This window comes from Microtus oregoni, unplaced genomic scaffold, assembly GCF_018167655.1.
Source record: "Microtus oregoni isolate MIOR12 unplaced genomic scaffold, Mior012 000000F_ref0000247, whole genome shotgun sequence".
NCBI classification, from domain to species: domain Eukaryota; kingdom Metazoa; phylum Chordata; class Mammalia; order Rodentia; family Cricetidae; genus Microtus; species Microtus oregoni.
The window spans coordinates 85,681,938-85,746,966 of NW_024543059.1; the positions used below are offsets into that span (position 1 = coordinate 85,681,938).

Genomic DNA, 65,029 nt, shown 5'->3' on the forward strand with positions numbered 1-65,029 from the left:
TATCGTTTATTACAGACACAAGAAGAAAAATTGAGGGGCAAGAAGCAGCATTTGTAGTTTGTGGAGACAGAGCACAGGGAGCCAAAGAGTTGGAATGTGTCCCTAAGGGAAACAACAGGCATGCTGGGATTAAGTGGCACAGATGTCTACAGAGGAACAGATCTCCTTTGCACAAGAAGAAGGAGCAGGGTACAAACAGTGTCTTCAGGAGTTGGCAGCACCAATCCGCTCGTGAACTCACGTTTGTCTGCACAGCACCCATACAAGATCAAGCCAATAGCACAAGTGGGAAGAGGTCCACATGCCCCATCCCTGAGGACCAATGGTGGAAGGGAGCCAGTTTCTTTAAGGGTGTGGCTTATGATAAACCTTGTTCCCCAGTGGGTGGCCTCAGATCCAGGAGTAATATAGACAGCACAATTAGAGTCGAATTATAATATATATATATATATATATATATATATATACATACATACACACACACACACACAGTCTGGAGGTAGGAAAATAGTGGTAGATCTGGAAGGAGTAAGGTGAATATGATCCAAACACATTATGCAAAAATTTTTTTTTTTTTTTGGTTTTTCGAGACAGGGTTTCTCTGTGGTTTTGGAGCCTGTCCTGGAACTAGCTCTTGTAGACCAGGCTGGTCTCGAACTCACAGAGATCCGCCTGCCTCTGCCTCCCGAGTGCTGGGATTAAAGGCGTGCGCCACCACCGCCCGGCTATGCAAAATTTTTAAAGAATGAATTAATAAAAATATTTCTTTTAAGAGGCTATATTACATTGGCCTCAGCACTTGAAATGCAAAAGCTCACCTATCTGAAAAAATAACCTAAGCAAATTTCACCTATCCCAAGAAGAATTTTTCTTGTCAGATATTGAATATAACGTATTAAGAGAGCTGTTTTGGCCTTCAGCAGCTTATAATGGAAAACGGGAAGAAAATGTCTTCATACAGATTTAAATTGTTACTCAGAATGTCTGCTCCTCCGGTGCTAGGATGGACCCAGGACTCATACACACTGCTCAAGCATCGCACAACTGAACTACCTCTCCAGCCCTTTTTCTCTTGAAATAAAAAAAACATTCTCAGGAGATAGTGTAGACTGTAGCACAGAACTCACTGAACATGAACACAGAAAATTCTGGCCTGAACCCTAAGCTATTTTTTAACTAAGATCTATGTAAAAGAAAAATGAAAAGAAAAAATTCACTTTATTTGTTAGAAATAAAAAATATGATGCTGAGGTCATTCATTACTCAGAGATAAAAATAGCGTTCTGGGGCCAAGCAGAAATTTTATAATAATCAGAAAGAATGTCCAAAGAAATAAAATATACCTTCCCAATTATTTTATTTTTTTAAGTGTCCAATTTTGCTTGTTTCCCTTGCCCAAGGAAATTATCTTCATTTGCTACAGGGTTGGAGGAATATGAAAGAAAATATCAGCCACTAAAAATAATTTAAAAAATTAAGTCAGAATGTAATAGCACCAGTCACTAATTTAAGTTTCTCGCACCTATTTCCCCAACCCAAAAAGAAAAGAAAAAAAAGTTAAGAGCCGTAGCGTGTAAGAAAATAGCCCCATATTAAAAAAAAAAAAAAAAAAAAAGGAAAAAAAAACAAAGTGATTAAAGTGGTCTGAAAAAATGAGTCCTCCAGTATCACAGCGCCACCCACTGGCTATAAGGCCTCATAGCAAACACTGAGAGAAATGAGAAAGGAAAACAGCTCTGCCAGTGCTGAATTCCTAGAGCACCAGGGAGGTTCGGAAGAACCCATCCTTATTATTTCATCTTCACCAGAGACGAGAACACCTGCCGGACACGCTCACAAGGCTGAGTTTTCGCAAATGTGAAATCCATGACTTTGATCTCTCTCTCCCAGAAAGACTAATCTTAGAGCTGAAACCAAACAAAATGCCGTTTCAGCTCCACGGATGAAAAAAGAAATGGTATATCTCTAAGCAGAAGATGCCTACCTGTATCTCACTGCTAACAAAGAAAATTTCATATTCATAATATAATGAAAAGCTAGTGAAATGTACGCCGAGAAATAAACCAACCACACCTCCGCCTTTAACCAGGAGGGATGGAACACACACAGCAAAGAAAACGTCCCCGACCTTGGACTGGAAACGTGTTTTGTTCTTGTAGGTTTACTTTGTTTGGTGTGTGTATGTGCTCATAAAAACAACAAAGCGTAGCAACAAATTTTAAAAATCTAAGATCTCTGAACAAACTAGTCAACACAATGCTTTCTTTTCAGTACCCACAGTAGCGCTGCCATGAAAGTTACAGTCCCCTTAAGACCAGATATAGTGGCACACGCCTATAATCCCACACCCGGAAGCCGAGGCAGGAAGATAGGTTCAGGGTTACCCTTGGTTACACAGCCAATTGGAAGCCAGCCTGGGCTACACAAAACCTGTCTCATTCCCAAAGACACAATCCCCATTGATCCTTTGCCTGAGATAATTATCTTCATTTGCTAATCATTCTAGTTTACTGTTTCAAATCTGGTGTGTGACGCTGACAGTCATGTCACCTTGAGTACAGTGTTCCTTTTGAGGTGCAGAAGAACACACAAAAAGACTTGACTGACATCAATGCACAGGCTGCATGGCCTAGCTGGATAGAATCTGCATAGACCAGACTTCAGAAATCTTCTCTCGCGGTGCCCATGGGTCTTCCAAATTAAAACATATTCCAGGTAGTCAACGTGAGCCCGGATCTCCTTGTTTTGATAATTATGACCCAGGCCCATCAAAAAAACAAACAAACAAACAAGAAAAAAACAGTCTTCACTTGCTCATACTTGGTTGATTGCAGATAAGAACACCATGAGGAAAGCCACATTCCCACATATGTAAATCGCCAACACCGCCTTCTTAAAAACATGACCCTGAAATGAAAACTGAGATTTAGCGGAAAGCACCGTCATTAAGGTTTGTGTCGATCAACAAGAGAGGAGAAGCTCACCTCTGCTTCCGCGACAGTTAGTGACTGGAGGATCTGAATTCTATCATCGTCCAGTATTTCCACTGTCAAGAACAAGGGTGATACGCAAGTCAACTGGTTGTCAAAAGAATAAGATAAAACCTGAATCCTAAAACACCCCAATTTTCTGCATTTCAAGCTACTAAATGTTGCAAACTTTCTGTACCTGGGTGGGGTGGGATGGGCGTGCACATATGTGTATGTGCATGCATGTGTTTACACACGTGCCATGGGCAAGCACACATGGAGACTCTCTGCCTTATTTCCTTCAGTCAACATCCCTCCCTGAACTTGGAGTGAGGCTGGCAGCCAGCAAATCCCAGCCATCCTCCTGTCTCCATTCCTGCACAGCACTAGGGTTACAGACACACATGACCATGCCCGGTTTTTCATGTGGCTGCTGGAGATTTGAACTCAGATCCTGATGCTTGCAGTGGCAAGCACGTACCCTGCACCATCCCTCCAGCCCACAGTAGAGCTTTCCAAGCAGGTTACCTTTTCGAGAGAGCCGATAAGCATGTATCTCCAGAAGCACCTCGGTCCCGATGTGCCAGACCACAAACCCCATCATGGCATAGGTCTTCTGTGGACTAGGGAGATTCAGCCCCGGTAAATCCATTCCTAGGAACATTGCTGCCACTATGTAGACAAAGAGGGGGCGGTGCTCAAATACAGTGCTCAGTGAAAAGAATAATTGATGCATTACAGATTAATTAGAATACATTAAACATTTATGAAAAGAAAAATCTTTAGGGCTGAGAGAATCTGGCCTTCCTTAGTGTAAGACGACATAAGACAAAATAGGAAATGATGATCTAACCACTGTTAAGAAAGCACCCACGAACCAGGGAGGTAGCTCAGGGGTAGAGGACTAGCCAGCAGGCATAAAGCTCTGGCTTCGATACCCAACACCAATAACAACAACAAAGGTGCCTAACATTTCCAGAAATGTAATTCTGCAATGGAGCAAAGAGGGAGAAATGAAGAAATGACTGTTGCCCTTTCCGTCCTGCACTTAATCCTACAAGCAATAGAATATATATATATATATATATAGGTGAGAGGTGGCTCCCTTGGAATCAACAGAAGATATTTGATGTGGGGGGGAGGGTTGCGGGGGGGAGGCGCTGAGGCAGGGAGGTCACAAGCTCAAGGGCTGCCTGAGCTAGAGCAAGGTCAAGATTAGACTTGACAAACTGGTAAGTCCTAGTCTCAAAAAAAAAAAAAATGATTAAAAAGGCCTGAGGACATAGCTCAGTGGTAGTGTGCTTGCCTTCCAGCGATGAGGCCCTGGGTACTGATTCCCCAGTACTGAAATGAAAGGTTTTGTCAGGTAATTCCAGCTGCCCTCTGAAGACCATCAGCCCTCCAAGTCCAGGCAGCAGAGAAATGGCCTGGAGCCGGCAGACTTGTACCAGCGTACTTCATCCTCCTCACCCCGGGACCCTCGCTTACCCTGCCTGAGTGTTTGGCCATCGTCATAGTCTCATTTGTTTGCAAAGGAAATGTGAGGAAATGGGAAAGAAAGGGCTGAGTTTTAAAGTTTTAAAGCCATTTTTTTTTAACTTTAGCTTTAAATAATGACTTAAATAGTTCCTTGTAGAAATTACTTTCTGGATTTCAATGTTTCGGGCTGATTTCTCCTCAACAACCAATTACTCCAATTACTAATGCATCTAAAATCATTTAAGCCAAATTACAACCTTCGGTGTAAACAACCGACAATTATATATGAGTAAGTGGCACCGCGCTCACTTACCTGCTATTATTCTAGCCGCCGTCCCCACACTCCAGTGAGTCCAGTTAAACACCTGCCTCCTACCAAAATAAAGAGCCAGTTGGTAGTCTTTAAAATGATGGAATAGCAATTTATCCCCAAGAGAATAAGAAGCATGCAATTTCCCTATTACCAGGGAACTAGGTATCTGAAACCCATTTTAAAGTCCTTAAATGTAAATACAGTCAATCACTGTGAGCTACAAATGCAAAGTGCTTCTACCTTGAAAAGAAAGTAGTTGCCCATCTAGTGACGCACACACGAAGGGTGTGTATATGGAAGAGCTGTCTGTACCTTGGGTCATGTAAAGGTGGTCTGAAGGTTGCTAGCAGAGGCTGAAGGACAGCCAAAGTCATCACTGTACAGCCGAGGTATGGGTGGTACCCTGCACGCTGAAAAGGGCATCGTTAATAGTCAGTCTTTCCTGTCAGTTTAAACCAAGTTTAAAAACCATATACATTGTGCATGGAATGACTGCAAGAGCCAGAGCACCAGGAAGTCTGCTGGGAGGCCGTGTGTCCTAGAAATGACACAGAAATACCCTTAGCCTGAGATTTGAACACCACCACACAATAAGCATGCTAGCACAGAAGAGGGAACTGTCACAAAGTCCCACCCCTAGATAAAGAGCCACAGGCAACTCATGACAGCTGAGAGAGGGAGAATTAGTCTCACCCAGGATTGAGGCCCCTAATTGGTAACCAATACAAAGGGTCAACCCTGAGGTCATATATACGCAGCAACAATAAATGGTCACAGCAGGTTATAGTTACACACTCATGTTTGTGGAGAGAGAGAAAGAAAAAACTGATAATCATAGAAAAAGAGGCCATCAATTCGAGGAGGGAGGGGAAAATGTGAAGAGTTGGAGGGGGGAGACATGGGAAGGGTTAAAGGAAAGAAAGAAAAGGAAGGGGGATGTAATATATTTATTATATCTTAATTAATTTTTAAAAACTTGATATATATAGCAAGACTGATCATACAGTAGAGATGCAATTCTCTGTTGACTTAATGAAAACTGTAAGAAAAAGCCACTTCGCCGGGTGGTGGAGGCGCACGCCTTTAATCCCAGCACTTGGGAGGCAGAGGCAGGCGGATCTCTGTAAGTTCGAGACCAGCCTGGTCTACAAGAGCTAGTTCCAGGACAGGCTCCAAAACCACAGAGAAACCCTGTCTCGAAAAACCAAAAGAAAAAAAAAAGAAAAAGAAAAAGCCACTTCAATTGATCCTGTTTCTTAGACATCACCCTTGGGCTGCAAAGATGGCTCAGCAGTTAGGAGTTCCCAGCACCCACATCGGGCAGCTCACAACCACTATGCTTGCCTCTGGTGCTGGAGTTACCCAGATCCTCACAAATTCACATACACATCATTAAAATAGCAAAAATAGCTCGACTGTGGTAGCTCACGCCTTTAATTCCAGCACTCAGGCGGCAGATGCAGGCAGATCTCTCAGTTCAAAGCCAACCTGGTCTACAGAGTAAGTTTCAAGACAGCCGTAGAAACCCTATCTCAAAAAGAAAGAAAGGAAGGAAGGAAGGAAAGAAGGAAGGAAGGAAAAGGGAGGGAGGGAGGGAGGAAGAAACCCTAACTCAAACATTAATGCATACATAAATAATAAATTTTAGACTTCATACTTCAATTTCTCAACATTCTAGAAGGAATACACACTCACTAAAGGAATGCATGAGATGTAATACAGCCTAAAAATACATCAGTACCAAGCGATCTATATTCACAGTCTCCCTTCTGTCCCAATCCCCAACCAGGTGAAGTCATCAGATAACTCAAAAACAGGAAAATAGGATGCACACAGAAATGTCTCATTATCCACCTCTGAGAATAAAGCAGCAATCTGCCTTGACATCAAAACAGATTTATAGGGAAACCTGCTGCTGAAGGCATCCTTACCCGACTCCAGCCTCCTCTGTACACAAAAGGCAGAACAAAAGCAACACAGGTGAGCACAGATGTGGCGAGCATGAGCATCCGGTGCACCTGCAAGGGGAGATGGCAGGGTGAGAAGATGGCTCACTTCATAAAAGACATCTGGTATCACAGCAGGGCACTCATGGGAGATTCACTGAAGCCATACATCCCGCTTACATCAAAACAATCAAAATAAAATGTCATAGGCCATTAAACTAAAGAAAACTCTGCGCTGCCATCTCCTCACTCAAAGGGGCTCACTAAAGCTTCGCCTGCTCCCTACGGCAGAAACGGATACCACACACAAAACACGCTTATTTGCCAAGGCCTTCATTTCCTTCCACAGGCATGGATGAAGCTCTGTCACCATGCAGAGTGCTATGCCATGTGCAGAAGGACAGCAAGAAAATCCAAAACACTGCATCCTGCAGGGCTTATAGTGTAATCAGAGGCAATAAACGAACATTATATGGAACGTATAATTCTTTGTGGAAAATCAAGAAAATATTAAGAATGAAAATGGGCATTGTTATGTATCGGACAGCTGGTGTAAGCCAGAATTTATTCCAGGACAAGGTTACTCTACATGATACAGAGTATGATAGATAGACCCTATAAGTTTCTGTCGATGTGTGACTGTCACTAACATATCCACATATCAACAGTGTATGTTTAGGAACAGCGGAAGGATGGACAAGTTGGCTCAGTGGGTAGAGGCACTTGGTGAACAAGCCTGATGACGTGAATTCAGTTCCTGGTAGGCTGTCCCCTCACAGCAGCCGGAATGGAGATCTCACACACAAAGCCCACTGCTTTGTAAAGAGAGAATCGATGCCACAAAACTATCCTCTGACCTCGACACAAGCTCACTAAGGTACACACACTCCCACATCACGAGTGACCACATGAATGCATACATGTCCTCCCAAACACACACATATGCATACATGCATACATACATATATTTCAAAGAATAAAGGCAATAGAGGAGTTGGACTGATAAAGAGCATGGTCTTCTAACTGGAAAATCTACAGTGCAGATTGGAGGAGAAAGAAATAGGCATGAGAGCTCACAGGCAGGGACGGACAGAATGGGCACATAGCAAAAAAAAATAGAATCAATAAGGACTGGAGAGATGGCTTAGTGGTTAAGAGCACCGGCTGCTTTTGCAGAGGACCCAGGTTCAATTCCCAGCACCCACACAGTTCCTCACAACTATCTATAACTCCAGTTTCAAGGGACCCAAACACCCTCTTCCGGCCTCTTCAGGCACCAGGCACGCATGAGATACAGACTTACATGCAAGCAAAACACCCACACACGCAAAAAGTAGTAATACAATAATTTTTAGAAAGTATTCTTAAAGAGAATAAATAAAATAGGCGACCCTGTCAACTAAGAAGAGAAACGAGGTTAAAATAAGAGGAACCTCAAGAGCTGTTTCTATGGCCAGGAGCAGTGAAGGCTGTGCTCTGATGAGGTCAGGACGCCTCCCTTTTTCTTAGACGCAGGTGTGTGCAATGTCATGCCACACACTGACTGATGGCTCAGTACATGTGCAAATACCCACAGTCTCCTGCCCATGAAGATAAGGCTGGCCAGCCTTCCTGCTTGTTGACCCTCACCGTGTTCTGTAGGACCCCAACTCCCCATCCACAGGATGGCTCAGCAAGGAAAAAAGCACTTCCTGTTTCTTATACCACACATCATCAGATGCTCTTGACTGTTAAATAGGGAGATTCCAGCTCTCAGGGGCTCACCAAGCAGAGGGCAGACATGCGGCGAGCACCAGCATTTCCTTCCTGGGCTTTCCAGACCTCCTTGACTCAAACTGACCTAGAGCAGTGAGCTAATCCCTCTCAGCTTCTCCCACTACAAACCTAAGGGTAAGGAAGGATCATTTGACCATAACATGTTCTCCAATCCAGCCCACTCATCAAGAAACCAGACTCTGTAAAGAATCTTACGTTGGTTCTGAGGTGCTTAGGAAACTGGGGGGAGGGGAATGGATCTAAGACCTGCAATAGCTGTAACTGAGAAAAGAAAAAAAAACACGTGGGCCAGCGAGATGGATCAGTAAGTAAACGGATTTGCTGTGTAACCTGACAACCTGAGTGATCCCAGCATCCATACGGTGGAAGAAAACTGACTCCCAAAAGTTGTCCTCACACACACATGCCCACACATCTATGTGTGCTTACGCACATGAGTGCGCGCGCCCACACACACACACACACACACACACACACACACACACACACACAGACTTCACGTCACAGTGTTTGAATAACATGGAAATAAATGGTTTTAAGCCTTTTCTATTACTAACCTGAAACCAAGCTGCTTCACCAAAGAAGAAGGCTTTGGACCACACAGATCTGAAGAACCGGGCAACCAGTACTCCTATGCTAACTGTGGTCATCCATGCCACAGACATTAAGGCACCTACGGGAGGGAAAGGTACAGTGACTCACATCACAGAGTAAGCTGCTGCAGAAAATATAAACGACCAGCAAACTACATTTAAGAGATAGAAAAAATAATTCCCTCCCCCACAAAAAAAAACCCACAATATATCATAGTTCTTATTATACCGCCACTGCTGATGCTAACAGTCCACAAGATCATACCCTAGCAGGTATGGGGTACACCAAGTGTTTTACACATATTAGTCAAACGGCCTTTGCCACTGTTCATGGGTATTTATACTGTCCCCAGCTGACTGATGGGGACACAAAGGCACAGAGCGCTCAAATAGTTTGACCACAGCAACTGTGTTCTTGACCTTCTTTCTGACAATCCCGCCTGCAGCTTTCTTCTCCAGTAGTCTTACTCTAAACAACAAAGGATGGACAGAAGGACACATGACTTCTGGATCTAACTCCTGCCCAACTGGAGGTGCAGCGGGAGCAGAATCCAGCTGAAGATGGGAAAGTGGCTTTCAAGGTGACAGTCGTGGAAAACCACCTCTGTGACGAGAACTCTGGAGAATGTCAAGGGACTACAGCAAGAAAACCCCGAGAGGCTAACGTGTGTGTTGTAATGCTACAGTTTGCACGGCTTCCCTGCTTTTCAATCCTCTCTTTTCATCATGAGCCGGTGCACTCGGCAAGTAGAATCAACTTTCATTGGTAGACCCAAAGCACAGGAGAGCCTTTGGTCCAAGCCACTACTCTCCCACTTATCCAAATATCTAAGCACTGCACCGCTACTTCCTGTGCTGAAATACTAACACAAGAAAGAAACTACTAAACAACCAAAACCACACACTGCTTTCTAATTAGCATTTATTTTAATTAAAAAAGACAAAAATCAAGGATTCAAAAGCATTAACTTAATTAATCCAGTAATACTCAACCTGGATGAGTTTAAAAAATTTCCACTGTTGATTTTAATGGGTCGGGGTTCAGACCACTGAATTAGATCTCCTTCTCACTTTTAATAAAAATTGACAAACATTCAGAGGGACAATCTGCCTGAAAACGTTGTTTAAAGATAAAAGAATCACCAGGCAATGGTGGCACATGCCTTTAATCCCAGCACTTGGGAGGCTGAGGCAGGTGGATCTCAGTGAGTTGGAGGCCAGCCTGGTCTACAAGAGCTAGGTCCAAGACAGGCTCTAAAACTACAGGAAAACCCTGTTTCAGAAAAACCAAAAAAAAAAAAAAAAAAAAAAAAGATAGAAGAATCATGCCAATTTGCTAAGTGACTCCTTGACTCCTGCCCCCTCCCCCTTGTTCCTGATCCAGCCAATGCCTGCTCGTTGGTTAGTGTATCCCATAAAATGTAACAACGCTGCTCTGTTCACTCACCATGTGCCTTTAAAAGGGGTGAAGAGTGGGATCCTCCTACGTTCTTTGGAGTGCCTGTCACATCGTATTTTTCGTAAGTTATCAAAGGTTGCTGAGAGTGCCTAAAAATTCGGCCTGAGAGGTGGACACAGAACAGAAAGGAAATGTTTTACAGTAATGAAAAACAATCAGATAGGAAGAGTTGACATTCACAGGTAAAAGCAACAGAATATTCATAACAACGTTTTTATGTTACTTAAAAAGAAAACGTAAACTAAACATCCATCACTAGAACAGAATAAATTACAGAATATGCAAACATATTTTTAGAAAAGTATTCAAGTACAAAAATAGTTAAGAAACTTAAAGCCGGGCGATGGTGGCGCACGCCTTTAATCCCAGCACTCGGGAGGCAGAGGCAGGCGGATCTCTGTGAGTTCGAGCCCAGCCTGGTCTACAGAGCTAGTTCCAGGACAGGCTCCAAAGCCACAGAGAAACCCTGTCTCGAAAAACCAAAAAAAAAAAAAAAAAAAGAAAGAAAGAAACTTAATGATCCATAAACTTTTATTGAAAACAAATGCTAGATATCAGGCAACAGACTAGGTCACAGACATTTCAAAAGGATGGGGCTTGTGAGCTGTTGTAGCGGGTAAAAGAACTTGGCAGTGCAAACCTGGCGCGCTGGAGGAGAAAACTGACTCAGCAAAGTTCTCCCCTGACTGCCACAAGATCACCATGGGTATACCTGCATACACACTAATAATAATAATAATAATAATAATTGAAATAACTAAATTTTTAAAAATCTGTGAAGGATATAGGTTATACTATCTGTATAACAAAATGAAAAAAACAAAAAGAGGAAAGATGATCCAGCCAGATACAGCACTATTTTTTAAATAATTTATTCTTTTTCCTATGTACATGGATGTGAGAGTGTCAGATCCCCTGGAACTGGAGTTATAGACAGCTGTGAGCTGCCATGTCGGTGCTGGGAATTGAACCCAGGTCCTCTGGAAGAGCAGGACTGCTCTCGGATACTAAGCCATCCATCTCTCCAGCACTGAAACTATTGTGTAAGCTGTTGGTTTAAACAGGAAATCAAAACTAAAACCAAAGGCCTTTTTAGAGATGCTAACACTGAAAACACTTCAAAACACTTGGATGCAATCAAAGTAAAGATCAAGTATTGAGGTGACCATTTAATTTGTGGTTTAGTTAAAACAACAAGATGTAACCTCACTGGTTAGTTTTTATCAATTTGCTACAAGCTGGAGTCACCAGGAATCTCAGCTGAGGAATTGCCACTATCTGATTGGTCTTTGGACATGTCTATGAGTCATTTTCTCGCTTGATGGTTGATGTGGCAGGGCCCAGACCACCATGAGCAGTGCCATCCCTAGGCTGGCAGTCTGGGATATATAAGAAGCTGAGCAAGGCAGAGGAAGCAGAGTTCGTCCCCAATCTTTGCCTCAGTTCCTGCCTCAAGCTCCTTTTGAAGATGGACAGTAACCTGTCAAACAGAACCTTTCGTCCCCTGTGGGTGCTTTTGGTCAGAGCAACAGAGAGCCAAACTAAATCAGTAGTCTAGAAAATCAGGAAGGAAATATCAATAGACTCAATTAAGTGTTTGGTGACTCAAACCACAGAAGTCACAAACAATGTTAGAAATAAACATGATGGCAAAGCTCCTGTTACTGAAGACACTGTTTACGAAAATGAAGATGAGGCTGTATGTGGCGGTGCATGCTTTTAATCCCAGCCCTTGACAGACAGAAATGGATGGATCTCTATGAGTTCAAGGCTAGACTGATCTCAAAACAAAACAACCAACCAAAGAAAACTAAAACTAAAGATTCAGATTCCTAAAGTACACTGGGACCACAGGGTACCCATTTTACTTCCATACAGGAAGGTGCATGACAGGAAATGACCGCAGCAGAGCAACCAGATGCAACCCCTGCTAGTCTGAATGGCTGTCTGGGCTCTTACTGGACCCCCTGGAGAAGCTCATGTCCAGGGAGACCAGATCCAGCTTAGACTGTCCCACCAGAGCTGGTATTTCTTACAACAATCCAAAAGGCACTGTTCCTAGGAAAGTGGAGCAAAGCCCAAAGACATACATCTTACAAGGCGCTTACAGTTCTGGTTCAAATCCATTGCACAAGGCAGGGGCCATTGAAATCATAAGCCATGCTGCCTTGTAACCTGACTGACATTCTCTGTATGAAACACAGCCAGACGCTTAACTTAAAATCCAAGGAGCACCCCTTCCACACCTTTAAATGGGCAACTGTAGTGGTATCTGCAAAGGAGAGGGGAAAGGAAGAGAGAAAAACAGGTGCAAAGCTAGATTTAACCCGAGTGCTTACCGTCGTGAGCGGCTCCTTCTGCTAGGAAGATGTAGTAGCTTTCGTTTAACACAAATCTGTTCTTAACCTCAGGAAGGGTGATGTTTCTTCTGAATGAACACTGTATAATGCCATCCACCAGCCTCCAGGCCATATCCTTGAGGGTCCCCTACAAACAGAAGAGCTTCTCAACACTTTCCAAAGATTTGCTAAAAGCAAGACACGCTCCAAACCCTGGCCTGTTCCATTTCCTTTCTCTGAGGTTGGAGGAGCATGTTTTATCTTCAGTGTCCTTCCTTAGTTTTCCCCATCAAAGAACACCAAGTGTTTTTTTTTTTAATTATTCCAGTTTATCTTTATGTCACTTGGCAAACGTTATTTTTCACTCTGAGCCAGATCTCCCCAGTTCCTCCACCCAGGCTAGAAAATCTAGCAGATGTGCTAACCCAGCACACCAACAGAAACACTGAAGAATGCCCTGGAAGCCAGCAGGCAGCAGGCATCCAGGCAAGAGTTCCAGGCTTCTGAGGAAGTTGACCTCACAGGAAAGCTGGGCACGGCAGCAGTGGTATCATGGAGGAAAGCCACTGCCCAGCCACACTTCATTCACTGTGACATTAAGGAAGGGCCACTGCGCCTTCATAGCACATTTGCTTGTCAACTGTCCTAGAAAACAATAATAATACTCCTGAGGGAAGCAAGGCAACCACCTGGGCACCAGGGCTTACATGGGTTCTTCCTTCCCACTAGCCATGAACCACTTCTGTAACTAACAGAAGTTTGGCTGTTTGTTTGATTGACTGTTTTTGGGAAAGGGTGTAGTCCAGGCTAGCCTTGAACTCTCTATGTAACCAATAGTGATCTTAAAACTATCCACTCCCCTTAGGACTTACTTATTTTCCTCTATGTGTATGCGTGTTTAACCTGCATATAGGTATGCGAATGCCTGGTGCCCACAGATGTCAGAAGAGGACATTGGATTCCCCGGAACTAGAGCTACAGAAAGTTGTGAACCACCACATGGGTGCTGGGAACATAACCGGGGTCCTCTGCAAGAGCAGCAAGTGCTCATAATGGCTGAGCCACCTCTCCAGGCCCTATCTTGAACCTTTTTTTTTTCCTTTTCTTTTCTTTCTTTCTTTCTTTTTTTTTTGTTTGTTTTGTTTTGTTTTGTTTTTTTTTTGGGGGGGGGGTTTCAAGACAGGGTTTCTCTGTGTAACAGCTCTGGCTATCCTGAACCTCACTCTATAGACCAGGCTGGCCGCAAACTCACAGAGATCCACCTGCCTCCCTGAGTGCTGAGATTAAAAGCGTGGATATCATGGGTTAGGGTGGTGGTGGTGGTGCTGGTGCTGATCTTGACCTTTGACCCTGGAGCTCCACCCACTGAGTGGAAAGCATCACTGGCATATGCCTCCAAGCCCAGTTTCTGCAGTTCTGGGGACTGAACCATGGGGCACCCTTCTCTCAAGCCTCATCTTATAAAACTGTCCTATAAGCTTTGGGGAAGGGGCTGATCATGTCAATAAACCATAAAATACTTTTCGACAAGATGTAATGAAAAGAATTTAAGTGACGTAAGCAATAGCTGATTGTTTCCTGACAGAGACCTTCGCCTTGTACTTTTTTAAGTATGGAATGTTTCTTGGAGATAATTCAGAGAAGAATGCCACTGCCGGGCCCTTGCCTGGGCGAGGTTAACTGAGGGGCTGGCCCCACACACACAGTCACATCGGTGGCAGCCACATAGCAGGAAGGAGGACCAACCAAGTGTGTTCCCAGCATGTTCACACTCACCCTGGATTCCATCACAGGATAACTTCGCCCTGTCAAATAGGAAGGCTGTATATACACTGTCTGATCTTCACGGATACACAAGTAAGCATCGTCGTAACCCTGAAAAACAAGGGCATTATTTTAAGGAGCCCCTAATCATTTTTTTTTCAGGGATGACCATCTGATATTAGACAAAGAATTGGTTTGCTCTACTCTGGGGAAGACTGTTTCTCTCACTATCAGAATTTCATAGTTGCCTGTAACTCCTCTTCTAGGGCTGAGGGCTACTGAGATCTCCCCGTCCATGTTAGTGTGTCTATTAGTGCTGTCCTTGTTCAGGTAATATTTAGGCAGCCACGTAGGTGAGACTTTGCGGGCAGAGCTTCTAACATTTCTAAGAGACAAAGTCTCACAACGAACTCCCCATTCCTCTGGCTCTCACAGCCTTCCCATGCCCTCTTCTACACTGATCTCTAAGTCTTAGGTGCAGAAGTTCTGTTGCAGATGTACCAGATGGAACTAGAATATATAACAAAGAAAGAGGCCATGAATTTGAAAGAGAACAGGAGATGGGAGTTACATAGGAAAGTTTGGAGGGAGGGCAGGAAAGGGGAGAATGGAAATGATGTAAGTGCACAAAAACAAAAATAAATAATTTGTTTAAAGAGACCGGCGAGAAGCAACGAAATGGCTTAGTGGGTAAACGTACCCAATGCCAAGTTTAATGACCTGAATTTGACCCCTAAAGCCAACACGGTAACAACAACAACAAAAGTACCCACATAAAAAGCCAGGCATGGCAATGTACACCTGTAATCCAGGTGCTGTGGGGGATAAGACAGGAGGAGCCCAGTCTACATGAAAACAGTGAGAACATCAGATTTAGTGAGAAACCTTATCTTAAAACATGAGGTGGAGAGCAATTGAGAACGATTTCTGTCTTCAACCTCAGACCTCCAAATGTACCTGCAAATCAGTGCACATAAAAAGATAATAACAACAACACAGTCAAAGCAGCTGACTTAGCAGCAACCTGATTAGAGGAACAGTCCTAACAATAACAGAGAGGCATCCTGACTATCAGAGAAGACAGCACAGGAGAGAATGGGAACAGGTAACTCGATCTTCACCTCCTAAATGAAGGGTAAGAGAAGATGCCACTGTTTATAAACAGCGAAGTTCCAGAAATCCATGTCTGAAGCGTGGAAGCACACAATATAGGAAATTCAGAGGGGCGATTATGGAGACAGGAAGACTAAGGAAGGGTTCAGGAGCAACACAGGAAGGCCAGGCAGAGGTACAAGTCACATCAGAGACGGGGAGGATGCCGTGAAGAGAATTAAAGCACAATGTTGGAGGCCATGGGAAGGTTGGTGAGACAGCTCAGGAGGGAAAGGCACTCACTGCCAATCCTGACGACCTAAGTGTGGTCCGCAGGACCCACATGTCAGAAGGAGGAACAAACTCACACATTTGCACCTTGCAAAGCAACACACACTCCAAGTAAGAAAGTATAAAAAAAAAAAAATGTTTGTAAAAAGTAAAAAAAAATGTTTGTAAAAAGTAAAAAAAAATGTTTGTAAAAAGTACAAGGGAGCCAGGCGGTGGTGGCGCACGCCTTTAATCCCAGCACTCGGGAGGCAGAGGCACGCGGATCTCTGTGAGTTCGAGGCCAGCCTGGTCTACAAGAGCTAGTTCCAGGACAGGAACCAAAAGCTACGGAGAAACCCTGTCTCAAAAAATCAAAAAAAAAAAAAAAGTACAAGGGAGGGCAGATGTGGGTAGCTCAGCAGTACTGAGTACTTGCCTATCCTGAATACGCCCCTCAAAATCAATCCACAGACAGATGAGCATCCGGTAACATATTAGCATTCAAATCTTAACTTCTCTGAATTATTCCTGCTCAAAAGCAACAGGCTATTTTGAGGAATGATGAAGTATGAGCGGAAAGCATCTTGTGACACCAGGGCACACTAAGACATACTAAAAATGGATTGAGAAGCCAAGAGGGGCCAGAAGGCAGCTAAAGAGACTCCATCAATAACCTGCCATGCAATGGGCCAGAAGAATCCATTAGTCTAGGAGCTGAAAGATGGCTCGGAAGGTAAAGACGCTGATAGAGCAAGCCTGGTGATCTGGGTTCAATTCCCAGAGCCCACAGAAAGGTAGAGGGAGGAAGCTGGCTCTACAAAGCTGTCCCCTGACTTCTGCATGCACGCTGCACCGTGTATACATGCACACACTTGGTTTGTCATCCCTAGAGCCAAAATCACAGCAGGAGGCTGGGCAGTCCTGGGGACTGAGTGTTCAACCTAGGGGACCTGACACTATCTCAAGGTTGAATGCCTGCTATAAAATCAACCGCTTGCTCGGTGTGTGATAAGATATCCCCACACTTCGGAGGATCACAGAAGCAGCCGTGTTATGAGTGTATAGTTCAAGAAATTGACTCTGTTTTCTACTTAAGAGGGGAAATGGGGATAGAAGCTAGTAATATGTTTGCTTATTAGACTTTATATCATAAAAAAAAATCACAGACAGAGAAGACCAAAATGTAAAAATAAGCAAGTCACTATTAGCAAAAATTTGGAAAATTATGCTTTTCAATTTTTGTGATGAAAGCAATTGCCGTCAATTTATGAGCCACTTTTTTTTAGGTAGAAATTAGGTTGCTATCCAATCAGCATTTAAAATATCCAGCATCTTCAGTATCTCAACTTATTATATAGTCAAAAATAACAGGACCCTGAATGTGGTGGCGCATGCCTTTAATCCCAGTACTCAAGAGACAGAGGCAGGCCGATCTATGGGAGTTTTAAGGCCAGTCTGGTCTACAGAGTTCCAAGCTAGCCAAGGGTACATAGTGAGACCCTGTCTCAAAAAAAAAAAAAAGTTCATAAAAATACACTAAAGTTTTGAAAATAACAACCTTAAATAGAAATAACCACTTTTAAAGTATATCCTGAAGATGATCCACTTCCGCCAATTTAGGCAACCAGGTGTATAACTGATTCTAATCATTAAGCAGGCTCTCTCTGTAAACCAACTGCACCTGCGTAATTAAGTCTTTTTATAAACACTTTGATGAGCACTATAAGAGAAATAGGTAAGATTTCTAAGGGAGATTAAAATATCTCAAATTAGAGATAAATGCTTTTGTGCCATCTTGCCTACAATTTACAAGAGCTAACAACCTACCTGTAGGACATCCGCCATCACACTCAACAATGAAATCCTCCCCTCTTTCTCATTCACTGCGGCCAATAGGAGGAAATGGTGCTATTACATTACAGCACGAATTTGAGCTCTACAGTTTCAGAAACAAGTTGTTTTTGTATTTCTCAATGACAAATAAATATGATGTAATATGTCACATCTAATCATACATAACTGACATATGTAAATGAACGCAGTGCCCCAGAGATCCACCTTAAGGAAATTATGTGTTCGGACAACTAGGTCTTTTAATCCTATCTGGGCTCCTCTTCCGCATTTGCCTCACAGTCAATTCCATCCCGTTCGCACAACACGCCTTTCCTTATTGCTTTAGAGTCACATTTGACTCTGATCTCAACCTCATTATTCACCTCAGGCACCAAATTTGATTCATTTCGCTCGTACTGAGAACCCCCAAAAGAATAAGCTGCAGGTCTGACGGTAATTACAGAGAGAAAGCAGGGGGAATATTTTGCACAATCACAGCATCAAGATGTATAAGGCTTCCCAGAAAAGTAACTCTGCAGAGAAAAGGTTGAAGCTTTCTTCCTCTTGAAAGTGCATGAGGTAAGGTGTTGCTTTGTCACTATGATGCTATGTGTTTTGAGATGGGGGCTTCACAAGCCCAGGCTGCTGGCCTCAAATCGGCCATGACCTCGAACTCCTGATCCTCTTCTGCCAATGCCAACAACTTGGGTGGCGTGCATTTCGGAATAAATCTTGGCTCGTCCTTCACAGCCATGTCAGAATTCTGCTTTGCTTGATTTTGTTTGGTTATTTTGAGCTATGGTCCCCTTAAAAAGGTGGGGGAATAGATGTCCAGTTTAAACCCTGACATGAAGAAAAGTCTCCAAAGACTTTGCCTTCCCTAACGAGGAAGTCACACAGGTGGGCATCCACTCTGCTCACTGCCAAGCCTCTACGAAGAGGACTTACGTTTGCCAAGGGTCCTCTTACTTCTCCCTGGTGGAACTGGACCCTTCTGTAGCATTCTGCTTTTCCTCAGCAGCACAAGGCTGCCACCTACACAATCCCTAAATCCCTCCCAGGAAGAGAAAGAATCAGAAAAAAGAGGTTGCCTTGCACACATCAGGCAAAGGAGCAGTCAGAACGCCTGCACATACGTGGCATGCATGGGTGGGAAACTGGCTGATGGCAGTAGGACAGGGGCACCAGCAGGAGAGGCAACAGCTTTAGTTCCAGTGCCTGTGCAAACAATAGTCTGAAAGGCATTACAAACATGGCGTTTTATGCAGACATTTCTCTTGCCTGTGGTTCCTGCTTTTGCACCAAGAGACAAGGACATAAGATGGCAAATGGTCTTCCCTGCTGACCTACTCTAAGAAATCACTGCCCACCTGTTGAAATCAGGAACCAGCCACTGAGATTCAGAGCTCTCCTTAGTGCTTTCCTTTCCCATTCTACCCTTAGAGCTGGAAGGCACAGCTAATCTTCTGTTGATGCTAACCTCCTGCTGTCATCCCACAGGCAAGCAATAGATACAAACCATCCACTGGTCATGGGACAACGCAAACGACAGGTAGCCTTCACTGGGACCACTCATTTCGACCATCACCGACTGGTCATCTCTGGTGAAGGACAAGAAGAAGCAGGCAGGCTCGGTCTCTGGGTCACAGTTCAAAGGACTCCGAACACAGAACTTCTTGCTCCCACACTCGGAAGCACTGAACTAGGAAAAATGACAAGGAGGGAAAGGTCTTAATTATGAAACAAGCCATTCACAACCAAGGACTGGACAGCCATTACCTTCAGGTATGGGCAGCAACAAGATCACCTTCCAAACAGGAAGCAGAGGACGCACGACAAATCAGAAACAACCAGAGCTTTCTCAGCTGGGGATCTTTAAATGTAGTTAGTTTTGATTACCATTTGGAAAGCTATACTAGTCAGTCTGAGGTAGTACAAGAGTGCTTCTGTTCATTTAATATAAAAAAGACTTCGCATCATCCAAGACCAGGAGGAGCAAGGTTCCCTGTAAATTTTGAGAAGTTTCCTGGGAATAACACCACACTGACAATCTTGCCTACCAGGTACCCTCTAGTTTTCCAGAGATGGGAAAAAGTAGGCAAGTCAACCATTAATGAGTCTTTATGCATAGGTCTTGGAAAGAGCTTTTAAAATTCACATTCAAAATTTGCACTTCAGTGATACAGGAGATGTCACGCTTGTAGATCTAAACCACTCTAAATAACCGTAGGAGAAACTCTATTGTGTCAGGAGGCACAGCTAATGTTCTACACTCACTGTGCCCAGAGAGTCCAGTGCGGCACCTAAGGAACCCCAACCACACCCCCACAACCACCTTAGGCTTAATAGGTACATTAAATACTCCACAGTAGGGTAAAGACAGAAGCCACCAGGACCTTGAAAACGTGACTTTGGTCTATGAGCTCCGCTCTGATCTATTCCACCTGTCCAAGATCCTGTTCTCTAAGAGTCTCTTTACTTTGGCAATCCAAAAGAGATGAAGAGGTATCTTTTAACCCTAAAAGTGCCAGGGTTCTGAATGAATCTCCCTATAATTAAAGATTATCACCTTGGCACAGAAGTATGGTAAAATTTCAAAGAATAGATCCCTTTTATTGACAGCACGAAGGGCAATATTTTCTATTCCGAAGGTGATATCCAAACCATTCACTCACTCAAAGCAGTTTTTAAGTGAGTATTAAGAGTGAAGTGGGAGCTAATATAGATAATAACCTCTTCAATATTGTACAGTCAAACCAAAGTGTGCCATGCATTAAAATGTGATCAAATACAACACCCACGGAGGTGTTTAAACCTGTGGAAGAGAAGGGTGCCGAAGAAGACAACTATTATGTAAACTAAATGGTTTATTATTTAGTCATTTCTAGTTTTATTTGTATGTATGTGTCTGTGTGAATGTATGTTCGGAGTCCAAGGAGGCCAGATGAGGGCACCAGAGCCTCTGCAGCTGGATTTTCAGGCAGCTGTGATCAGCCTGATGTGGGATTTGGAACTAAACTTGGGTCCTCTAGAAGAGCAACAAGTGCTCTTGACTGCTGAGCCACCTCTCCAGTCCCTTATTTGGTGAAAGCAGAGATATATACAGATAAAAAGAAAGGGGGGGTGACTGTTTCTCAACCTGTGGGTCACGACCCCAAAGACCACCGGAAAACACAGATATTTATGGTAGCAAAACTACAGTTATGAATTAACAACACAAACGATTTTACAGTGGGGGGGGGGGGTCACCACAACATGAGGACCTGTATTAAAGGGTCACAGCATTAGGAAGGCTGAGAAGCCCTGACCTAGAGTTTACCTCCTATCTGTGTGGCACAAGGCACAGGTCAAGGCATGTATTCGTTAGTTTGATGCCTTTTCTTGGCCATAAAGAGCAGCACATGACTCTTTCTCATCCTTAAGTGAAGCCGAAACAGGAATAATTTCCTCTGAAGACCCACTGAACGCAGCTAAGTCACCATTTAGGCACAAGCATGTGTTTTCCACTATGGCAACACCCTGACACCTTTCTATCCTACGTATGTACTTCTGCAACATGCAGTCTAATGCATCCAAATTTTCTCTGGCGCACACCTTCCTAAGGTTTCTAGTGTGCATTACCCTTTCCAAATCTCTTTATCCATCGTCGCTCTTTTGAATCAGACAGCCTAAGTGGAATTGCAGCTGACAGGATTTACAAGCGATTCTTTTTCCTGGGACTCGGCACACTGAATTTCCAGGTTCTGTTCGGGTGCAGGAGGTGGGGACAGACATAGAGAGCAGAAGCTCCTGTAGCTCAGGCTAACCTCAAACTTCCTACGCTGTTTACTTCATCCATTTGTTTGCTGAGGGGAAGGGGTTGAAATAGTCTTACTATCTGGTTCAGACGAACCTAGAATTTACCCTGTAACCCAGCCTGGTCTCAAATGTTCAGCGATCCTCCTGCTTCTGCCTCCTGACTGCTGGGATTCTGGGCAGATGCCGCCATAGCCCACTGAGTTCCCCAACACTCTAATCTGAATAGGATAAAATCTGTATTATACACCACTTCAAGGCTCCCCTCCAAATCGTGTCTACATGTAACTGAATCCCCTCTATGCTTGGTATTCGCAGAAAGGAAGACTGGAGAAAAGGAAGAGAAGAGAAGGGAAGGGAAGGGAAGGGGAGGGGAGGGGAGGGGAGGGGAGGGGAGGGAAGGGGAGGGGGCGGGAGGCTTTCTTGGCTTCATTTTCAAAAGGAACACATACTCCTCATTTGCAAAATTGCCTGGGAGTGTAGCAACTATATCTGAAAGGAGACTCTTTTATGTCCTTTACTCAAACCTATAAATCAGAATGTTGCTCTGAAGACTTCCTTCAGACTTTACAGAGTACCCCCAAAACTCCCTCCCACAGCGCAGGACAGCTAATGCCGCCCACAGGACCAGCTGCCCGGATAGCCACTCTAGACTACATTTGGTGAAGGCACGGAGAGGCTACTCACCGACTTGGTTAAGTGGGAGACAGAAGGTGACACTGTCAAAGGTTGTGCTGTCGCTGCAGGCGTTGTAAAGGGAGGAGCATTTGGTTGCGAAAGGACATGACTGGGAATCTTCACCCAGTAGATTTTATATTTCTCAACAACCGTGGCCCTGAAATAAGAGTACCAGTGGAATTAGGCAAAACCCCAGCAGTGGCCCATCAGATGCAAATCAAAACTTTAGGTGAAAAAACGTGCGAGGAGAGGGGACAACGAACACCCATGTGTGGAGCCAATCTCTTATGACTGTCCTCCATCCATTACTAGATGGGCTTTGTCACTCTCTCCCTCGCTCCCTCTTTTCCTATCCGCTGTCTGTTCTTCTATTAACAGCCGTGCATGCTGGACGGCACGACTCAACCACATAGGTTTCTGTTCCCTGCCAAGAGCACACTCGTGGTCAACCCACAGTGCACACTAGTCACGCACCTCCAAAGGGCATGTGTAAGACGTGATCTCTGACCAAAGCTCCATAGGGGTTGCCAAAACCTAAGCGCTCACTGAGGTCCACCTCAGCAGCTGACACACGGGGGCAAAGCAGTTTTCCAGTGTGCCAGGGGTCTGCGGACAAAGCTAAGCTGAAAAGAAACACGCCCAGAGGAGATTCCCTCCTGTAAGATAGGCATATGTCTGGAACACCACTCAGGAATCAAGACATGGCTCATGATATTCCATTCCGCTTTGTGCAGATGAATAGGAAAAGGATGCCATTGTAATTCTGGGTCCACCCACTTGGAGGGATTCCAAGAGGCATGCAGAGATTTACTTTCTGATAAGCTATAGTGCTGCCAAGGAAGCCGCCCTACTTTCGGGCCTGTCTTATCTAGGCTCTCATACTAAAACAGAAAGTATTACTCTGTACACACATACTCAAGTACCAATTGACGGCTCTTAGGAGTCCTAAAGCAGTGTAACACTTTGCTCGCTCGACAATGTCTAGTGATGTCTAGTAAATGCCCCTCAAGTACCAAGTCCTGCCAGGCTTGGCGGTGCATGCCTGTAAACCAAGCACGTGGGAGGATAGAGCAGGAGGAGGCTTATTAAAAAAAAAAAAAAGTACAGTGCAAAGTCCTGGGCTATGTGATACAAGTTTGCTTTGGAAGAAAGGAGGTGAAAAAAAAAAGCCAGGTCCCTCTGGGAGTCAGAAGCAGGAGCAGAAGGACTGCTACAAGTTCAAGGCCAGCCTCTTCTACACAGGGAGTTCCTAGCAGTCAATGCTGGATAGCAAGATGCTGTCTCAAGTAACAACAAAGGAAAGAAGCAAGATAACTCTTTTGTCTGTAAGCTGTGACTGCTAAAGCTCTCCTACACGAGTGAATGGTCCAGGGCAAAGCAGTACACCTCATTCATCATGGTTTCAGGCTTATCCACAGTGGTTTCAGAGACGTGCGCTCGCGTACTCACAGAAATCGTATGTGGCTTGGGGCACTGCGTGGAGCGTTCCAGTAGACTTTGATTTCTGTCTTCTTGGATGAAGACGTATGACTCACAGCTACACCCTGAAATAAAACAGGAAAGAACAACCATCCCATCACCGGACAGCTCGGCATGGTCAGGATGCACTCACTGACAAAAGAAATGATTGCTGTATGATCGGAGCATTTGAAGGAAGACTATTCTATAGAGAGCAAGACCAGGACCTCAGTAAACTCATACCCACTCATTGACAAATGTGTTATCAGTCACATTTATCAGCTGTTAGATTAGAGTCATCAGAAACTTAAATACGAAAGGAAACCATGAATATTGGGTGTGTTAATATTATTTGAAGGTTGTTCTTTATCTTATTTTACACTTTAAATTTATATTCCTTTCATTAAGAGATATGAATAAAATACAAAATATCCCCCCAAAAAATTCACACCTTCAAACACGTATCCTATTTGAGCAATTCTTACTTTTGAACAGTCCTATTTCCATTTCTTTCACCTGGCAAACGCCTATACATTCTTCAAAGTCTTAGAATTCACCTGCTCCGATTATGGCGTCCCCCTGCTACAGTTCCCACAGACTCTGTATGCACACTAACCTAAGTTTTCACTCGAACCTACGTATGAATCTGTCCTAAGTGCACGTGCCATGCCATTGTGCCAGCTATCCTGCATCCATGGGCTCTCTCCTCTCTATAAGAGTCTGAGTTTTAGCCGGGCGGTGGTGGCGCACGCCTTTAATCCCAGCACTCGGGAGGCAGAGGCAAGCGGATCTCTGTGAGTTCGAGGCCAGCCTGGTCTACAAGAGCTAGTTCCAGGACAGGCTCCAAAGCAACACAGAGAAACCCTGTCTCAAAAACAAACAACAAACAAACAAAAAAGGGCTTGAGTTTTTCGAGGAAAAGAAGCAAGTTTTGTTTGTTGCCATATCTCTGGCACTCAGGAGCGCTCCAGACATGGTGTCTATTGGATGATTGAGTGAATGAATGGATGTCAAACCGTATATCCCTACTCCATCCTAAAACTGTCTCTTCATCACTGAAATTCTTTAGAAGTCAGTAAGACAGCTCAGCAGATGAAGGTACTTGGTGTCCAATGGCAAAGTCTGACACTTGAGTTTGGTTGGCAGAGCACATGTAAAGATGGAGGAAAAAAACTGATTCCACTAAGTTCTCTTCTGACCTCCATACACATATGACAGCATGCCCCTACTGTTCCTCCTCCACACACACACACACACACTCACAAAATTGCCTTCAATTTTTTTGTTTGTTCACTTGTTTGTTTGAGACAAAGTTTCCCTGTGTAACCCTGGCTGTCTGGGAACTAGCTCTGTAGATCAGGCTGGCCTCAAACTCATAGATCCGCCTGCCCCTGTCTCCCGAGAGCTAGGGTAAAAGGCTTGTTATTGTCTTACATTTTAAGTCAGTATTTGCCATTGTAATATAAACATCATCAATTATAAACTCTTCAAGCTATGACCCTCCCATTCCCAGATACTGCCGCTAAGTAAACCAGTGGCCAGGTCTGATGCCTGTAAATCTGTTCGAATGCCTGCTACACATGGCGATGCCGCCATTGACCTAGTCACCACTCTCGGCTAAAAGCAGCCCAGAGGAACCAGTAGAAATGAACTTCAAACCCCACACAAACCTGGACATCTTCACAAGTCAGAAGCTGTGACACTTCACTGTCAATCAGTGTGAAGGAGCCAACAGGAGGGCCACTCAGATCCTCGGCATCACGAGCTTCCAAGAGAAAGCCTTTAAATTTTGGCCCTGATAAAGTAACTGGGCAACATATAAAAAGACAGGTTAGGGTAAAAGATTTAGTAATAGTCCAGGAAAAAGCGTTTAGAAGAAGTTCAGTTAGTTAGAATCTGATGTATCTCTGCAAAACACACAGGACAGAAATCACCCAGTAGAAGAACATCTAAATCATGCTCCCTGGAGCATGCACGCCATGTTTTAGGAGGCTGATTTTTTTTGTTTTGGGTAGGTGGGTTGTTTATTCTGCAGCACTCACTACACGTAGGACCTTGTGCACGCTAGGCAAACACTCCACCATGGAACTATGTCTTCAACCATCTTTTAATTTTTATTTTGAAACAGAGTTTCAATAAGTCACCCAGGCCAGCCTTGAATTCATTCTGTAACACAGGTTGGCCTTGAATTTACAATCATCTTGTCTCAGCCTACTGAGTATCTGGGATTATAGACCTGGGTCTTTAGGCCTGGCACCTTAAGATATTAGTAGCTGTTCCACAAGAGGGTAAAAGCATGGACGATGACTAGATAAGTCTATAGAAAACATTAATTTAAAATATTCTCGAAGAAAGTAAGAACATGTTTCTTTACTAAAATCTGATTATCTTTAGTACTCTATTGTCGCAGAGTAAAATTCTAAGAGATATCTAAAGCACACAGAGTGTTCAATGTTTATTTCTTCATGCATCCTTTTTGTTAAGAACTCCTATTAACAAGCCGGGCGGTGGTGGCACACACCTTTCATCCCAGCACGGGAGGCAGAGACAGGCAGCTCTCTGAGTTCAAGGCCAGTCTGGTCTGCAGAGCTAGTCCCAGGACAGCCAGGGCAGTAAAACAAAAAAACCCTATCTCAAACAACAAAAACATTTTCCTATTAGCATTATGTAATTCTATAATTGCAAAACACAGGAAATTCAAATGTCATCACAGACGTACTTTTTGCTTTGTTTTTCTGAAACAGAGTCTTGCTAAATTGTCCAAACTGTCTCCTACCCTGATCCTTCCTCAGTCTCCAGAGTGCTCGGATGATGGCACACACCACCACACCTGGCTACAGATAAACCTTAACACTCAACCTACGTTTTGCCAGAAGAATCAGGGACACATAAGAGATTGCACTCATTTTTAAAATGGGAGGAAGTAAAACAATATAAAATTATATTTTTTCCTATTCTACTGAGTTAATAGTGTTCAAGATACAACACAGTGAATGTAACATTAATATAATAAAACAAATAAATTCTTTGGTATCTTAAAAAAAACTTATTTGGGCTGGAGAGATGGCTCAGTGGTTAAGAACTCTTGACTGCTCTTCCAGAGGACCAGGGTTCAATTCCCAGCAACCACATGGCAGCTTACAACTGTCTGAAGATCCAGTTCCGGTGGATCTGACACCTTCACACCGATTCACATTAAATAAAGTTAAATAAATAATTTTAAAAACTTACTTTAGCCGGGCAGTCGTGGCACACGCCTTTAATCCCAGCATTCGGGAGGCAGAAGCAGGTGGATCTCTGTGAGTTCAAGGTTAGCCTGGTCTACAAGAGCTAGTTCCAGGACAGGAACCAAAAGCTACAGAGAAACCCTGTCTCGAAAAATCCAAAATAAATAAATAAAATAAAAACTTACTTTAGACCTTGTTCTTAATAAGGAATAGATGCCACTGACATAATACAGACATCTGTAGTAAACAAAACAATGAAAGTAGATAATTCCATGATAAGTCAACTGACTAGTTTATAGTGAAATTGTTTGATTCCAGCCACAGGAAAAACTCAACGAGTAGGAAAAGACTCAAACTCAAAATGCAAGTCTTTATTCCCAGCACTAGTACCTTGGATCTGGTCTCCAGGTTTGAACTTCGTCTGACTCAATGTGATTTGGTGAACAGGCTCTGGCTGTGGGCTGTGGCCATGTTGGGGGGCCATCCCACCGCACGACATTGCTACTTTTCCATTGGGGTAACTAGCCACAGAGCAAATGAGCAACGCAGACACAAGGGCACTGACGGTAAACTCAGGAGCTGCCATGTCCAAATGGAGATGAAGAGAACGTCACCTGCAGACATAATGGAAACACAATATGGCAGCTTTAATAACACAGGGCAGGAATCCTACATAATTACTTGCTTTCAATGCTTGGTTCTCCAAAGTCTTGAGCTATGTAATAAAAAGAGTGTAGTATGTGATCTAAATCTCAGTTTTATCAAAAACGCCAACTGTGGGACTCCACCAAGATTCTACTTCCCAACCTGAAAATAAAAATGAGTTCTTTTATTTTAACAAGATGAAAATATAACCCAACGTCCAAGAGGAAAGCTAATGAGCGATTTTATGAATATGACAAAACCAGGTGTGGTGCCAGCATCAGGAACAGAGGCAGGAGGATCTCTTTGAGATTGGCACAAGCCTGTCTACATAGAGAGTTCCAGACCAGCCAGAACTACAGTGTGATCTGTCTCTAAAGTAAAGGAAAAAAAAGGATATGATGAAAAAAACAGTAACCTGGTTCAATAAAAACACCTCACCTCACCCTGAGAAGCTTAGAGGAATGTCTCTTCTGGATTTTTGTTTGTTTTCGAGACAGGGTTTCTCCAGAGCCCTGGCTGTCCTGGAACTAGCTCTGTAGACCAGGCTGGCCTCAAACCCACAGAAATCTGCCTGCCTCTGCCTCTGCTGGGATTAAAGGTGCACCCAACCACCTTCCTTTATCTCTTCTGGATTCAACAATCATTATCTGAACAAATTTCTCCCAACTTCCTATTAAACTAACTGTAACAGCAGGTGTATCATCTAATCTGCAATATAGAGAACAATGTCCAGAAAAACCTGGAACCCCAGACATTTCTGAATTAAGAAATGACTGTCAGCTAAATGTCACATAAACCTCTTCTTGACTTCCCCTTCCCAGCTGTGTGTTAGAAAAGCAGCCACTCTATCCCAACCCCATCCTCCTCTAGCCCAGATCCACAGTACTTCAGGGGACTAGAAATAGCTGGGCAGGGTCATGTTACATGGCACTATGTTTAACTCTGTGGACAGGCTGCAGCTCATTCTCCACAGAAATGGAACTTTCTATGTCACGGATGTGGTCAGAAACCAGCATCTGTTCTGGAAGATATACATTCTATCTCAGGAGTTACCAAGTAGAACAGCATGGGGCCCAGGAGTCCTGTGCTCACCTACCTTCCGTCTAACATCAGTTACATAGAATTCTCCTCTGTAAAAGTGATAAGTGCAACCAATCATGACCTTCAGAAAAAGTATGAGAAGCATAACGCTTCTAGGCAGACTTAGAAGAAAAGCGTGACCCAAGGAAGCAGAATATTAACAAATGTCACTGGTCCTTAGGCAAAGCAGTTGGAGATTTTTCAAGTAAATCCTGGCTTCTAAAGCCTTCTGTTAGGAGGAAACCTGTTACTATAATTTTAGGGAGAAATCCCCCAGCACCAGGTACCCCAACAGGTGGGCTCAGCCACCCATCCCAAAACTCCGATTAGAGAGATATGTAATAGCAAAAATCAGAGACAAAGGACTCAATCGATTCTTCCATAGGGAAGATAAACAACAAAGGGGTTCAGTGATCTGAAGAATTGGGGCAGTGAGGGTACAAGAGAGGTCTGACTAGCCATAATGTCAGCTCTTATCCAATGACCCGTCACTGCTGTCACTGCTGGAGGGGAGCAATCTGGTTCCCCTAAAATGATTGCCCTACTCCAGGATACCATTTCACCATCCAATTATTGTCCTCACCTGCCCTGCGAGTTTGTACTGTTTCCAGAATCCAAGGTGAAAGCAAGTTGAAGACATAGAATCTCTCTGACTCCAGCCTCAAGCATTTTCGTAATCCCATGTGCCCAAGGGAAGAGTCAATGTTGTAAGAGACTGGCTTGCCTTCACAACCAAGCAAGAGGCACAGAAGAAGGTGGAGGTCACAATTTAAGTGGTCTTGGCTCAAGGCATTAAAACAAGTAAATAGAGTTATGTGTCGTTCATTAAAATATATATATATATATATATATATATATATATATATATATATATATAGCAGGACCCGTGCCATAGCTCAGTGGGTAAAAGCATTTGCCAGCCAGTCTGACTACCTGAATTTGATCCCTGAATTCCGTGCAAACGTCGAAGTAGAGAACCAAGTCCCAAGAGATGTCCTCTGACCTCTGCCCGTGTGTGCGCACATGTGTGCACGTGCACACACATACACACTAGTAAGTTTTAAGTTTTTTTGAAAAGTGTGGGGTGTGGTCAGTGGTAGAAACCTTGCTGAGATAGCACACGCAATCCTTGCCCCCAACCGACATCTCCGTAAGAAAACAAAAAGTTGATTGATTAAGCCCACAAATGACTAATCAAGTGCTGTCATGCCGCACTCAAGGTCTACAAACTATATATCCCTAGCTGGTGCACACGGCAACAGCCTCTCTTAACTAGGAAGAAAGAATCATGGTTTAAAAAAAAAAAAAGCAAGGGGCTGGAGACATGCTCTGTGGCTAAGGGTACTTGTTCTTTTAAAGGACCAGGGTTCGCTTCCCAACACCCACATCAGCTGACTCCTGTATTAGTCAGGGTTCTCTAGAGTCACAGAAGTTATGGACTGAGTATCTATCTGTCTATCTATCTATCTATCTATCTATCATCTATTTATTATCTATCAATCTAAACCATTACTATCCTTAAAGTACTTGAAAGCCTTCAAGATTTTTTTTGTTGTTTGTTTGTTTCAGTTTGGTTGGGGGAGGGGGGCAGCATTTAAGACAGTTTCTCTGTAGCTTGTGCTACACTTCAGGGCTGTTCTGGAACTCACTCTGTAGACCAGGCAGGCCTCAAACTCACTCACAGCGATCAGATCACTTCTACCTCCCAAGTGCTGGAATTAAAGACGTGCACAACCACTGCCCAGATAAACCCTACACGGTTTCAATCAACTACATTCTAGCACGAAAACAATCACTTCCGTCTTCACTTGGGTGTTTTGTCTGCATGTACATCTGTACACCACATTCGTGCAGCGCCAGGGCTTTGGGCCCTTTGGAACTGGAATTGCAAACTGTTGTGAGCCACCATGTGCATGCTGGGATTCAAATCTGAGTCCCCTGCAAGAGCCACCAGTGCTCCGAACCACTGAGCTGAGACATCTCTCGAACCCCTTTGTCTTAGCTTCAGTTTCTATTGCTGTGAAGACACCATGACCATGGCAACTTTTAGAAAAGAAAACATTTAGTTGGGCAGCTTACAGTTTCAGAGGTTCAGTCCATTATCAACATGGCAGAGTGCAGGCAGACGTGGTGCTGGAGAAGAAGCTGAGGGTTCTACATCTTGCAGGCAACAGGAAGCAACCTGAGACACTGGGTGTGGCTTAAGCATATATGAGCTCTCAAAGTCTGCCTCCTCCGTGACACACTTCCTCCAATAAGGTCAAACCCACTCCAACAAAGCCACACCTCTTAATAGTGCCGCTCCCTTTGGGGACCATTTTCTTTCAAACCACCACACCACACCTTTCCTTTTTTCTTTTTCTTTCTTTTTTTTTTTTTTTTGAGTCTCCCATTATATGGGTACTCTTTTGGAATGAGTACAAAGTATCACCATTAAACTTCTTAGGTAAATAGATTTCACCATGAACAACATGAGTAGGGAATTCATTGTGACAATTGTTCACATAGAAGCAGCATCCCTTCATCCACGGCTTCTGCTTCAGCTCCTGCCTGCAGATTCTTGGTTGAACTGTGATGTGAAAGGGTCAACTGAAATAAACTCTTTCCTCCCCATGACTTTTGGTCATGGTGTTTATTGAAACAATAGAAACCCTAAGGAAGACAACAGTCTTGCTTAATTCAAACTGCTCAGTCACTTTATGAATCTGAGGAACAATGCAGAGATTCCCCATAGGATCTATAATGAAGAAAGGATGTAGAACAACTAGTTCAGTGCTTGGAGGGTTGGAGGGAAAAGTGTCCATAAATAATCTACAGGAAGCCCAGCAGTGGTGGTACACACCTCTAATCCCCACTCCAGAGGCTGAGGCAGACAAACCTGTCTCGGGAGGGCGGGGCGGGGGCGGGGGGGGGGGGGGGGGGGACAAGTGGGATGGTGGTGGTGCACACCTTTAGTCCAGCACTCAGGAGGCAGACGCAGGTAAGTCTCTGAGCTCGAGGCCAGCCTGCTCTAAAGAGTGAGTTCCAGGACAGCCACGTCAACAAAGAGAAACCCTGTCTTATGGAGAGAGAGAGAGAGAGAGAGAGAGAGAGAGAGAGAAGGGAGGAGGGAGGAGGGAGAGAAGAAGCAGCTGAGAAATGGCTCAGTGGTTAAGAGGTCATACTGCTCTTGCAGAGGACCCGAGTTCAATCCCTAAAACTCAAAACCCAAATCAGACAGCTCACAACTGCCTATAACTCCAGTTCCACGATGACCTGACGCTTCTGGCTTCTGCCAGCATTCACATGCACACACACAGAAACACACACATCATTAAAAGTAAAAATGAATCTTTTAAAACATTGGTAAACCTGGTCGCCATTATGTGCCATCACCCTTAACTTCTGGATCAGCGTTTACACTCATTTCTTCCAGACACCGCAGTGCTTAACAGCTGGGAATTTGCCAGACTTCTGTTTAAACCTTCTAAAATATTTCAGAAACTCTGTCTCTCCTTTGTTCTAGTAACTTCACCTTCCTAGAAAACTTCCATACCAAGGAATAAATTGACTGCGATAGCTGAATCTCAAATGATAGGGAAGTCAAAAACTGGGTCAAGGATTTCTGCTTGCCAAGATTTTTTTTTAATTTTTTTTTAAAAAGTTCCACACTTTTTCACAGCAGGAAACGGGGGGGGGGAGGTAAAAATGACACAAATATATATAGTAAGGACCTGATTCAGACACCAAAGTCATGGAAAATGAGCGGTGAGAAAATGACTGTCATACTTTCTGAGCTCGAATCCTCGGGTAGAAAAGGCATATGGAGGTGAGAGGGTTCCGTTGAGTGTGATTTGAGTAAGAGCCACAAAAGAATCACAGGAAGAAAAGAAGAGGTGAAAATAAACTTTAGGGGACAAGTGAAGAACAATCGAAGCGGAACAAAAGTCAAATGTCACAAATAGTCTTCGTAAGCATATTAGGGGCCACATACGTAGCTCAATTGATAAGAGTGCTTGCCTATCGCATAGGAAGCCCTGTGTCTCCATCCACATCACTGCACAAAGCTACGTTTGATGGTGCACATACATCTGTAATCCCAGGACTCAGGATACATGCATGGCCAGGCAGGCCAGAAGTTCTAGGCTATCTTCAGCAACATTGTAAAGCCAGGTTCTACTACATGACTTTTGTCTCAAATTAAATCTGCCTTTTACATGAAGATAGCCATTCCTGTGAGTTTCTGTTTCTCTAGCGCTCTCTCCCACTCCTCACAAGCCAACTCCCTCCTCTCTCTCTCCAAGTATGTGTGCCTGAGTGTCTGTGTGTTTACTGTATGTCTTCCTAGTCAATTGCTCCCTTATGTATTGAAGCAGAGTCTTGTTTGAACCAGAGCTCACCAATTTGACTAGCTAGCTGGCTCCAGGGGTCTCATCCGCTGCCTCCTAAACCCTGGGATTACAGTCAGGACACCACAGTGCATTTATATAACTGTCCAGAATCCAAACTGGAGTCCTCAGACTTCCGCAGCAAGTCCTTTACCCACTGAGCCATCTCCCCACCTCCATCTATCCATCCCTGTGACTTTCAACCTTGGCCACCATCTTCCCATTTCTCACCCCAGTTTCTCACTGGCTCATCACTCCCATGCTGTCTGGGATGTTTCAGTTCTTTATATCCTTGGAACACTTGAAACCAAATAGAAGACCCAGATAGCAATCCACACATCTTCGAACACCCGATTTTTGACAAAGAAGCAAAAAATATCAATTGAAAAAAACAAAGCATATTTAACAAGTGGTGCTGGCATAACTGGATTTCAACATGTATAAGAATGAAAATGGACCCATATCTATCACCATGCACAAAACTCAAGCCCAAATGGATCAAAGACCTCACACTGAACCTAATAAGAGAAAGTGGGAAATATGCTTGAACTAATTGGCCCAAGAGACCACTTCCTAAATATAACCCAGCAGCACAGACTCTGAGAGAAACAATTAATAAATGGGACCTCCTAAAACTGAAAAGCTTCTGTAAAGGAAAGGACACTGTCAACAAGACAAAATGACAGCCTACAGAATGGGAAAAGATCTTCACTAACCCGACATCAGACAGAGGTCTGATATCCAAATTATACAAAGAACTCAAGAAACTGGACACCAAAAGAACACATAATCCAATTTTTAAAAAAACAGAGTACAGACCTAAACAGAGAACTCTCAACTCAACAGAGGTATCTAAAATGGCTGAAAGACACTTTAGGAAATGTTTAACATTCTTAGTCATCAGAGAAATGCAAATCAAAACAACTCTGAGATTCCATCTTACACCTGTAAAAATTGCCAAGATCTGATGGCAACTTATGCTGGAGAGGTTGTGGGGAAAAGAGAACACTTCTGCACTGCTGGTGGGAATGCTGGTGGATGTCAGTGTGGCGACTTCTCAGAAAATTAGGAAACAACCTTCCTCAAGACCCAGTAATACCACTTTTGGGTATATATCCAAAGGATGCTCAATTGTGCCACAAGGACATATGCTCAACTATGTTCATAGCAGCTTTGTTTGTCATAGCCAGAACCTGGAAACAACCTGAATGCCCCTCAACTGAAGAATGGATAAGGAAAATGTGGTACATTTACACAAGAAGTACTACATAGCAGAAAAAAAAATGAATTTTGCAGGCAAATGGTGGAGTTAGAAAACATTATTTTGAGAGAGGTAACGCAGACACAGAAAAAGACAACTATCACATGTACTCACTCATAGGTGGTTTTTAAACATAAAGCAAAGAAAACCAGCCTACAAACCACAATAACAAAGAACCTAGACAACAATGAGGACACTAAGAGAGATATACATAGATCTAATCTACATGGGAAGTAGAAAAAGACAAAATCTCCTGAATAAATAGGAAGCATGGGGACCTTGGGGGAAGGCTGAAGGGGGAAAGGGAGAGGCAGGGAGGGGAGCAGAGAAAAATGTAAAGCTCAATAAAAATCAATTTTAAAAAATAATAATAATAAAATAATCAAATTTAAAAAAAGAACCGAGCACTCATGCAGAGTACAGAGAGTAAGCCGTCACAATACTTTCAAAAGAAATTTCACAGTGCCCTAGTAAGCTAAAAATAAGCTTAACCTCTGACAAGACATACAGTTCTACAAATTCATCCTATAGGAAAAAACACTCAGACAGTTAGTCAAGGAAAATTTAAAATAGCAAAGCTTAAAGATAATGTAAGGGAAAGGAAGTAGTGACACACGCCTTTAATCTCAGCAATCGCGAGACAGAGGCAGGTGAATCTCTTTAAATTCGAGGCCAGCCTGATCTACAAAGTGAGTTCCTGGACAGGCAGAGCTGTTATATAGAGAAACCAGGCTCAAAAAAAAAAAAAAAATCAAAAATAAGATAATTTAAAAGCTTGCAAAAATAAACTGTGTTATAGCCAAACTATAGACTACTATCTACCAAGTTCTAGAAGGGACACAGAAGAAGGCAGGGAAGACAGCACACAGGAGACAGAGGTGGGACCATCGGGAGCTCAAGGGCACCGTCAGCTACACAGCAAATTTCAGGCCAGTCTAGGCTATGTGACGCATGAGATTCTGTCTCAAAAGCAAGAGAAGAATGAAATAGTTTCTGAAGACAAAGACAACAACCAATTTTTAAGTGTTTCACAAGGATTAACTCAACTCGAAAAATTCCTAAAACATTTAAGTAAAAGAATGAGCAGGGCAGTTGTGGCGCATGCCTTTACCCAGCACTCAGAAGGAAGAGGCAGGCAGATCTCTGAGTTCGAAGCTAGCCTGATCTGACAGCCAGAGCTACACAGAGAAACCCCGTCTCAAAAAGAAAGCACACACACATACACACACACACACACACACACACACACACAAAGTAAAGGCACATTAATGCCACACTGAGAAGTAAAAACTTAAGGAAACTGCAAAATGCTACATTGTGTACCAAAACATACATAAATGAGCATAAAAGGAAAAAGAGAAGGAAAAAGCACTATGCAATGCTTCTAACAGTTATCATCGGTGGCCATTCACTCTTAGAATCACAGAACGGGAAGTAGAGGGCATTTCCTCTCTTTAATGCCCTTTCTCAGATACAGATAGATGACAGAGAGAAACAGACATATAGACAAACATACACTCACATCTATGTGAATTAATATATGTAATAAATCTTTTTTTCTTTCAAAATCTAAAACTGCTATTTTACTGTTCTGGGTAAGTATTGTTCATATCTGTCATTAGAATGTTACTTATGCTAATGGGCATCGCTGTTTTAAATTCCAGTTTGACTTCCTTTTTTGTTGCTTTGGGACAGAGTCTCACTCTGTAACCTACACTGGCCTCGAACTTACTGTGTAGCCCAGACTGGCCTCAAACTCAAGGCAATCTTCCTGCCTTGGCCTTCCAGGTGTTAGGCTTACAGGGGCAAGCCACCATACCGAATTCCAGTTTGAATTTCTAATATTGACAAATACCCCAGTTGACACAGTAGACATAAACAAAAGCTCTTTGACTTCAATACTCCTCCATGAGAGCAGAGCTCAGCTTGGGATCCAAGGCCAGAAGTCAAGGTCATAAACTCAGCCAAGGCTATACTGGTGGGAAACAGACCAGCTATACCCAGAGCCTCACTTCTTTATTGAGAATTTCATGCATGCATATAATTCTTTGATCAGATCTACCCCCTAAGTGTGCAGCGGCACACGCCTTTAATCCCAGCACTCCAGAGGCTAATGGATATCTGTGAGTTCAAGGCCAGCCTGGTCTATGGAAAGTTCCAGGCCAGTCTGGGCTACTGAATGAGACCATAAGTCAGGTCTCCATTTAAAACACCTTCTTTCTTTGGAATCTTGCCTAACTGTGCCAACTGATATAAGTGTCCTCCTCTTAGAAATATTACTATAAAACTTGTAACGTGATTTTCCTGCCACAATTGGTGACTGACAGGTAGCAACAAAAAAGACATGCCCCAATGCTTTTGTAAATTGAATTTCAAAAGAGTCTGACATTCCCTGAGCAGAAAGGTGTGTCACTGAAGGCAGAGCAAAAAGAAACGTCTGCCTACTAAATGACTACTAAAACTTTGCTGAACAAAACTTCCTCTGCAAATTCTAGCTTTGATACCAAGAAACCAACAGATAAATCCCACCTCTGTATTAACGAAGTGTAATAGACTCTCTCTTTTTCCTTCTCTTAATTCAGGAAAGGAAGACTGAACTGAACTGAAAGTTCAAAGTTTAGCTGTGTTACGAAAAATTCCACATACCAATTTAGTAGTTGAAAATTTCCCTTTGACCTTAGGCGTCATGACAAAAGCAAAAAGGGGAGAAAGAGAAGAGAGAAGGAAAGAGAAAAAGAGAGAAACGTTCACGTGGACAAGTATGACATTGGAGTTAAATGTAAAAGCCAAGTTGCTGTTGTTCAATTTTTCTTATGGTGCACAAATAAAGTCAGTACTTTGCAGGCCTACTTGCCTGTCCTTGCAACTACCCCTTTCTTGGGATTAGGGCTCGTCACTCAAAGTCACGAGGCTTACGAGCCTAAATCTTCAGGGAGATCAAGAAAACCCTGCTGGCGAGCGCAGCCCCCATCCCGCCTCCTGACTGCCCCTGTCGGCGCAGCTGCCAACGCTCGCCGCTGTCGCCCAGCTGGCTTCGATTTTTATAAGCTTTGCCAAGAGTCTTGACAGCGAAAACTAAACAGAGCGGGACTCTTACCTTGGGCAGAGGCAGCCTGACCGACTTCCGCCTCGGTTCCAGCCGGTACCGGGGAGCAGCAGCTGGGCGGAGCCAGTTCACTGGGAAGGCAGGCTGCCTGGTTGCCAAGCTGCACAACCTGATTTCCAAGCAAGGACGGCTTTTAGGACTACGTATCTGAAACTAAAAGGGTTCTGTTTCTAAAATGCTCTCTAGGTTTTTACTCACTAGTAATTGTTGCCCTGAGGAAATGTCACTTTTTTGTCTGTGTTTCTCTACAAATGTCTTTGAATGCACACCTGTTGTCTATAATGCTTAAGACAAAAGACAGCTACTTGTGTCTAAGCAAGGTAGCCAGATTCAAAAAACAATACCCACTCTCGGTGGAATTTCATTTTGCAGTGTGAGACACGCTAATAGCTGTGTGTGTGTGTGTTTGTGTTAATGATTGGTTGAATATGGAATTCAAATTTACCATGAGAATTTACAGAGCTACCCCCCCCCATTTGCTTTGTTTTCGTTTCGTTTTCCTTTTGTTTTGTTTGAGACAGGGTTTCTCTGTATAGCCCTTGCTGTCCTGAAACTCGATCTGTAGACCAGGCTGGCCTCGAACTCCGAGAAATCCGCTTGCCTCTGCCTCTAGTTTAATCCTAGGTTAGGCCTGCACCACCACACCTGGTTTTAGCCTACACACACACACCTTCTTTTTTTAACTCCAGCAGCATCCCACAAACTATTCAATCACCTACAAAAAGTTCTAAAGGAATCAGAGTGCACAAAGTATAAAAGATGTGACAGAATTCTTTTACTTCGTAAAGTGCTACCTGAAATGCATGGGATTTGTTTCGTTCACTTTCCTCTTAAGCCTTTAGTCTGTGTCTTGCATTATTTTGCAAAAGAAAATGTTCAGGGCTAAGGAAAAGAACTGTATTTGAAAATGTTAACCACGTCGCTTCCCAACCTTGACTAACCTGTGCGGACTTGGAGAAAGATCACGAGGCATGCTTTGACCTGTGGATACCCATTGCCCAACACCAGTAAATTCTCTAAATCCATTTGAAGAAAGAAGAGGTAGAGAAGAACACCCACCTCTAAACTGTCTTGCAAGAACTAGTAACGATCAACAATCTACCCCTCCCCAGCCCCATCCCCACCCCCACAGCAGCCGCCGCCACAGGAGATTAAGAGAGGCTTTAAATAAGATGAGAGTCCAGATCCTGTTTTCCAACCTAAAGCAGCTTGGAACATTAAAACTTTCTAGGTCAGCTGATTTTCAGTACAGAGCCACAGGCTTGGGGTCCAATCCGTGCCCCAACAAGCCACACACCTCCCACAACAAGCCAGCCATCCTCCATAAGTGAATTTCAAAAGACAAGCTAATAATGAAAAGCAAAAGGAAAGATTTATTTAATGTATTTGACTACATAGGGAAGAGGAACAAAGAGATCTGGCCACACGCGCGCGCGCGCACACACACACACACACACACACACACACACACACACACACCAGTGTGCCTTTCCTGTAGGATAAAAGGATAGGGTTCAAAGAGGCATCTGGTCAAGGTGTGGTCCCAGACCCACCAAGGTCTCAGCTCCTGATCTCTCTGGCAAAATCATATGAAAAGAAAGTTCTCAATCTTTCTCTGGGAGACAAATTCCTCCTCTGGAGCCCTCCCCCTCCCCCCCCCCCCCCCCAGTTTCAACTCTCTCAGCTCCCAGCAGGATATACCTGGAGATATTCCATTTCAATAGTTTGATCGCCAAAGGGAGGAGTACAAATGTCCCCTTAGATGTTTTCATTTCAGCCTGAGAGACTGGTTACTGCAAGGCAGTGGTTTAGCTATCCACACATCTGTGACTAGACAGGCCGTGTTTGCTTTGCAGGCCAACAGTATGCTAAAAATTCTATGAAAACGAGTAACACTTCCGATAACTTACCACAGTCTTACGCCGTGAAGACTGGAAGTTGCTGGGTGAGCTGAATGATGAGGCTAGCCTTTTCCAAACACACCCTTCCCAGGCCTATCACTTCCCTCCAAGTCCACAACTAAATTCTTCTTATCAGCCACCCCAGTTGTTCACCTCCACAGCCAGTTTCTTCTTCAGCTGCTTATCAGTTGTTACACAAGAGGCCAGGTTTATTTAAAATGGCCAGTGGAGCCTGAAATCGAAGACACTGGAAGTTCTCTACGGGAGAGAATCAGCTCTTCCTAACCTACCTTCAGGGCCCCTTTATAGCTCTCAGCCTGTCTCATATCTCTTCTTTTGGCTATCAGACTACTGAGACAAAGGACCCCAAGAAATTAGAGCTTTCCCAGGAAACTCTACAAGGGAAAAGAAAAAAGCTGGTGGGGACAGCCAGAGAAGGAACTTGTCTCCAGGAGAGATTTACAACTTGTGCTTGTAGCCTTGCAGGACAGAATGGAAGCCAGACTGTGGAAAGCAGGACCACACCTTGGCCACGTAAGCTTAGCTATGTATGTATTATCACTTGACTTCCAATTTAAAACTTTCTTTTGTAAGAAATATCAAATCTGAGTCTTTTTTATCAAATGCTATAAAACTTTTATTTAAGAGAGCAGGTAGATAAAATGCTGTGTGTTCAAACAATAGATTAGTTAGCCATTTGTTTTCCTTTTTCAGTTTCTTCTTCTTCTCCTCCTCCTCCTTCTTCTTCATTTTTGTCTGTGTTTGAATTCATTGATGCTTTTGAGATAGGATCTTACTATTTGCTCCTGGTTGGCCTGGAACTTGCTATCCAGATAAGGATAGCCTGAAACTTCCACCAGTCTTCCTGCCTTTGACACCGGATTCCTGTGATGGGGTCACAGGAATACACCACCACATCCATTTTATTCTACCAGACAAAGGAGGAGACTGTGGCCTGTTACACAGTGACTAACCCTATGGTCATTGTGCTAAGTAAAATAGCCTAGTCTTCCAACTTGGGAAAATCCCTGATATACCCATGGAATTTTCCTAGTAACTGAAACTAAAAATAGTTCCTTCGTGAATCCAGGCATATGCCTATAGTCCACTCAAGACACTAAGGGAAAGAGCATGTTAATACGGGGCCATCCTGGGTTATTCAGCAAGACCCTGTAACAAAGAGACAAAAATGACTTCTCTGCCAAGTAAAAGATCAGACTTTCTGAAATCAGTCTCATTTGGGTTGAAATCCCAGCTTTGCTGACTAACAGCTGGCTGCCAGTCAAGCCATTTAACCTCCTAATCTCTCTTTGTCTGTATAAGAAAATTTGTGTACATAAGTAGGGTGGTTATGTATATTATTTCGTGGTGTAATATTTCATCACATGAAAACTTCTGTGGTCTTGAGAACTGGCTTCTGACACTCTCTTTAATAGCTACCGTTAGAGTGACAATATACACATATGTGAGCGGCCATCCCCACAGCCACGCAGTCACTAAATACTCCGTCTTCTACTCCTGAACTCAAAGATAGCTTCAGAACACGCCTCAGCACATGAGGCCAGGGAATCAACGCCGGTGGGTGGGAAGTTACACCCCCCAGAAGCAAGCCCTACCGCAGGGATTACAGCGCTCCTTCCACTTCTCATTTCTAGGAGCAAAACAAAAAGCAGATATTAAATGCAAGGTCTTACTTTAATTAAGTAGTAGAAAGATAGGAAGCCCCTTGTTTTGCTTTTCCCCTCCTCAAACTCACTTTGATTTTCAGTTCATTTGAAGGCTGGTTATTATCAACCATAATGAAAGCATAGTTGACATTTTTCAACCCCTTTAATTGTATTATTTTCTTTTTCTGTCCTTTTAATTTAGTGGCAGACAATATTACATTTCATAATGAAATACTGCAGGCATGGCACTGCTGACCAAAGGGAAATATTAGAGGGTTGACTTGGCTTAACCAAGATAATAAGATCTCTGTTGATTATCTGTAGACATGTAGACATGGCACAAAGTCAAAAACCTTGGGGATTAGAGTCAGTGGCCTCTTCTATTTCCTCTGAATTAGGGTTACACTGCACTAAAATTTCTGTCCTATTATTATTAAATCTGCTAAAGTAAATGTAAAAAAAAGAAACCAAAAAATTAAATAAAGTAAAATGAAATTTAAAATCTAATCATGGTTAATCTCAATTGGTTTTTACTTACCCAATAATACAATAATGCAAGAATAGTATGATTTACCACAGAACTTTGCTTAACAGTTCTTGAACTATGGGAAAGGGGTCATTTATTTTTGAGATGACTCATCTCATGCTGAGGGTCTTGAATATATAAAGATGTAAAGTAGTCTCCAGTACTGGGAAAAGACTGCATACCGTTACTGTAAGAGCAAGAAAGAATAGATTTATCAGTTGAGTCAAGTGTCATTTGTTTTAAGTACAAAACATTACATAATCAAGACAACGGGTATAACTTAAGCTCTGGCAGCCCATTTAGCCATTTCTATAATAATCTTTTCCCTCCTCAATTAAGTAAACCTTCAAAGTTGTAGGATTTTAAATTTGACTCCTGGTAAGCAAAAAGGTAAGATGAGTTCGCTGCTCCCAGGAGTCCCTGTTCAGCAGGACAAGCAACAACACATTCATCAATGGTTGCTTCTTTGTTTTAACAACTTCTGTATAAAGGTGTGGGAGCCTAGAAAAGTCCTAGTGCTGTGTGAGTCCTTCCCTAAGAAGGAAAAAGAAGGAATTTCCCAGTAATTAGAAAGAAGGGAATCTTAGACAGAAAGCTTGGGGAGGAGGAGACCTTGTGTCTCACTGATGAGCAGAATGGACAGTGATTCCTGCTCCTCAACCCCAAAAGAAAGAGCTTCTTCTACCCTCTGTGTCCCTCACTTGAATACAAGACCAAGAGACCTTTCCCCGAAAGCATCTATTTGCATAAACCTTAACTGCAGATATAAATGTGGGATCCTCACAGGACAACAGTATCAAACCAAGGGGTTCAAGTCCATTCTGCTTTTATCAAAGCAACCAGCCAGGGAATGTGAATTAAAAGAGGCCAAACAAGAAAGTCAAGAACAGCAGGAGTGAGGAATACATAAAGATTGGGTTAGAAGTAGAGATGTGGATAACTTGGGAAATGGAGCGAGAACTCAAGGCAGGAACCTGGAGATGGGAACTGAAGCAGAAACCACAGGGGACTGCCACTGACTGGCTTGCTTTCTATGACTTGCTCAACCTGCTTTTTCTACAACCCAGGACCACCTACCCAGGGGTTGAACTGCTCACAGTTAGAGGGGTAGGCCCTCTAACACCAATCATTAATAAGGAAACCACCTCCCCCCCCCCCCCCCAACAAATTTGCCCATGGCCTGTCTAACAGAGGCATTTTCTCAGTTCAATATGCTGGTGTCTCAACTAGACCTGGGCTGCACCTTCACCCATAGCCTCTCCTGGGCCCCCTTCTGGTGCTCTGATGATACCACATGTACCAAGCCTCAGCTTGGCTCCGTGAACCTTTGAATCCTGGAGCTCCCACTGAAATACAGGTTGTCATTTCATGTCCTCTGTCCACAGCTGGGCGGACTGGAAGAAAACCAATGTCAAGATCTTTGCTCTAAGTTTGATCTTGCAGAGTCACCAAGTGGAATTAGCTTTCAAAGTAGAATCATGCAAATAGTAGTATAGAAAAACGAGAAAAAGGGCTAGAGAGAGAGAGAGAGCTTCAATATGCTCATTTGAGGCACTGACTGAATACTAGCCTAAACGAAATGCCATAGTGTAGTGATTGTTTGTGCTCTAACAAATAAAGCTTGCCTGAAGATCAGAGGGTGGAGCTAGCTACCAGTTAACCACAGAGGCCAGGCAATAGTGGCACACATCTTTGATGTCAGCACTTGGGAGGAATATACCTTTAATCCCACCCAGCACTAGGGATATGAAGACAGGAAGTGATAAGGCTGGGCAGAGAGAGGAATATAAGGTGGAAGGAGACAGGAGTTCACCCTTCAGTCTGAGGATTTCATAGAGGTAAGAACTCTAGTGACTGGCTGCTCTGCTTCTCTGACCTTTCAGCTTTCACACCCTAATATATGACTCCAGGTTTTTATTATTAAGACCAATTAGAATTTAATCCCAGCACTCGGAAGGCAGAGGCAGGCAGATCTCTATGAGTTTGAGGCCAGCCTGGTCTACAAGAGCTAGTTCCAGGACAGGCTTCAAAGCCACAGAGAAACCCTGTCTCGGAAAAAAAAAAAAAAATCACCACACTGTAGTCTGGGCTACATGAGTGTGCCTCAACATTAACTAGAATTAAGATCATTGTCTTTTTTTTGTTGTTTTTAATGATGCCTGCAATACTTCCAGACACTGCAGGACATTCATGGGGTTTCATACCTGTTATCATAGAGACTAAAACCCATCAAAGTGTCCATGTGTTGCTTTAGCAGCAAAGATACACATATTCTTGGACTCTTGATTTGCGTAATCAAAACTCACATGAATCATTTGCACCTATCCACTGCCCCTTTCCGGTTTCTGGCTTTGAGGTACAGCTGATTCACCTCTGCTGACTTTCATATAAAAATGACTCACCAGCCAGATTTATGGGCCCATGCTTTCTTCGTCTCTCCATCTATTCATTACTTGGTTTTTCTTCTCTTCCTTACACTGAAGTCATTATGACACTATTTTTCATTTAATCTATCAACTTTTATAATATCTTCAAGAAAAAAAATGAATCTTCTGCCAGAGATAATCAGCCTTACTGGGGCAGAGTGGGGTGTAAAAGCCTGGCCCAGTAAATGAAGGTACAAAGATATTGTAAGCGCCTGGACTTGACTCTGTCTAACCTAAACCCCACACTCCATCCCTCACACGCATAATCCACATAGAAATCGAGGAGCACACACAGTTTCACACCGCATAAATAAGTTAGCTAAAACTAGGGTTCACCAGGGTCAGGCGCTTGGATGCCCTTCCTCTGCCGTTATTTAAATGTAGGTCTAGTGGGTTTCAAACCGATGGGCATCCCTGCAGTCGTTCAAGGCCCATTTTTAGAGCTGTCTTTTCTCCATGGTCATTTAGTTGTTCTCTTTCCCTTTTCTCTCTGTCTTTAGGCAAACTAAACTGCTTGAAGTTGTTCAAATGTATAAGCTCACCAGGAATGCGCACCTATGTCCACACTGCTCCCCCTTCTTGGAATGACTTCTCCAATCCCGACTCCCACACTGAAAACTGCCAAACCCATGAGTCAGAGTTCACTTCAGAGGTCATCTCCTTGGCCCTGTGAGATGCCTCAGAGGGCAAAGGCGTTTGCTGCTAGGCCTCACAACCTAAATTTGACTCTTGAGACCCGCATTGCAGGCGAGGCCAACTCCTGAAAGTCGTCCTCAGGTCTCTACCTGTGTGCTGCGGCGCACATAACAAATAACTAAGTAATTTAAAATGTCGTTTTCTCTTTGTTTTATATGCCTGCCTGTTATTCCCTAAAACCTTTATTTTGCCTTCATTTTTTTATACTGACAACAATGTCAGTGTACAGTAAACTTTTAACTCTTTGTTGTAACAAATATTTCATAAATGTGTAAATGAAAAGATATGTGTTAAAGAAACCCTATGTCCTTCTCTTAATCAGCAGAAAAAAAAATAAAAAATAAATACTTATTGCCTCATGAATGAATGATAAAACAAAATATCCCTTACCAAACATATATACATATGGACATTGATGGCTATGTAGATAAGTAACCAGACAGATACAGAGCATTGTGATGACTCATAGAAAGAAGCCTTGTATTTCACACTGCCATCTCCCTAATCCCCAAGTTTGGAAGCATGATGAAGAGCACTTCACAAAGGATAAGAGAAAGTAGAAAGATCGGTGAGTGACATCCTGGTTGTTGACCAGCCAGTAAGACAGGTAAGGAACACTCCCAGAAGGAATCACAAAAGCAACACAAGACTCTGACGCAGTGGCCACATCAACACACGTGACTCACAGAATAAGGATGTGGAAGGGTTCCTTAGCCTGACAATTCCAGCTTGATCCTTTGCTCTGCCACTCTGCCCCCTGGTTTTATCTTGGACTCCTACTGGTCTCATGTTATGATTTCTTGGCAAATCTACTTTGACTTCTAACCCGCTAAAAGCCAATAGGTTTTGTACTCTAGTTCCCTGTTCTGATCCTGACCCAGTCTTGCCTCTCCTTTCGTTACTCACCCTTGTTCCAGTCTTTTACCTCCCATCAACCAATAGCAGAGCTGATGACTGGCCACACCAGTTATCTAGGCTTTGGAAAGATGCACAGTAACTGAGTGCTGAGCTGTCTGTCATCTCCAGACCAATGAGATGTTGGTCCAGATATTGGCAGGAAGGAACGACATATTTCTGGGTCCTTCCTATGTGTATCCTGTAATCTGAATTGATGCCAATTCCTTTACTTTCCTTTCTCAATGTCACCCCTCAGTAAAGACAAGAGGGGCTACAATGTATAATTATGTAGAAACTTTTGGAGAACCTTTGTTCTCATTGAAGGACTTGCCAAGAAGATGTGCAATTAACACTCTTGGTCACCTTTACTGTGTTTTATAGTACTGCCCAGAGATTTGGGGGGGGGACTTATATGATATTTTTTTGATACAGGGTTTCTTTGTGTAGCTTTGAAGTTTATACTGGGACTCGTTCTGTAGACCAGGCTGGCCTCAAACTCACAGAGATCCATCTGCCTCTGCCTCCAGAGTCCTGGGATTAAAGGTGAGTGCCACCACCACCTACTTTAGGATTATTATTAAAATCATCATAATTTAAAAGAAAAAAATATCTTGATGACAACACTCTAGAAGAGAGCACTGGGTAAATTTTGTATCTGACTTACTGACAACTTTACCTATTTTAAGAGCAAAGAAAGCAACATTAACCAGAGCTGTCTCTCTTAATCCTGCATTTCTTTTTTTCTTTTTTAAATTATTTATTTCTTTATTATGTATATAATATTTTGTCTGTGTGTATGTCTGCAGCCCAGAAGAATGGTCCAAGGCTTTAAGATCTCAAAGCCTACCTCCAGTGACACACTTCTGCCAGCAAGGCCACACATCCTAACCCTGCTCAAGCAGGGCCACCAACTGGAGACCAAATACACAAATGCCTAGATACTGTGGGTGGCAGATCATTCAAACCACCATCCTGGTCAACAGGAAAATGTGATGAATCGTCAGAAACTCAGAAAGTGTTTTTCTCAAGACCTTGTTATGGTGTTTACATTTTCTTGCTTTTCTTTTAAGTTTATTCAACATGAAACAACCACCTTCACTGTGGTGGCCGACCATGTCTAGGACCACAGGTGCTTCTGAACTAGAATTCATTGCTGAGTCAGCCCCAGCCTCAGCACCCAGGGACACAGAGCTCCTTCTGTGGGTGTCTGTCCACCTCCCCTCTTTTAAACCTTGCAGGTCGCTCACCCTCTCGACATTTGGACTAGGACCTACAGTCTCAGGATGGCCGATATACAGGGCAACAGGTGTGTGGTCTCAGGTGGACGCAATCTCTGAGATACTGGATGCCCTCCTTGGGAAGGTACCAGTAGAGATGTCTCCAGGAAAACTGTCCCTTCATGAAGCATGATATGTAATAGACTGTATGGCTTCGCTACAAAAAGGTTGGGTATTTCTTGTCCGCCAGATTAGGTTGTCTGGGCATACGGACACTGTTCTTGACAGCCAGCACTCTCTCCTTGAGAAGGAATTCATAGATGGCAATCCTGTTAGGTACTGCTGTTTTTTGGTTTTCTCTTATTTATTTTGAAGCACTCTCACCAGGAACCCTGGCTTGCCAATAGCTTGCTACATAGACCAGGCTAGCCTTGAACTTGCTGTGATCCTCTTACCTCTACCTCTCAAAGAGTAGAATTTTAAGTGTGTACCACCACAAACAACTCAAAGATCCATTTTTTAAAAATACAGGGTATTAAAGCTTTCAAGGTCCGGCCTTCCAAGTCTTCACTTGGGGCTCAGAAAATGATGCTCCAATATGTGCATGAACTAGAGTCTGACGGCTCTAGAAAAAGAATCTTCTCACATACCTGTTTTCCTTATTCATGTGCTCTTCGTTGCTCTGTTTCTACGCTAATAATCCTGTCCTGCTTCTAACTCCTCCTTGCTTCTTCTTCCAGCTTCTTCTTCTATTCTAGTTTTCTCCAAAATCTCTCTTCCTCTGGAGGCTTGAAGCAAAAGAAGGAGTTACAAATATACCTCTCATTGGTCCGAAGCACATACCTAGGCTAGGGCTGAGCAATAAAGGCAGAGCCGTTGCCATGGCAACACAAAGGTCAAAGGTTACAAAAGGAAGCCTGTGGCCAGAGGGTGCAGTGAGATAAGCTTTGAGACACAGGTCATCTCGTCAGCAGACTGACGAGCAAAGGATAGGCGTGCTTTCAGGTTAATGCGAGGTTAGCTTGGGAGGGCACTTTCCTCCCTGCTGACAGAGTGAATCCTATCCTGCTCTTTCTCTCTATCTCCCTGAGAGCTGTGGCTGGACAGCTTCAGATATGCCGTAATTCTTGTCCTTGGGCATCTGTGAGTGTCTCAATAGAGGTCTGTTTTGCCCGGACACCAACACTGACCACCTGTCTGCCAAGGAAGATAATTGTAGGAGGGCAGATGTCTAAGTCTATACAAAGACCTGGTTGAGAGAGGAAGGGTATTGACTGTGATTATTTTCTTGCCAGAATCATGCATTGCTGGGAAACGTCACCCAATATACCAATGCATTGGGGAAATTGTGCCCGGTAAACAATTAACACATTCTAGTGCTGTCGGAAGAACCTCCAAGCTGTGATGTGAGGGAAAGAGCTCTTCACGCGAGGAATCTGCAATGGGGACAGCAGAGGGAGCTATTTCTTATCATCTTGCAGATAAGGTTGATGAGATGTGCGTCTCTGGTGACAAATATTCCTTATCGCCTTGATGAATGACGAGTGACCTCCACGAGACACACAGCTCTGAGGGGTTGGCCTCTGAAGTACTGGCAGAGCTCCCGTGACACAATTCTGTGGTCTGAGGCAATAGGGTCTCATTTTGTGGTTCTGGCTGGCCTGGAACTCGCTGTGGGAAGCAGCTCTATCTCCACCAGCCTCCTGAGTGCCAGATTTGGATGTACTACCAAAACCAGTCAAAGACACTTTACTCGGTCAGATGTACTTTCATTCTGTTCTAAAGGGTTCATTCCAAAATCTTTGGCACAGTTGTCCTCCAACTGTTAATCCAGCCAGTCGAGAATAAGATCACCACAACAACAATAAATTTGAACCAAACTTTATTGAGTACTGGCCAGGATGATGGACACTGGCCAGGTCCCTACCCAGGATTCTCAGAGAAATGTGATTCCACTAGTTAGGTGCTTATAAAGGCAAAACTCACAAAGCTACATAGTTCTCACCTTTATCCAATGAGGGACAACATACATCTGACATGCTTCCTGCCTGTGCACCTCCTGCCTACAGTATGCACCCTCAAACACAGAGCCACCTCTCCAGCCCCTGAAGTTTGCATCTTATACATACAATCCAGCTACTGCCCCGCGTAGTCCTGGAACTCCACACGTGAGACAGGCTGGCCTTGAACTCAAAGAGAATGGCCTGCTTCTATCTCCAGAGTGCTTTGATTAAAAGGGTGCACCAACATTCCTGGCTTCTTTGGTTCTTCTGATGGTGATTTCCATCTCTCTCTAGTTTCTTTGTTTGTTTGCTTATTTGTTTTTCAAGACAAGGTTTCTCTGTGTAGTTCTGGCTGTCTTGGAACTAACTCTGTAGACTAGGTTGTTCTTGAACTCACAGAGATCCACCTGCTTCTGCCTCCCAAGTGCTGGGATTAAGGTGTGCACCACCACCACTCAGCTCCACTTCTCTTAATACTGTGCTTTTCCTTATTTTATATATATATCACCTTTGGACATATTTTAAAGGTCCTTGCTATACTCTCTATTTTCTTCTATGTGATCTCCCTGGCCATTTTTGTAAATGAAGAAACGCACACACCATTTAATTACCCAGACAACAGTTAGCTATTTCTATGACTAGCTTAGAATCCATTTAGTTTTTTTTGTCTGCTGATTTTATGCTATATATCAGATCAATTTAGAATGTGTTTTTGAACAGTTATTTCTGAAGATTTTAGTTGCCTGTCCTCATTTTATAGATGCATTGTGACATCCATCATAGCCTGCTACTTAATATCTCTGTTTATGAATTCAATTGTTTCTTTCTTTATTTTGGTTTTTCAAGACAGGGTTTCTCTTTAACTTTGGAGCCTGTCCTCGAACTAGCTATTGTAGTCCAGGCTGGCCTTGAACTCACAGAGATCCGCCTACCTCTGCTTCTTGAGTGCTGGGATTAAAGGTGTGTACCACCACCACTGACTTAGTTTCTTTAATTTTTGTGAGTTTAAGGAGGTTTGGTTTTATATTTTGCTGCTCTGTGAATTATCTATTTCCTCAGGAACTATTGTTTCATTTTCTCTTGGTTTCCTTCTTTGTATTATAAGCATCCTGTAACTCTGGAAGGATTAAGGAGCCAGTTGCAATTTAAGAATGAGGCCATGGAAATTCTAACAGGTCATATTGTGAAAGAACAAAGTTTATCATTAAACCAGCTATACCTTGAGTAGATAACTGTTTAAAAAAAAAAAACAGCCCAGCCCCTAGCTCCCAAATACCAAAAAGCCAATCAATAGTTTTTTCACAAGAACAGTAGGGGAAGCATTCCTGAAAGCACACAATAGGCAGAGAAATTTGAGGTGCAGCCACTAGGACAGACTGAAAGATGCAAACGAAAGGTGTGTGGGTGAGCCCTTAACAGAACCCCGAGCTGCGGTCAAGTCCTGGACACAACCAGGTACATAGAGGATGTTCTCATTGGCAGTGCAAGCCTAGAGCTTCTCACATACTGTACAAACACGCCACCACTAATCACTTCCCAAGCCTGAAGCATCTTTTGAAAATGAAGAATGCAGTCCACTGTCAGTCATGGTAATGACAGCTGCAATGATATAGCACATCTGTCAGTTATGGTGACAGCTGCAATGATATAGCACATCTGTCAGTTATGGTGACAGCTGCAATGATATAGCACATCTGTCGGTCATGGTAGCGACAGCTGCAATAATATAGCACATCTGGCAAGCTGCTGACAAAATCTGAGGAGGTTGAGGTTAAGTCTAGCCAACTGCTGGACTAGACTTCAGCCTGTCTAAACTTAGCTGGTAAATCGCATATGCAGACCTCTCAGGACTCTAGAAGGGGCAGGGGACCTCCTGACAGAGGACTTGCCCTAAAGGAGCCAGCTCAGCAAGTTGATTCAGTACCAGAATGGGAGGCCAGGAGCAGTTCTAAACCAAATAGCTATTTGTTCATCATATTTATTTTCAAAAACATTCCATGCTGGTTAGTTCTTGGTCAACTTGACACAAACTGGGATCATCTGGGAAGAGGGAACCTCAACTGAGGAACTGCCTCCACCAGACTGTCCTGAACACATATCTGTAGGGCATTTTCTTGGTTAATAACTGATATGGGAGGACCCAGATCACTGTGGGCAGTATCACTCGTGGGCAAAGGTCCTGCAGTGTATAAGAAAGCAGGCTGAGAGCAGGGTGGTGGTAGCACACACCTTTAATCCCAGCACGCAGGAGGCAGGGCAGGCAGATCTCTGTGAGTTCGAGGCCAGCCTGGTCTACAAGAGTTAGTTCCAGGACAGGCTCCAAAGCTACAGAGAAACCCTGTCTCAAAAAATCAAAAAGAAAAAGGAAAGAAAAAAAAGAAAAAAGAAAGACCACATATACCATATGATACAATCATAGAAATGACAACCCATCCTCTCTGCCCTACTACTGATGGCAAATGGGTCACAGGTGCCATCTACATTCTTAGTAAAGAGAAAAGGGGCTTGCATAGCTATGAATATTAGAGGTCAGGGTTAATGCCTCAAGCTGGTTCTTCAAAAATTCAAAGCATGGATTTAGTCCTGCTTCAGGACTTCCTCCTTGGGGAGGAAACTTGTGAGCCTGAAACCACGAGGACCCTAGGGCGATTGAGGAGACAAACTGAGGCCGACGGGCGCTAAAAACAAGCTTTCAAGTCTTTGTACTTATTCTATTCTTTCTTTGGGCACAGGACCAGCCTTATCACGGAAACCCGAATTTGAAGTCAACAAGTGCAAACGGCCACATGGTGGCAGCAGAGACCAGAAAACTCGAGGCATTTCCAGCACCTTCCTCTAAGTGAGAACAACTTTGTTTCCTTTTATGGCGACTCGCGGTTTCCTCCGTCTGATCCTTGAATGGGGAAAGGAGGTGTTTCTCCTCCTCCACTCTCAAAGCGCTGTTCCTGGTATGTTACCTACAAAGAACAAAGGCTGTATCCTTCACAACTCCTAGAGCGACAGTAGAGGTCCTGGAGAGGAGCAATGAGACCCCCTGAAACAGGGACTTAAGACTTCAGTGCTCCGGCACCAACAGCCCCAGGCGTCTAAGTCTCGCCTGTACCACAGCCGGTGTGGTGGAAAGCCAGATTCGATCAGAGGTGGCCCTGAATTACTGCTCTTATACAGGAAGCTTCAGAAACTTGCCGCCTTCCACCATGTGAAGATTCAGTGAGAAAGGCAGCGTCTAAAATACCCTCACGAGACATCAAATATCCAGGAACCTTGATCGTGGACTTGCCAGGCCTCGGACCGCTAAGGTACACAGCATTTTGTCAGAATGGCATGAGCAGAAACAAGGGAAACTGTAGTGATATATTTTTATGAAAGTATCTCTTGCAATTTAAAAAGTAAAAAGGTATTTTCTAGACCGTGCCACCAAAGTTAATAAGATGCCTTGAGATCATTCAAGACTGCAGACTTTAACCTGCTGTCCTACTATGTATTTGGCCTATTTGAGTTTAACCTGCCTTTGAGAGAACAAAATACCCACCTTGGATTGTGCATGCAATCAACTTTTACAGTCTAAGTTAAATGATGACTTTAATCTATTTTTAAATTTCTGATTTTATGTTACATGCATGAATAATGTGTGTGTGTGTGTGTGTGTGTGTGTGTGCGCGCGCGCAGCATGTGTCTGGTGCCCATGTAGACCCACAGAGAGTGCCAGTTCCCGTGGAACTGGAGTTACAGATGGTTGCTGTTGTGTGGGTGCTGGGAATTGAACCCAGGCCCGCTTCATAAAAAAACACACACACACAAAAAAAAAAAAAACACTTTTAACTTCCTAGTTATCTCTCTAGCCCTTCTTAGCTTTAGTCTTAAGTCACATACTCTTTCATGTCCCTGATCCAAAATCATGGATGTATGTATGGAGATGGGTATATATTTGCTGTGGTAATCATTTGCCAAAAACAGCAAATAAGTTGAAAGCAACCTTAAAAGAAATATCCACCATAAATTTTGCAAACAACATGGATGAAGCTTGACACTGTGTGTTTGCAGTGCTGAGAGCTTCTGGGTTGGTTTCGTCAGTAAGGTGACCTCTTCCCTTGCGAAACTCTGTCAAAGACGTCTGTAAGGAAGCCTCAGGCCTTTCTCGTGTTATGTGCTCTGTGTTGTTCAATAAATGCAGAACAAAGCCCTTCATGAGTGACGAACAACAGGCTAAAGAGCTGTACGTACAAATGGCAGACAGATTGAAGCTACGGGGAGAGAAGAGAGGAATTTAAAGTTGAGCTTGCTCTAGGTCCTCGAAGGGAAAATGACTTGTTTTCATTCCTGAATGTGACCACGTGGTGCCCTGAGGTTATCTTTACTGCATTAGCAGGTGAAGGAAATGAAGGGAGGGAGGAGCATGTGAAGGAGCCTGCCACCCAGGTTCTATGAATGAGACATTTGAGGTGACCAGATTATTTGGATCATTTCAGACACAGAACCCCAGAGCTTGACAACTGGTCAGATTAGAGTTAGCAAGGAAGAGAGAAACAACATTTGATGAAATGTTCCCTCAGCTTCCTGTGAGACTAGTTCCCAAAACCTTCTCATTTCATCAGGTTGATTATATCTGTAATATTAAATTAAAATTGTAGTAAAATTAAGGCTGAAAATATTTGGAGTTTTGTTTATTTATTTAATTATTTATTTTCATGCCATTTTAAACCCAGGCCAGCCTCGAACTCACTGTGCAGCTCAGGGGCCTCCCGCTTCCACCTTCCACATACTGGGATTATATAGGCATGTGCCCCCACACATGGTTCATGCAGTACTGGGAGGATAAACTCAGGACCTTTTACTTGCCAGGAAAACATTCTATTAACTGATTGCCAGTACCAGCCCCCAAATATCTTGTTTATCAGATTATGACAAACTCAGGATTTCTCTGTAGTAATTGTAATGTATTAAATGCTGTGGCTTGTGTTCAGGTTAACTTACTTAACTGAGTAAGTTAAGTAAGTTAAGATTCTTTTCTTCTTCTCCAATAGTAGTCACAATTTCCTTTGAAGTATGTAGCTGATTAAAAATGTGTTTAAAAGGTCGGAAAGGTGGCCCAGTGGTTAAGTGCACTGGCTGCGCTTCCAGAGGAGAACACCTGGGTTCAATAGCACCCACGTGGCATCTGTAACTGTAGCTTCATGAATTACAATGCCCTCTTCTGGTGTGCAGACATGCATGCAGATTAAAGCACCCATATACTTACATAGATGAATCTTTTTTTAATATTTATTTATTATGTATACAATATTCTGTCTGTGTGTATGTCTGCAGGCCAGAAGAGGGCACCAGACCTCATTACAGATGGTTGTGGGCCACCATGTGGTTGCTGGGAATTGAACTCAGGACCTTTGGAAGAGAAGGCAATGCTCCTAACCACTGAGCCATCTCTCCAGCCCATAGATGAATCTTTTTTAAAATGCACTAAAACCATTGTGCAAATATGGAACTATATTCACTGTGGACTCTAAATGGCTATTGAATATAATGCCCATTTGATGAGATTATTGCAAGGCTGTCATTCATCACTGTGGGAGAACTACAGAAGTAAAAACAATTCCTGCTGTAGATGACCTTCCAGCCAAGGTTCAAGGCAAATAACAACAGAAAATAATTAGAAAGCAAATTCCCTATAAAATAGAGTGCAATGCAAAAAACAAATAAACAAAAAGAATAGCATGGAAGAAAGTAGGGAATGAAGTCTTCATGAGAAGAAGTGTCTTGAAGTAGATGTTGAACATGGGTGGCTGTGTTGTCTTCGAATCCTCCTTCCCAAACACGTTTTCACCAAATCTACACTTCAATGATTCCAACCCTTTTCTTGGGAACCATTTTGCTTCCAGGGACTTCTCTCTTCAAATCCCCCTTCTGCTGCTGAACTGGAGACTGGTCATTTTCTAGGCTGCTCCACAGAGGTCAGAGGGACCTCATCTGGTTGATACCTTGGATTAAATTTTCTTCAGAAATTTCTAGTCCCCAAATAGGCACTGGTTTCTGTTTTTGGTCCAAACTCCAAGGGGCACATGGCACCTCTCCCCCAGATTCTATTGTCATACTGCCTTGACAGCCCCAAGGGAACCTATGTGTCCTGAAGCTCAGCCTGCAACCATCTGAAAACAACACAGTCCTCTCCTGCTCACAGGCTTAGCAGTCTCTCCTATTAGGTCTCCTAGGTAAGCACACCTTTAACTGCAGGGACACATGCACACACAAACACAATTCGGCACTCCTCCCAAAGCAAATTATGCTCTCCCATGACTTGATTTTGACAAAACCCATGATTCTCTGAGCTTCCCCAAACACTGGCAAGCAGGGAGGAGGCCTAGACGGTATCTCTCTTCAGGATATAGAAAACTAAATTCTTCTGGACTTTATACAGAATTATGGGACAATAAGAAAGAAAGAAAAAAACCTCACTAGCCATCCTATGATACCTGGAATCCTCTTATACTGAACTTACCTACGAGATCAACCAGCTCTGCCCCCTGACCTCTATGGGGGTGGGGGAGGGGCACCGTAGAAAAGTTCATCTTCAGCATCACAAAGAGAACTCTAAGAGAAAGGTCTCTTTACACAGAAAGTACTGGAATTATTTAAGGGTAAGTTTGCTGAACATGGATTTGGGGAGAAAGGTTTGAACAGATTATATTTTAAAAACGGACAGTACAGATCTTTCAAACCAAACAGGATATCATCTGGGGACAGCAAGGGTATCCAGGTCACTCAATTCCCACCCCCCAAACTGGTTCTAGCTTTATCCAGCTAACCCTGTACCATGAGATTACCTCATTTTACTCTTGTTAGCGTTATTTGGACCACTCTGGGATTCCAGAATAAGGGGAAGCCACAGACAATCTTGTTTATTTTGTTTTTGTTTCTATTTGCTGAGACAGGGTCTCACTGCAGCTCTGGCTGTCCTGAAACTCACTTTGTAGTTTAAGTTGGCTTCAAACTCACAGAGATCCCCTTTCTCTGCCTCCCAGGTGCTGGGATTAAAGGCATGGGCCACCAGGGCCAATTTCATTCCTGGATTTTTGACATTGTTTGGCAAAATCAATTAAGATCAGCACAGCCTTGCCTGTGAAGAACTTGTGTGGATTTGCTGTTCCCTTCACAAGGTCAGCCTGTCCTCTTCATATAGATGGAGGAAGAAGAAGGTTGCTTAGGAAACTTGAGACCTATGAAAGAGAAAACTAATACCCTACCTGGCATGTCCGGCCCATGGCCTATCAGCTACTACGATTGACTATAGATAGCTGTAACCTTTCTTTCCCTGCAATTTCTTCTGTAACTCAGTTGTGAGGCTATCAAACGCAAACTTTGAGGGTAATAGCATCCTTTATATCTGTGTCAAAAGTGCAGATACGCTTGCTTCTCCTTTCTTCTCAGATCTGGAGATAGGGCACTCGGGGGGGTTTTGGTCAGTCACAGTAAAAGTCTTCCGTTTTCTTAGATAAAGTCATCACGGAAGCATGAAGAAGGGACCCAATTCTGGCACTGAGGCCCAGAACTGAGCCAAGAAAACCTCAATGGTAAAGCACTATGTAAAGGCATCTGGCTCAACCTGGTCCGCCTAGGCACAAACACACACTCGGGAGAAGTCAGGGCTGTGGAGGCTTTGGCTACCGGAATCCGATCCACATGGGTTGGGGGTTGGTAACAAAAAGTTGATGAACTAACGGACTGCCGAGTCTAAACAGAGCCTGCCCTCCTGGAGAGATTTGGTAGACATTTCACTCTAGGAAAAGCGGCTGAGGGAGAAATGAGACAAGCAACGGGCTTGTAGCTGGGCTCAGCATCAACAGTCCCATCTTCACCAAGAGTAACACCAGGGAAGAGAGAGTGTGTGCACTTGGGTGCAACCACTGCTGGTATGGCAGCTGCCTTAGAAGACTTAAGGCAGGACTTACCCACAAATAAACTATAGACATAGGTGAGGGAGAGAGAGAAACACACCGAGGAGGGATAGATGGATACATACATACACACACATGCATACACACACACACACACACACACAGAGATACACACATATACATACATAGATATACAGACACACAGATTTAGATACATAGATAGATATGCAATATACTTTCCCTTGAGTGAGAGCTTTTAAACAAGACAGGCTGAAAGCAGGCTGACCATTCACCCACCACACACACACACTTGCTCGGGAGTGTTGGCAGTAAAAGACAAAACAGGATTCCTGGGCAAGTACAAGGAGGCTTTCTGGGAAGGTGGCAGACTTGCTGCCCATGTAAACTTGTAGATGGCAGGGCTGGGTGCTGTAGAGCATGAGCAGCAGCTGCCTCCACCCAAGCTTTAAGAGCGTGCGTGTTCTTCAAACGTTAATGTTGGGTGCTGGGGATTAAATCTAGGATCTTGCACATGGTCTCTCTCTCTCTCTGTCTCTGTGTGTGTGTGTCTAACATTAGGGCTAAAAGGAAGATTTCACAACTAAAAATAACGGCATTAACACCGTGTTCTTCCGTATGCACAGGCAGCCCCTGTCCACCTAATACAGCTGTCCGCTGGAGTCTGCCAACGGGATGGTTAAAAATAGATGGCTAGTCTCCCCAGTAAGGGTGCTGCGTGACAGATTTGTACAGAGTTCTATATCTATTCGTCTATATTAGTTATCTCCAACTATCCTTGTGTCTGTTCCCTTAAGAGAAATTTGAACAGGTATTTATGTCCTTCATATTCTTCAGGTTGGCCACTTGATATTTTTTTTATGCTTAGATAATTGAAAAGTTTATTTGCCCATGGGTCACTATTACCATTAGAACAAGAATGAGGCAGGATTTAGCTGTTTCTGTTTTCCAGTCTTATTTTCAGTATCAAAAGTAAATCTTTGTTCTCACAATGGGAGACGAGAATGAAAGTGTTGCTAGAAATAGCCCCCCCCCCGCATTCCTTTAAACCCATCAAAAATGGATTTTTAATGATCTACTTAAGTAACAAAGTATGGGACTGGAGAGATGGCTCAGTGGCTAAGAGTATTAACTGCTTTTCCGGAGGATCCGGGTTCAATTCCTAGCACCCACATGACAGCTCATACCTGACCGTAACTGCAGGGCAAGTGTGACGGCAGTCGTAACGGCTTGAATCTTTGGCTGGATTTTTGTGCTAGTTACTTAGAGGAGGTGGCTGGAAGCTAACTGGTAGCCTAGAGATGAGAGAGAGAGCACAGGACCGTTGTAGTTCCTGTATGACAGAGAAATGGCATCATCAGTTTCACAGGAAGCTAAGCTCAGCGGCAGCTCCTCCCATCCGTTGCGTGGTGATTCTCGCTTCCAGATGGCCCCTTGGCTCCGATAGCCAAGAATTAGCCCCTGGGATCCCTTTGAGAAAAGGAGCTGGATGTAAAATCTCACAGGACATTCTGTGAATGGTATTATGGGGAATCTTTTATTCCCACAATTTTATACTTCAACCCATCTGGGGTAGGCGAACAAGATTGTACAGAGGCTCACAGCACTCAGCAGGTTGTTAAGGGCAATGGGCCACTGTTTTAGCTAGTTTTCTAGGTCATCCTGTTCCAGGTAGAAGTCATGCCTGACTAACAGGCAGCACAGGCAGTGTCTTAAGTAAATTACTAAATAGATCAATAAACCGGCATCTAATAATTGGTCTTTTCCACCTTATTCTGCTTCAGCAAGCAGCTAACTTGTTCCAAGTGTATTTCAGCAAATTCCTCTATTGCTTCACCCATCCTGTGTGGTCTATAGAGCAAATGAAGAAACAGAGGATATGGTTTCAGAGTGGGAGGGGTCTTAGGAAGCAAGCCATGGTGCTGTTGGTTCTTATCGCCCCAAAGGACTTAAGTTTCATTCCTAGAGCATATTTCTCAGTGAGATTTTGGTTGTATAAGCCAAAACAATGCATACAGAAATACCTAAATTTTAAGATGGCAATGTGTTCCATACAGTTTCTTTTTTTAAGTCCCATATATAACAGAGATGATAAAAGTAGGGGGGGAAAAGTTGAAGTGAAAGAAGAGAAACAGTGTCACCCTCTGTCTCCTACTTGTACAGAGTGATGTGTACCCCAATGCATTAAAAACAATAAATGAAAATTTTAAAGTAATAAAGCAGATTGACAAATGTTTTTTAAAAACTATTTTCTTTCCCTTGCCAAGTGCAGCCTATAGCCCCAACAGTTTGAGGAAGGAGACAAAAGATGGCAAGTTGGAGACCAGTCTGAGCTAAGTAGGGGTTTTCAGACCAGCCTGGACTCAAGTTTGTGTCTCAAGAAACAAAGAACTCAAAAGGAAGGAGTGAAGGAAGAGTTTTGGTTTAAGTGGTTTGCACTTATAGAGTAAAATGGGAAAGTCCAGGGCTAAAACCCCGAAACACAGCCACGAGGAGGACATGTCTAAGGTTCAGAATCTCTATGTGTGTGAAACATACAACAACAAAAACTGAGCTTAACAGTGGCAGCCACAAACTAGCTATTTTCTTCATGTGCAAAGTACCATGATCCTACCAAAAACCAAAATATCGAAATTAGGGACAGCACATTTTTTTCTGATGGAATTCAGCAGTCGGCAGAAACTTGACAGACAAGTGCTATTGAAGGAGGTAGGGTGGGTGGGAAAAATCCTTCAGGATGGCCAGGGAGCAAGTGTCACCCCTGAAAGCTAAGGTCAGGCTGTATTCCTACCAACAAAACATTTTTGGCTGCAAGTTTGAAGATGTAACCTACATCGCGATTTCCAGCCCGGGATATAGAGTGAGACCCTGTCTCAAAAAACAAAGTAAAGCAAACATCCTTGAAGGGAAGCGTGGGAAATGTGAGGGGTTTAAAGGCAGAGGCATAGTACTCAGAGGGACGGTGTAAAGTACACAAAGTGATAAGTTTTAGAATGTTTTAAAACGTCATTCAACTTGTAAAACGTTTAGCATGTGTCAGAAAAGTAAGAAGTTGAGTTCCCTAAATATGAAAACAGGAGGCTCAGCAAGGTGACTCGGCAGGTGGCAGTCTTGCCACCAAGTGTGGAAACAGGAATTTGATACCTGGGGCACACATGGAAGAAAAGAACAGACCTGTGCAAATCGTCCTCTGACCTCCACACATAGCCCGTGCCACATCACCACCCTCACATACACACGGATAAGTAAACAAATAGGTGCAATTCTAAAAAATGAAGGTGTGAGGACACGCAGGTTGAAGGCGTAAAGGCATGCCTAGTGTCACTCACACGGGAACGTTTTATAAATCATCCAAAGATGGTTTTTATTTGTTTCTCTTGTTCGCTTGTTTTCTTCTTGCTCTGTGGAACAACTCTTGCTGTCCTGAAACTCACTCTGTAGACCAGGCTGGCCTCAAACTCACAGAGATGGCCCATCTCTGTCCCCGAGTGAGTGCTGGGTTTGAAGGCGTGCACCACAACACCTGGCTGAAGGTGTTGTTAAAATAGATTTTGACTCAGCTAGTGTAGCACCAGGCCCAGGATTCTGCATTTTTTTTTAAATGTATATTGGTATTTTGTCTGCATGGATGTCTGTGTGAAGGTGTTGGGTCCTCTGGAACAGGGAATTTACAGACAGCTGTGAGCTGCCATGTGGGTGTTAGGAATTGAAACCAGGTCCTCTGGAAGAGCAGAACTGAGCCATCTCTCCAGCCCTGGGGCTCTGCATTCTTATCAAGCTTCCAAGTAGTGCCAGTGCTGCTGGGCCCCGGATGACACTTTGAGTAACAAAGACCTGGTAAATCCCAGCTTACCAGAGCACCTGAGAACCCGGTGACAACTCTCTGCGTTCCGCTATGAACTGTGTAGATGCACAGAGGTGAGGAAGTGGGAGAAATAAAGCGTTATTCATCAGTCATTAAACTGATTGTTACGTTTCGCGAATGACCATTAACGTAAGCCAGCCAAGAGGATGCCTGCGCTGCTTCTTATATAGTCCCAGTGTGTGCTCGCCCGGGGACATGCCATATAAACACACGTGGGATTATCATAAAGTTCAGTGGCATGTGTTTAACACGGAAATTCTGCAGCTGTAAATCTGTGGGCTTACGTGAGCAGAACTGCTAAAGTCTCACATAAAGCTCAGGCTTTGGAAGCCGTGTACCTAGCTGCCAAAAAGGTGTTTCTTGCTTTCTGCCCACTTGTGACCTGTCCATCAAAGAAGACCAGAGACATTTGATCAACATCCTGAGCCCTGTAGCACAAATAATAAAAACCCAGAGACAGATACTAGGGTTCAACCTGGAGATCAGAAAAGCAAAGCAGCCAAACCAGTAGAGAGCTCTTACCTCTATGAAATCTTTAGACTAAAAGAGAGCAAGTTCCTGTCTCATTACACCTTATATTCCTCGCTAGAGCTGGAATTAAAGGTGTGCACCACCACTGCCCACCCTTTTTGGCTAACTAGTGTGGCTGCTGGGATTAAAGGTGTGTGCCATCATTGCCTGACCTGTACGGCTGACTAGTGTGGCTGTTTTGCATTCTGGTCTTCAGGCAAGCTTTACTTATTAAAATACAAATGAAATATCAGCACAGAACCCTGCCAGTAAGAGCCTTAAATGCATTAAGAAATCTAGAAGAAGCTTGTTTCCCCCATGCATCCTGCTTGGGTAGCATTCACAGGCCTATCAAGTAGCAAGTCTTCTCCCCAGACTCCGTGCCTGTGTTCTCACATTTCCCCGTCTTGTAAACTGAGCAACTACTTCAGTCCTAATTTGTATTCCAACTCTGCAACTAAGTTTGCAGAGTAGCAAAGAACCCCTGACTTCTGAGCTCTTGGCAGGAAAGCCAGTAATGTAACCCTTTCCCAGCCTCTTCGCTCTAAATGCTATTTATTTGTATCTGCTACCTGTAGTCTAATGGCGAACCTGAAAGCAAAGAGGACAGCATTGTCTACAAATGAAACTTAGGGCTAGAATCTCTATACCAGAGGAAAGCCTTGCCTGTGTGTGACGACAGCCTTGGTGGAGTCTGTACTGTCTCTGGCGCTATGCTGGTTTAGTCCACAAATTACCCTCTGCTCTATGTATTTCCATAATACCTTTGTGATCACGCCAGAAGTTTACGAACTCTGATTTCTAGTTCCCCTTTACTAGTGACTAGTCACTTTGTACTTTAGACCTGTAGCATGCAATAGAGAAATATTTTGTCTTTTTTGAAAGATTGTAGTGATAATTAAACCATAGATATCACAAAACTTGGGAAATCTCTGAATTTTGGTCCAAGTACCAAATATTATCACTACAATCACAGCTTTAATTTAGTGGATAAATAAACTGCTTAAATAGGAACGTCTCCCAAGACGTTCCCAAGTCAAGAGAAATCAAATAACTGTCAGCACCCCATTATATCTTTCAAACCCCCAAGAACTAGGGTAACTACTTGATATCTAATAAGGACACCAAATAAAGCATAAGGCATTTGTAGGTCTAGAGAGAGCTGGTTCAGTGTCTAAGAGCATATGTGTCTTCCAGAGGTCCCAAGTTCAGTTCCCAGCTCTCAGATTAGGTGTTTCCCAACTGCCTGTAACCCCACCTTCAGGGAATCTGATGCCATCCTCCAGCATCCATGGACAACTGCACTCATGTGCACACACCTGTGCACACATACTTTCAGGTCCTGGAGTTACAAGTATATGCCAGCACCTTTCTCTTGGGTTATTGCTTTAAGGGTAAAGATCAGGGCCCTTGTTGCCATGTAACAAGAGAGGGGATGCCTTGAAAAGCCTCCTGAAGCTTCTCACACTGCCCCGTTCCGTGGTTGAAGATGTACTCCTCATGGGAGGGTTATGGGATAGAAGACACAGTGCCCACGCTCAACTGGGACTCAGAGCTGTCATCCAAGGCTCCGGGACTTCTGCAAATTCTTCAGGAAAGGGGGACTTGATGGAAGTCTCATAGGCCCAGAAGGCCTTCCCCATGCCTCCTTGTCTTGATGAGTGGAGACATGCCAGAATTTTCTTTCTTTTCTTTTTGTTTTGTTTGTTTGTTTCTGTCCCTTAGTTAGGTATTTCATGAATTAAGTTGCCCAACAGCCCCCACCTCCCACCCCAATCTTTCTGAAATGTAGTATTATCCCCTCTACATATAGCAGAAATGCCTTCGATTTTTGAAATAGGAGTAAGTTCTGTGCATTCTGCCCCTGATGCTGAGCTTCTGTTTCTGCATTCTGTATTTGAAGTCATTCGTCTTGGGCTGGGTGTGGTGGTGTACCTCTTCAATATCAGCACTCACTCATGAGGCCAGCCTGATCTACATAGTGAATTCCAGCCCAGCTGGGGCTACATAGTGAGAAATCATTGTGTTGATACAAAATTGGGGCCATCAGAGTGACTTATCTGTACACTTAGTGTCCTGGTGGTTTTGGGCGTTGTCTTTCTGTACTCCGGTGTTCTATTTACTCCACTCCTCCTTTTAAAGATAGAACTATGAATATGACAAAGTCCTCTGGCACTATGATTTCAACGTTTCTGTCAAGACATAACATAATGGAGGGGTGGGATGTGGAGAGATGGCTCAGTGATTAAGAACATACGTTGTTCTGGCAGACCTAGGCTTGGTTCCCAGAACCTGTATGGTCATTCACAACCATTGGTCACTCCAGTGCTAGGGTATTTGATGCCCTCCTCTGACCTCTGTGGGTGCTTGGCATACACATGCCACATATACATACATAAAAGCAAAACACTGATACATTGAAAAAAATAAAGAAATAAAAAATTTTAAACACAACACAACAGAACTATAGCATGCCTCTAATTTTAGATTTTATTCTACTTTTTCTCCAAAAATGCTTTCTACTTTTATTTATTCTTTGAAATATTTTATACATGTATATAATATATCTTGATCATATCATCCCCCCAGTCTTCCCCTTCATCTGCTCCTAGGAATCCCCCACCTCCTTTTCCTCATTAGACATGAGGAAAATGCCTAAATTTCTTTATATTTAGATTTATTTATTCTATGTATGAGTGTTTTTGCTTGTGTGTATGTATATATGTGCATCATGTGCATGCATGGTGACTAAGGAGACCAGAAGAGGGGCATTGGGCTCCCCAAAGACTAGGGTTGGAGATGGTTGTGAGCTTTCGTGTGGTTGCTGGGAACTCAGCTCCTCTGTAAGAACAACAAATGCTCTTAGCCACTGAGCCATATCTCCAACACCTTTTTCAATTTTTTAACCCACTGAGTCCAGTTGGTGCTGCCCATATGTGCATGTGTGTGGGATCATCCACCAGGAATGCGGAACCTACAAGTGGCCACATTCCTGAGAGGAAGTGATTTTCTCTCCCATAGCAGCCATCAGCTGCTATTATCTCCTCAGCTGAGGTGGGGCTTTGGGGGCCCCTTTCCTCTCCATGCTAGAATTTTAAACTGCTTTGGTCTCATTCGGGTCTTCTATAGTACCCACAGGCTGTGAGTTTAGGTGTGTAACAGTGCACCGTATCCAGAGGACAGAATTTCACAGCATGCTGCCTCTTGCGTCCTTTCTATCTCCTCTTCCATCATTTTCTCTGGGTTTTCGGGTGATGGTTAATACAGACGTTCCATCTACACTGGAGCACTCAGACTCCTTTATTCTCAGCACTTTCAACAGTAACGCATCTCTGCTTGAACACACTGGTAAAAGAAGCTTCTCTGAACCAAGTGGGAGCAGCACAAATCTATGGATATAAGCATAAAAGTATACACATTTATATATACACAAACATAACTTCATTGCGCTTGGAACTCTACAATCTTTCCAATAAAACACCTAAAAGAGAAAGCAAAACCTTCCTAGTACTATTTTTCATGTAACCAATGAGCAGTAATATACCTAGACAGGGCGTGTAACCCAGGTTCATGGAATAAACTATCCCAGGCACAGATTAACCTAATTTCACGTTTTGCTGATTTTCTACTCTGTTGCATTCAGCAGCTACCACCCCTTTGCTACTGCGTAAGCAGGAAAGTGACTCTCACTGTCACAGTAAATTGAGACGAGGGCTTTTTTTAAACCTCCCGCAGTTAAAATAGATTGGCCTTTGTGGTCACACCACTGACCTTTCCTGAGTTTATTTGACAGGCAGTGAAAATCCCTGACAAATGCTCTGGTGAGCTAGCTTATTCTGGCCATCGAATCACATAGCAGGTGTATCACTAATAGATTATACTTCATCTAATTTTATTTTCATATAATATAGTATATGGTGATCTATATAAAACAAACACCTATTTTGGGAAGATAATCAAAATA

General features: G+C 43.4%; 1 protein-coding gene across 1 annotated transcript; it reads right to left on the minus strand.

The window, feature by feature from the left end:
- Positions 1-2,143: 2,143 nt before the first annotated feature.
- Positions 2,144-37,472, minus strand: Frrs1 (ferric chelate reductase 1). The gene is made up of 16 exons (XM_041652706.1): positions 37,442-37,472; positions 27,382-27,605; positions 25,435-25,571; positions 23,756-23,850; positions 22,316-22,463; positions 19,353-19,535; positions 14,651-14,749; positions 12,875-13,022; positions 10,524-10,637; positions 9,041-9,156; positions 6,693-6,779; positions 5,074-5,171; positions 4,762-4,820; positions 3,498-3,641; positions 2,985-3,046; positions 2,144-2,907 (listed from the first exon to the last, which is right to left on the minus strand). Exons 2-16 carry the CDS (start codon positions 27,575-27,577, stop codon positions 2,815-2,817), a joined length of 1,779 nt encoding a protein of 592 aa, XP_041508640.1. The 5' UTR covers positions 27,578-27,605; positions 37,442-37,472; the 3' UTR covers positions 2,144-2,814.
- Between the last annotated feature and the right edge of the window lie 27,557 nt (positions 37,473-65,029).

What these genes read in the sequence shown, in the direction of transcription:
- Frrs1 (XM_041652706.1), bottom strand. Translation starts at nt 27,577, where the DNA reads ATGGCAGCTCCTGAGTTTACCGTCAGTGCCCTTGTGTCTGCGTTGCTC. An exon ending in ATCCTGTGATGGAATCCAGG is followed by an intron (nt 13,023 to 14,650) that starts GTGAGTGTGAAC and finishes TTCTGTTTGTAG; the next exon opens with GGGACCCTCAAGGATATGGC. An exon ending in ACAGAGGAGGCTGGAGTCGG is followed by an intron (nt 5,172 to 6,692) that starts GTAAGGATGCCT and finishes TGCCCTTTTCAG; the next exon opens with CGTGCAGGGTACCACCCATA.